We start from the raw sequence: 72089 nt of genomic DNA on the forward strand, positions 1-72089 counted from the left end.
TCTGGGATTGATTTGCACTTTTCACACCAACGTATGTTCATCTCTAGGAGACAGAATGCGACTCCTTCCTGAGCAGTATGACGGCTGCGTGGTTCCATGGTGTTTATACTTGTGTACTATTGTTTGTACAGATGAACGTGGTACTTTCAGGGCGTTTGGAAATTGCTCCCAAGGATGAACCAGACTTGTGGAGGTCTACAATTTTGTTTCTGAGGTCTTGGCTGATTTATTTTGATTATCCTATTATGTCAATCAAAGAGGCACAGAGTTTGAAGGTAGGCCTTGAAATACATCCACAGGTACACCTCCAATTGACTCAAATTATGTCAATTAGCCTATCAGAAGCTTCTAAAGCCATGACATCATTTTATAGAATTTTCCAAGCTGTTTAAAGGCACAGTCAACTTAGTGTATGTAAACTTCTGACTCACTGGAATTGTGATACAGTGAATTATAAGTGAAATAATCTGTCTGTAAACAGTAGTTGGAAAAATTACTTGTGTCATGCACAAAGTAGATGTCCTAACCGACTTGCCAAAACTATAGTTTGTTAACAAGAAATTTGTGGAGTGGTTGAAAAACAAGTTTTAATGACAACCTAAATGTATGTAAACTTCCGACTTCAACTTTATGTAAACATTATTAAAGTGACTGGTGTTCCATTCCTTAAAGTGGCCAATGATTCCTAGTCTATGCCTGTAGGCAGCAGCCTCTAATGTCCTAGTGATGGCTGTTTTAACAGTCTGATGGCCTTGAAATTGAAGCTGTTTTTCAGTCTCTCGGTCCCAGCTTTGATGCACCTGTACTGACCTCGCCTTCTGGATGATAGTGGGGTGAATAGGCAGTGGCTCGGGTGGTTGATGTCCTTGATGATGTTTTTGGCCTTTCTGTGACATCAGGTGCTGTAGGTGTCTTGGAGGGCGGGTAGTTTGCCCCTGGTAATGACTTGGGCAGACCGCACCACCCTTGTGGATGCGGGCGATGCAGTTGCCGTACCAGGCGGTGATACAGCCGACAGGATGCTTTCAATTGTGCATCTGTAAAAATTTGAGGTTTTAATCTAACAAGCCAAAATTTCTTTAGCCTCCTGAGGTTGAAGAGACTCTGTTGCAGTTTCTTCACCACCCTGTCTGTGTGGGTGGTCTATTTCAGTTTGTCAGTGATGTGTACACCAAGGAATTTGAAGCTTTCCACCATCTCCACTGCAGTCCCATCGATGTAGATAAGGGGGTGAACCCTCTGCTGTTCCCTGTAGTCCACAATCAGCTCCTTTGTTTTGTTGACATTGAGTGAGAGGTTGTTTGCCAGGCACCACACTCCCAGAGCCCTCACCTCCTCCCTGTAGGCTGTCTTGTCACCGTTGGTAATCAAGCCAACTATTTAATTTTACTAGGAATAAATTCTTATTTTCAATGACGGCCTAGGAACATTGGGTTAACTACCTTGTTCAGGGGAAGAACGACAGATTTTTACCTTGTCAGCTCGGGGATTCAATCTTGCCAACGCTCTAACCACTAGGCTACCCTGCCGCTGTCGTACTACTTGTGTGTTGTCTGCAAACTTGTTGATTGATGTGAAGGCGTGCATGGCCACGCATTCATGGTGAACAGGGAGTACAGGGGGAGGGCTGAGCACACACCCTTGTGGGGTCCCAGTGTTGAGGATCAGTGGGGTGGAGGTGATAGTTTCTACCTTCACCACCTGGAGGCGGCCCATCAGGATGTCCAGGACCCAGTTGCACAGGGCGGGGTTCAAACCCAGGGCCTCGAGCTTAATGATAAGCCTAGAGCAGGGGTGTCAAACTCATTTCGCATCGTGGGCCACATACGGCCTAGGGAGATGTCAAGTGGGCCGGACCATTAAAATTATACCATACTCTGCTATAAATAACCAAAATATCATGTCTTTCCTTTGTTTTGGTGTAAAGAAGCACAAGAACATTAGGAAAATATTGAAATTTAATGAACTATCCTTTTACAAAACATTTCATGAAACACCTCATATTTCCTTAGACAAATGTGCAATTTACTTTTATCATTCACAAATATGCATTGCAACTGATCCCACTGATTGTACAAAGGCACAAAACTTTAATTGGTACTGAAAAATATAGTAATGCACTTTAAGATTAAATGAGACTTTTAAAGAAAGGAATTTTTAAACCACTTACACATACGCATATAAAATCTAAATGTAATCCCTGCGTACACCTTACAAACTAAGGAGAGTGATTTTAAATGTGTAATGAAGAAAGTGTTCGCCTGTCCTGTAAATCTGTAAACTTCATACATGAAACATACATACACATACAATACATACTGAAAATTTATGGAGTTGTATGAACAGTAGAATTCCATCACACAACTTTTGTTTTGAAGCTGCTGACTAACATTAAAGTGCACATTTTTTAAATCACCACAGCAAGGATTCATCTTCACAGAGCTGTATTCTTTCAATGCAAACAGTATCTAAGGCAGCATTTTAAAGGTGTTAGTCTAGTCTGGACTTGTATTTGTTCCTGAAACTTGGCATCTTTTGGCCTGTACAAGTGCATCAACACCAGGTGTCATGTCCTGACTAGCTGTCACTTTCAGAATGTCATTTAAGTGCTTGTTTGTGAGCCTTGAACGCATTTTTGTTTTATTGATATTCATCACAGAGAAAATTTGTTCACAAAGGTAGGTTGTCCCAAACATGCACAAAATTTTAGCAGCCAGGGCTGTTAATTTGGGGTACCCTGGTAGTAGATACTGATAAAATCTGTCCAGACCTACAGAGGCAAATTTGCCCTTCAAATCTGCATCACACTGGTAGCTGGCTTTTACCGCTGCTTCACTGACTTCTCGGCTCTGGATGAAAGTTGACTGCTGTTTCCTCAGACCCGCCAGCAATTCGTTAATCTTATCTCTTCTCAGTTGTCCTTGCAAGCCGTCATATTTTTCGCTGTGATGAGTCTCGTAGTGGCGTCGAATATTATATTCCTTCAATACCGAAACTTGTTGCAAACACACCAAGCACGAAGGTTTTCCGTGCATCTCTGTAAATAAATAGGATGTGGTCCATTTTCTTTGAAAATTCTACACTCCTTATCTACTTTTCTCCGTTTGGATAACGACATTTTGGCTAATGAGGGTGTAGCGGAGAGGTAGAGACCAAGGTATTAACAACGTCGTAACAAGCAGCAGATGGCGCATTGATACCGTCTGCTGTTTTCAGTCTGTCTCAGTGATGCGGCTTGTCTTCTACTCTGATGGAAAGAGTGCGCCCCTTAGCGGATAATCCATGAATTGCAGCGAATTAAAAATATTAATTTCATGTCTTTTATGCATTTTTTCCACTTTCAAATTATCCTGCGGGCCTGATCGAACCTCCTTGGGGGCCGGTTCCGGCCCGCGGGACCTATGTTTGACACCCCTGGCCTAGAGGGTACTATGGTGTTGAATGCTAAGCTATAGTCAATAACAGCATTCTTACATAGTTGTTCCTCTTGTCCAGATGGGGTGGGGCAGTGTGCAGAGTGATGGCGATTGCATCGTCTGTGGATCTATTCAGGTGGTAAGAAAATTTAAGCGGGTGGCAGGTAAGGTAGAGGTGATATGATCCTTGACTAGTCTCTCAAAGCACTTCATGATGACAGAGGTGAGCGCTACTGGGCGATAGTCATTAAGTTCAGTTACCTTTGCCTTTTTGGGTACAGGAACAATGGTGGACACCTTTTTCTTTTTTTTTCTTTTTTTTCTCCCCTTTTCCCCCCAATTTTCGTGGTATCCAATCGCTAGTAATTACTATCTTGTCTCATCGCTACAACTCCCGTACGGGCTCGGGAGAGACGAAGGTCGAAAGCCATGCGTCCTCCGAAGCACAACCCAACCAAGCCGCACTGCTTCTTAACACAGCGCACCTCCAACCCGGAAGCCAGCCGCACCAATGTGTCGGAGGAAACACCGTGCACCCGCCCCCCTCGGTTAGCGCGCACTGCGCCCGGCCCGCCACAGGAGTCGCTGGAGAGCGATGAGACAAGGATATCCCTACCGGCCAAACCCTCCCTAACCCGGACGACGCTAAGCCAATTGTGCGTCGCCCCACGGACCTCCCGGTCGCGGCCGGCTGCGACAGAGCCTGGGCGCGAACCCAGAGACTCTGGTGGCGCAGCTAGCACTGCGATGCAGTGCTCTATACCCCTGCGCTACCCGGGAGGCACCAATGGTGGACATCTTGAAGCATCTGGGGACAGCAGACTGGGATAAGGAGAGAATGAATATGTCGTAAACACATCAGCCAGCTGGTCTGCGCATGCTCTGAGGACGCGGCTAGGGATGCCGTCTGGGCCAGCAGCCTTGCGAGGGTTAACGCGTTTAAATGTCTTACTCACGTCGGCTACGGAGAAGTGGAGCCCACAGTCCTTGGTTGCGGACCATGGTGGTGGCACTGTGTTATTCTCAAAGCGTGCGAAGAATGTGTTTAGCCTGTCCCGAAGCAAGACGTCGGTCTTGGCGACGTGGCTGGTTTTTCCTTTTGTAGTCCGTGATTGTCTGTAATCCCTGCCACATATGTCTCGTGTCTGAGCCATTGAATTGTGACTCCACTTTATCTCTATACTGACGTTTAGCTTGTTTGATTGCCTTGCAGAGTGAATAACTACGCTGTTTATATTCTGCCATTTTACCAGTCGCCTTGCCTTGGTTAACTTCTTGTCAATAGGGGGAGCTGTTAGCACTTTGTAATAATGACGTTCCCAAATTAAACTGCCTCGTACTCAATTCTTGCTCGTACAATATGCATATTATTGTTACTATTGGATAGAAAACACTCTCTAGTTTCTAAAACCGTTTGAATTATAACTGAGTGAAACAGAACTGGACTTAGAGCAATTTTACTATGTGTATGTGAGAATGCCAAATTTTCCAAGCTCCTCTGAGACCTGTGTATAAATCTGCCTGTCTTCTATTGGTTGAGATGCACTGCATACCCCTTCCCCTGGGTGTTAGCGAATAGGGAGACTTGAAATGGAGTCTCTACGTAGATCTCAAAGGTTATAAATCACTTGGCAAAGACGTGTATGTTCTTTTCCCTCTTCGCTCTGACGCACTGAGGACCTTGGCATATTGTACTAGAACCATCGGTTATAGATCTTAGACATTTCCGGCTGTGTTTTTATTCGATATAGGCTTTAAAGACATCATAATCTTGTTATTTTAAACCGAATTATATCAGTTTATGTCAGTATATTGCGATTTTCGGGTATTTATTTTCGTGGCGTTCTAGGAAGTTGGGTATCTCTGGCTCAAATGCTAATGTTTACTGCTAATTGCTACGTTGAAGAGGACGTTATACAACCTAGCAACGATTCTTTTGGACAAAGGACACCTTTCCCAAGATTCTGATGAGAGTTCATCAAAAAGTAAGAACTATTTATGCTGATAATTCGTTGTTCTGTTGAAAAATGTCAAATGCATAAGCCGCCATTAATTGCAGTGCAGCCTCGCTTTATCGCACTCTGTATTTTGAAGTAACGTTAATTTTAAAAATGTAACCCAGCGATTGCATTAAGAACTAATTTGTCTTTCAATTGCTGTCCAACCTGTATTTTTTAGTCAAGTTTTGGAATAGTTACTGATTAGAATAGGTGCCTCTTCAAAGATTTCTCCTGACATTTTCTGGGCAGCTTTGCTACTTTTCTCATTGTATAACCACGATTTGTGGCGCTAAATATGCACATTTTCGAACAAACTCTATATATATTGTGTAATATGATGTTATAGGACTGTCATCTGAAGAATTCTGAGAAGGTTAGTGAAAAAATTAATATATTTTGGTGGTTTATACGTTATCGCTATTTTTGACTTGAATCAATGCTGTTGTGATGTTTGCTATTGTGGTAAGCTAATATAACGCTATTTTGTGTTTTCGCTGTAAAACACTTAGAAAATCAGAAATATTGGCTAGATTCACAAGATCTGTGTCTTTCATTTGCTGTATGCTGTGTATTTTTAAGAAATGTTTTATGATGAGTAATTAGCTAATACACGATGGTCTCTGTAGTTATTCTAGTTGCTTTGGTGAGAGTTGTTATGGTGGCTGCAATGGTAAACTATGATTTATACCTGAAATATGCACATTTTTCTAACAAAACATATTTATTGTATAGCATATGTTATCAGACTGTCATCGGATGAAAGTGTTTCTTGGTTAGTGGCTATTTATATCTTTATTTGGTCGAATTTGTGATAGCTACTGATGCAGTAAGAAAAGGGTGGAGTAAAAACAGTGGTGTCTTTTGCTAACGTGGTTAGCTAATAGATTTACATATTGTGTCTTCCCTGTAAAACATTTTAAAAATCAGAAATGATGGCTGGATTCACAAGATGTGTATCTTTCATCTGGTGTCTTGGACTTGTGATTTAATGATATTTAGATGCTACTATTTACTTGTGACGCTATGCTAGCCTATGCTAGTCAGCTTTTTTTACTGATGGGGGTGCTCCCGGACCCGGGTTTGTGAGGAAGTAGAGGTTAAATGCGGTGGTTCGCGCTTTCAGTTTCACGCGAATGCTACCATCTATCCACGGTTTCTGGTTAGGGTAGGTTTTAATAGTCACAGTGGGTACTACATCTCCTATACACTTCCTTATGAACTCAGTCACCGTATCCGTGTATGCGTCTAAATTATTTTCGCAAGCTACCCGGAACATATCCCAGTCCACGTGATCAAAATAATCCTGAAGCATGGATTCCGATTGGTCAAACCAGCGTTGAATAGTACGAAGCACGGGCACATCCTGTATGAGTTTCTGCCTATAGGACAAAAGGAGCAAGATGGAGTCATGGTCAGATTTGCCGTAAGGAGGGCAGGGGAAGGCCTTGTAAGCATTCCCTGAAGTTTCAATTGCAATGGTCTAGAGTCTTAGTAGCGCGAGTAATATACTCGGAAGCGGTAGGTGATGTGCGCGCCTCCTAAGTTGAACCAGCAGGCCGCCTCGAGTGCCTCTCTGCCGGCAATGTTTATTAGTCGGCCTCTGGAATAAGTTCAATTGCTCTGGGGAGAGTGAACAAAGGATCTGCTCCAGGGAAGTTGTATTCTTGGTCGTAATGCTGGTAGTTCTGGTGAGTTGCCGCCGCTCTAATATCCAATACTTCTTCCCGGTTGTATGTAATGACACAAAACATTTCCTGAGCTAATAAAGTAAAAAGTATTAGATAAAAAAAGAAAATACTGCAAAGTTTTCTAAGAGCTAGTCACGATGCTGCCATCTCCGTCGGCGCCATCTTAGGTGTGTGTGCGAATAGATAGATACTGCAGGAGAGAGAACACACTGCAGTCAGACACTGTAGTGTGAGAGGAAGAGAGAGCGAGATGGCAGTGATTTACTAATCAAAGTGCAAGTTATGACCTTGATAAAGTGACATGTACTATAGCCAGAAAGATCCACAAACACAAGCACCTCTCTGTTGACGAGATCTCTCTTCTCCTCTCAAGCTGACTCACGTCTGAAACACCTTTGTGCTGAAGGTGCTATTTCCTAGGCTCAGAAATCAATGGAGAACACAAAGCATCATCAGCTGTGCAGAGATTATGTTCACATGACGTCAATACGCCTTTGTGTCTCACCTTAGTGTAATTGTGTAATTTACCTCAGCGTATTAAAAAATATATATATATATTTCACCTTTATTTAACCAGGTAGGCTAGTTGAGAACAAGTTCTCATCTACAATCACGACCCAGCCAAGATCAAGCAAAGCAGTGTGACACAAACAACAACAGAGAGTTACACATGGAATAAACAAACATACAGTCAATAATACAATAGAGAAAGTGTATATACAGTGTGTGCAAATGAGGTAGGATAAGGGGGTGAGGCAATAAATAGGCCATAGTGGCAAAATTATTACAGTATGGCAAATTAAACACTGGGGTGATAGATGTGCAGAAGATGAGTGTTGAAATTATTATCCTCTGTCAGGTAAAGCCGTGAACAGATCCAGTAGCTCCACACTGCTCGCATCAGCCATGTGTTCCCTGTTCCATGTGAGAGCACATGCTCTACTGAGCCACCTACTGCTACCAGTTCAACAGAGGTCAGGTGCCTCTGTGGGTTTTAATTGGATATTGAGAGGTGACACTTAGGGTTCAGGGTTCATCTGATTCATGCTGACTGTGTCTGGTTCTCTCTGCCCACACACTCTGTTCAGCCATGGCACACAGGCAGACTCAGACACTCAGACATGTCTCTATCGTTCTCTTTCTTTCTCTCTCTCTCTCCCGTCCTCGTTTGTGTTTAACCACATTCATTATGTTCTATTCATTATGTATATGTGTGGAGGTTCCATGTGTGTGAGATGTCCTCTCTGTTGTCCTCTGTCCTTTCCAATGTGTTGTCTAATGCTTCTCAAATTATGAACAAGACGTACGTGTGTGTGTGTGTGTGTGTGTGTGTGTGTGTGTGTGTGTGTGTGTGTGTGTGTGTGTGTGTGTGTGTGTGTGTGTGTGTGTGTGTGTGTGTGTGTGTGTGTGTGTGAGAGAGAGAGAGATTCACTCAGTGTTAATAACACATTCATAATCCTCAGCCCTTATGGCTGGCTTAGCTTCATATCCCTGGGTAATTGCATACATTAGCATGTCATTATGAAGTTTTGGATGTGTTTTTGTTATTCTTAAAGATGTTTAGTACTGCAGAAAATACTGAGGTTGGAGGGGCGCATCTCTGTTCTGTTATTTTGTGTGATTCCAGAAATGTAATATGAATTTGTGTGTGTTTTAATTTAAATGTATCTTAATCTAATAAGGCTGCTTAGTTCAGAACCAATTTTCCAACGTTGACATGGCCAAAGGTAAGAGACCGAGGTGAATGGCGCATACTGTTTGTAATAGAGCAAGCTTGTGTTTAATTCACTTCTTTGTCAATAAGCTATTTCTGTTCCTTTCTGAAGAGAGAGAGAGACAAAGAGAGCACAGACAAAGACTCTATAAGGTGGTCATTACAGAATCAGGATATTTCATCCCATCATTCTGTGTTCCTAGGTGACTGCTAATCACGTCACGCTTTCCTGGAACTATCTGCTCTACGGGCCGTCCGCCCGCCCGCCTGCCTGTCTTTAATTAGCGCCTTATTTCTCTTTTGATCAGGCCCCCGGCAGGATGCACGTTGCCCAGCAGGCGCCTCACCAGAGGTGGAAACCAATTACCTGTTATGAGAGAGATGCGCACGCACACACACACACTCATATATGCACACAAACGAATGCACATGCACACACACACATGCAAGCAGTTTGTGTGTTTGTACTCACATGTCTGTGAGTCTGCATGCTGATATTCATGGTCCTCTGTAGCTCAGTTGGTACAGCAGGATGTTTGCAACAGCCAGGATAGTGGGTTAAATTCCTGGGACCACCCATACTGTATGTAAAATGTATGCATGCATGACTGTAAGTTGCTTTGGGTTAAAGTATATTCAATTAGTATATTCAGCGCATTTAATGCACTGTGAACAGGTTTCTGTGAGCTCTCATGCTCTTATGCTCTGCACTGTCTACATGAACACATACATACTGCCCTGCTATATTACATCCACCACTCTAACGCTCATAACCAATCCCTATACATCTCTCTTGTAATAATACACTTACCACTCTACCTCTCCTCCACATAAACACAATGTATTACCTCCTGGCCTCTTTATGCTCTTATTATTAACAGCCACTGTGAATGAATGTCAGTTCTCTCCTCTATTACAGTATGTTTACCAATCTTCCGCACCTATAGCACAACCCTATACCTCTGTCCTCTGAAAAACCATGTATTACCTCTTTACCTCTATTCTACTAACAACTCATGTGACAAATGAATGTCTGTTCCTCAGCTCTCAGTGCTCAAAATGCTCATTTTATTGGCCAGGCCCGGATGGGTTTAAACGTCAGAACAATAGGCTACACAGGCTGATCAGGATGTTGGGTTTGATGGATTAGGCCGTTCAACGCTGTGGGAGCCTCTGCAGAGTAGGCTGAATAGAAATGTGGTGTTTTATTGATGTAGAATGAAACATGAAGGAGAGGAGAGCATATTCACTTCACTGACACTTCATTTAGCAGTAATATAATAGACACATGATTTGTTTTATTTTAGAAGGAATGTATTGAATATAAAGTAGCATTAAATCCAGAGAATGAGAGAAGTAGACAGATAGGGAGGGAGAGAGACTGTATTTGCTGTGTTTTGTGTGATAATTTATCTTGAGCTCTTTCAGTTTCGGCTGTATCATTTCTATTTATTTCCACATAGCAACAGCTCTTCCCAGGCCTTGACAGAAACCATCTCCATGGTAAATACTCTGCAGCATGCATTCTAGGAGCATAGCAGGGAGGAGAGGACGTGGGAGGAGAGAAGATGCAGGCTTATAGCACCCTTCCATTTCTCAAGCCAAGCCTCTGAAACACAGTAACTGTGTAGTCTATTATCTCTCTGTATACAGTACTCTAATTCACCATTACACTGATGTACTGTATACTGAGCCTGAAAAAAGCAATCAAATTTTATTAAGCTGTGTCACGTTCCTGACCTATTTCTGTTAGTTTGTTGTATGTGTTAGTTGGTCAGGACGTGAGTTTGGGTGGGCATTCTATGTTTTCTGTTTCTATGTTGGTTTAGGGTTGCCTGGTATGGCTCTCAATTAGAGGCAGGTGTTTGGCATTTCCTCTAATTGAGAGTCATATTTAGGTAGGTTGTTTCACAGTGTTCGTTGTGGGTGGTTGTCTCCTGTGTTAGTGTTTGTTGCACCATACGGGACTGTTTCGTGCGTTCTTCGTTTTATGTAGTCATTTTTCCTGTTGTGCGTTCTTCGTGTTTTATGTAAGTTCGTATGTTCAGGTTTGTCTACATTCGTTTTGTTATTTTGTTAATTATTTCAAGTGGTTTCGTTTCGTGTTTTTCCCGTCTTGTTTAATTAAAATTATGTCATTTCAAAACGCTGCGCCTTGGTTCAATCCATGCTCCTCCTCTTCGGATGAAGAGGAGGAGGAACACCGTTACAAGCTGTTTAGTGAGGTATGCCTTTAATATGCCTGATTCCTTTCCATATACAGTACCACTCAAAAGTTTGGACCCACCTACTCATTCAAGGGTTTTTCTTTATTTTGGATATTTTCCACATTGTAGAATAATAGTGAAGACATCAAAATGATGAAATAATGAATAATGAAACTATGAAATAATACATATGGAATCATGTAACCAAAAAAGTGTTAAACAAATGAAAATATATTTTATATTGAAATTATTCTATGTAGCCCCCCTTTGCCTTGATGACAGCTTTGCACCCTCTTGACATTCTCTCAACCAGCTTCATGAGGTGGTCACCTGGAATGCATTTCAGGTGTGCCTTGTTAAAAGTTAATATGTGGAATTTCTTTCCATCTTAATGCGTTTGAACCAATCAGTTGTGTTGTGACAAGGTAGGGGTGGTATACAGAAGATACCCCTGTTTGGTAAAAGACCAGGTCCATATTACGGCAAGAACAGCTCAAATAAGCAAAGAGAAATTACAGTACATAATTACTTTAAAACCTCTTTGGGCTAGACGTGCCGCTAGCGACCCACCTCAACAACATCCGGTAGTAATGCGATGCGTGCTGGTGGCAGGGAAGTCAGGCGCAGGAGAATGAACTTGGTAAAAACGGAGCTGTTTAATAAACATTCAAAAAACCTCAGAAAACCAAAGTATACAAAAATAACATAATAGGGTGCAAAACCCGTCGCACACTAGAACAAATAACACACCTACATCCAACAAACAATCTCTGACAAGGATATGAGGGGAAACACAGGGTTAATTACACAACATGTAATGAATGGGATTGGAACCAGGTGTGTAGGAAGACAAGACAAAACCAATGGAAAATGAAAAATGGATCAATGATGGCTCGGTGACGTCGAAGGTCGGTGACGTCGACCGCCGAACACCACCTGAACAAGAAGAGGGACCGACTTTGGCGGAAGTCGTGACAGTATCCCCCCTGACCGCGCGTCAGCACCGACCTCGGGGACGACCCGGAGGGCGAGGCGCAGGGCGATCCAAATGGAGACGGTGGAAATCTCGGCAGCATAGAAGGATCCAACACGTCCTCCACCGGAACCCAGCATCTCTCCTCCGGACCATACCCCTCCCAGTCCACGAGGTACTGAAGGCCCCTCCCCCGACGTCTCGAATCCAGTATGGAACGAACGGAGTACACCGGGGCCCCCTCGATGTCCAAAGAGGGCGGACGAACCTCCCGCACCTCAGACTCCTGGAGTAGGCCAGCCCCCACCGGCCTGAGGAGAAACACATGGAACGAGGGGTTAATGCGGTAATTGGGGGGAAGCTGTAACCTATAACATACCTCGTTCACTCTCCTCACGACTTTAAATGGCCCCACAAACCGCGGACCCAGCTTCCTGCAAGGCAGGCGAAGGGGCAGGTTTCGGGTCGAGAGCCAGACCTGATCCCCTGGTGCGAACACCGGGGCCTCACTGCAGTGACGGTCTGCGCCCACTTTCTGGCGCAGCACGGCACGCTGAAGGTGGACATGAGCAGCGTCCTATGTCTCCTCCGCGCGCCGGAACCAGTCGTCCACCGCAGGAGCCTCGGTCTGACTCTGATAACAAGGAGCCAGAACCGGCTGATACCCCAATACAAACTGGAAGTGAGTGAGGTTTGTGGAGGAGTGGCGGAGCGAGTTCTGGGCCATCTCTGCCCAGGGAACGAACGCTGCCCACTCCCCCGGCCGGTCCTGGCAATAGGACCTCAGAAACCTACCTACATTCTGGTTTACTCTCTCCACCTGCCTGTTTCTCTAGGGGTGAAAACCTGAGGTAAGGCTAACCGAGACCCCCAGACATTCCATGAACGCCTTCCAGACCCTTGAAGTGAACTGGGGACCTCGATCAGACACTATATCCTCAGGCACCCCGTAGTGCCCGAAGACGTGTGTAAACAATGTCTCCGCAGTCTGTAGGGCCGTAGGGAGACCGGGTAGAGGGAGGAGACGGCAGGACTTAGAGAAACGATCCACAACGACCAGGATAGTGGTGTTTCCCTGTGAAGGAGGAAGATCAGTCAGGAAATCCACTGACAGGTGCGACCATGGCCGTTGTGGAACGGGTAAGGGTTGTAACTTACCTCTGGGCAAGTGTCTAGGAGCCTTGCACTGAGCGCACACTGAGCAGGAGGTAAAATAAACCCTCACGTTCTTAGCTAAAGTGGGCCAGCAGTACTTCTCACTAAGACAGCGCACCGTCCGACCGATACCAGGATGACCAGAGGAGGGTAACGTATGGGCCCAATAGATTAGCCGGTCGCGGACAGCAGACGGAACGTACATACGCCCAGCCGGACACTGATGGGGAACAGGCTCTGTACGCAACGCCTGCTCAATGTCCGCGTCCAGCACCCACACTACCGGTGCTACCAGGCAAGAGGCTGGGAGTATGGGAGTGGGATCCATGGGCCGCTCCTCTGTGTCATACAGCTGGGACAATGCGTCTACCTTAACATTTTGAGAGCCTGGTCTGTATGAAAAGGTAAATACAAAACGGGTGAAAAACATGGCCCACCTTGCCTGGCGAGGGTTCAGTCTCCTCGCCGCCCGGATGTACTCCAGATTAAGGTGGTCAGTCCAGATGAGAAAATGGTGTTTAGCCCCCTCAAGCCAATGTCTCCACGGCTTCAAGGCCTTGACGACACCCAACAGCTCCCGGTCCCCCACATCATAGTTTCGCTCTGTCGGGCTGAGCTTCTTCGAGAAGAAGGCACAGGGGCGGAGCTTCGGTGGTGTACCCGAGCGCTGAGAGAGCACCGCTGCTATCCCAGCCTCGGACGTGTCCACCTCCACTATGAACGCCAAAGAGGGATCCGGATGGACCAGCACGGGAGCCGAGGTAAACAGAGCCCTCGGGTGACTAAAAGCCTTGTCCGCCTCAGCTGACCACTACAAGCGCACCGGGCCCCCCTTCAGCAGTGAGGTAATGGGAGCTGCCACCTGACCAAAACCCCGGTTAACCTCCGGTAGTAATTGGCAAACCCCAAGAACCGCTGCACCTCCTTTACCGTGGTGGGAGTCGGCCAATTACGCACGGCTGCAATGCGGTCACTCTCCATCTCCACCCCTGAAGTGGAAATGCGAAACCCTAGTAAGGAGATGGACTGTTGGAAGAACAGTCATTTCTCAGCCTTGATGTATAGGTCATATTTCAACAGGCGACCAAGCACTCTGCGCACCAGGGACACATGCTTTGCGCGTGTAGCGGAGTATATCAAGATGTCATCAATATACACCACTACACCCTGCCCGTGCAGGTCCCTGAAAATCTCGTCTGCAAAGGCTTGGAAGGCTGATGAAGCATTCATCAACCCGTACGGCATGACGAGATACTCATAGTGCCCAGAGGTGGTACTGAAAGCCGTCTTCCACTCGTCTCCCTCTAGGATACGCACCAGGTTGTAAGCGCTCCTGAGATCTAGTTTGGTGAAGAAGCGTGCCCCGTGCATTGACTCTAATCGCTGTAGCTATGAGCGGTAGCGGGTAACTATACCTTACAGTGATCTGATTCTGACCCCGATAGTCAATACACAGGCGCAGACCCCATCCTTCTTCTTCACAAAAAAGAAACTCGAGGAGGCGGGTGAAGTGGTGGCTGAATGTACCCCTGACGCAGGGATTCGGAGACATATGTTTCCATAGCCTCCGTCTCCGGTTGTGAGAGGGGATACACATGACTCCTGGGAAGTGCAGCGTCTACCAGGAGGTCTATCGCACAATTGCCCTTCGTCGATGAGGTGGTAATTGAGTCGCCTTCTTTTTGGAGAAGGCGAGAGCCAAATCGGCATATTCAGGGGGAATGCGCATGGTGCAGACCTGGTCTGGACTCTCCGCCGTTGTAGCACCTACGGAAACCCCTAAACACCTACCTGAGCACTCTCGCGACCACCCCGTGAGAGCCCTCTGTGGCCAAGAAACAGTGGGGTTATGACAGGCAACCAGGGTAGGCCCAGCACCATGGGAAACGCAGGAGAGTAAATGAGAAAGAGACTAATTCTCTCCGTATGACCCCCCTGCGTCACCATACCCAAAGGCGCGGTGACCTCCCTAATCACCCCTGACACTAATGGTTGACGATCTAAGGCGTGAACGGGGAAGGGCACATCCCCGGGAAAAATGGGGGTCCCTCAACTATGAGCTAACGCTCTATCAATAGAATTCCCAGCCGCGCCTGAATCTACGAGCACCTTATGCTGGGAATATGGGGAAAACTCAGGAAAAGTGACAGACACAAACATATGTGCAACAGAGGGCTCTGGGTGAGAATGGTGCTGGCTCACCTGGGGTGACGCCAGAGCGCCCTGCCTGCTGCCTCGATTCCCAGGGGTCACACTGCCGGCACCGACCAGATGGTGAACGAGCTGGAACCCCCTCTGGTCTTCCTGCGCACCGCCCCTCCCAGCTCCATAGGTATCGGAGAGGGGGTGCGGGAGGATGGAACTACCAGACCCCGATCTGGACGTCTGCGAGTAGCCAGAAGGTTGTCCAGCCGGATGGACAGATCCACCAGCTGGTCGAAAGTGAGAGTGGTGTATCTGCAGGCCAGCTCCCGACGGACTCCCTGTCTCTCCCAGCGGTCCATAGTTTGGACAACGCGATGCATGGCGGTGCTAAGTTGGTAAAGCATTGCTGCATACTCCTGGACGCGCTCCTCCAACTCAATGGCCGTGGTATCCTCTCCTGCTGACTCCATAGTGTGGTCAGAGATTCTGTAATGCGGTGCGTGCTGGTGGCAGGGAAGTCAGGCGCAGGAGAATGAACTTCGTAAAAACGGAGCTGTTTAATAAACATTCAAAAAACCTCAGAAAACCAAAGTATACAAAAATAACATAATAGGGTGCAAAACCCGTCGCACACCAAAACAAATAACACAACTACATCCAACAAACAATCTCTGTCAAGGACATGAGGGGAAACAGAGGGTTAAATACACAACATGTAATGAATGGGATTGGAACCAGGTGTGTAGGAAGACAAGACAAAACCAATGGAAAATGAAAAATGGATCAATAATGGCTGAAGGTCGGTGACGTCAACCGGCGGAAGTCGTGACACCGGTGAAATTGCAGAGCGCGAAATTCGAATTACAGAAATAGTCATATTTAACATTCATGAAAATACAAGTGTCATACATAAAAAAAAAGCTTAATTTCTTGTTAATCCAGCCGCTGTGTCAGATTTGAAAAAGGCTTTGCGGTGAAATCACACCATGCGACTATCTGAGGACAGCGCACAGCACACAAAAGCATTAAAAACATTTTCCAACCAGGCAGGTGCGCCCCGGAAGTCAGAAATAGAGATAAAATAAATGCCTTAACTTTGAAGATCTTCTTCTGTTGGCACTCCAAAAGGTCCCAGCTACATCACAAATGGTCCTTTTGTTCGATAAAGTCCTTTTTTATATCCCCAAAAACTCAGTTTAGCTGGCGCGCTTCATTCAATAATACACCGGTTTCCCTCCTTCAAAATGAATCCCAAACGTTACCTATAAACTTCTCCAAACAAGTCAAACAACGTTTATAATCAAACCTCAGGTACCCTAATATGTAAATAAACGATAAAATGTAAGACAGAGAATCGTTATTGTCTTTACCGGAGATAAACAACAAAGTACGCGCTCTCATCCACGTGCGTGAAAACACTACAGCCAAAATGGGAGCCACTTAGAAAAACTACAAATCCTAGCTCATTTTTCCAAAAACAAGCCTGAAACTCTTTCTAAAGACTGATGACATGTAGTGGAAGCCCTAGGAACTGCAATCTGGTAGGTTTTCCCTTCATATTAAGAAATGACAGCCATTGGAATCAGTGGTGGGCTGAAATGGTTTTTTTTCTGGATGGTTTGTTGTCCGGTTTTCACCTGCCATATCAGTTCTGTTATACTCACAGACATTATTTTAACAGTTTTGGATGCATATCCTAGCTTCTGGGCCTGAGTTTCAGGCAGTTTACTTTGGGCACCTCAGTCATCCAAACTTCCGAATACTGCCCCCTAGCCTTAAGAGATGAAGGTTGGTCAATCCGGACAATTTCAAGAACTTTGAAGTTTTCAAGTGCAGTCGCTAAAACCATCAAGCGCTATGATGAAACTGGCTTCATGAGGACCGCAACAGGAAAGGAGGGCCCAGAGTTACCTCTGCTTCAGAGGATAAGTTCATTAGAGTTACCAGCCTCAGAAATTGCAGCCGAAATAAACACTTCACAGAGTTCAAGTAACAGACACATCTCAACATCAACTGTTCAGATGAGACTTTTTGACCAAGGAGTGTGAGGGTGTGCTGCATCAGATGACCTGGCCTCCACAATCACCAGACCTCAACCAAATTGAGATGGTGTGGGATGAGTTGGACCGCAGAGTGAAGGAAAAACAGCCAACATGTTCTCAGCATATGTGGGAACTCCTTCTTGACTGTTGGAAAAGCATTCCAGGTGAAGCTGGTTGAGAGAATGCCAAGAGTGTGCAAAGCTCTCATCAAGGCAAAGAGTGGCTTCTTTGAAGAATCTAAAATATATTTGTTTAACGTTTTTTGGTTACTACATGATTCCATATGTGTTATTTGATAGTTGTAATGTCTTCACTATTATTATACAATGTAGAAAATAGTAAAAATAAAGAAAAACCTTTGAATGAGTAGTTGTGTCCAAGCTTTTGACTGGTACTGTATATAGAGTCTAGTACAGTTTGTGTGTGTGTATGTGTGTGTGTGTGTGTGTGTGTGTGTGTGTGTGTGTGTGTGTGTGTGTGTGTGTGTGTGTGTGTGTGTGTGTGTGTGTGTGTGTGTGTGTGTGTGTGTGTGTGCGGACGTGTTTGTGTGTGTGTGGACGTGTTTAACTATTCTTGTGGGGACTTCTGTTCCCCACAATAATAGTAAACAATCAAATTTGACCAACTGGGGACAATTTGTTGGTCCCCACTAGGTCAAATGCTATTTCTAGGGGGTTTAAGTTTAAGGTTAGAATTAGGTTTAGGGTTAGTTTTAGGGTCAAGGTTAGGTTTTGGGGTTAAGGTTAGGGTTAGGGTAAGAGTACGGGTTGGGGTTAGGGAAAATACGATTTTGGATGGGACTGAATTGTTTGTCCCCACAAGGTTAGCTGTACAAGAGTGTGTTTGTGCGATATGCAAAAAAACGTTTACATCTACATTTCATTTGTATGAATTCTGGATAAAACATGTATATTAATTATGCCCTAAATATACTAAGTTCCATGATAAGGAACAGCCCCACACAGCCTTTCCTCTGCAAGAGAAGTGTGCTGCTGACTTACTGTCATCCAGCCTGTCTCTGCAGCTGCGCAGTCCCCTGGGGTTAAGCTATCACAGTGACATTCCCATCTCTTATGGCGGAAATTACAAGCCTATGTTGTAGTACTTTTATTGCATCAAATGGTTGTTTTATGCAACAGAGTAGAGGGTTCTTATAACTCTCTATTGTGTCTGTGTGAACTGAAAGTGGGCCTCTGGGAGATAACACTGACAGGAGATTTACGATGTCTTTGGGGATACCGCATTCCAGAGCATGAGTTAATGTTTCTGTTCTATACAGTACCAGGGAGACATGGCTCCTGTATGAAGTTGGGGGGCCTGTCACGCCCTGCCCATAGAGAGCTTTTATTCTCTATGTTGGTTAGGTCGGGGTGTGATTAAGGGTGGGTCATCTAGGTGAATTTATATTTCTATGTTGGCCTAGTATGGTTCCCAATCAGAGGTAGCTGTTTATCGTTGTCTCTGATTGGGGATCATATTTAGGTAGCCATTTTCCCATTGTGCTTTGTGGGATCTTGTCTATGTATAGTTGCCTGTGAGCATTATTTATAGCGTTTCGTTTGTTCGTTTTGTTCTTTAAGTTTCTCTTCCGAATAAAAGGATGGAAACATACCACGCTGCATCTTGGTCCGCTCATTTCAACGAACGTGACAGGGCCAGACATTGGTCTCTACACCATGAAAACTGTTCACACAACAGATACTGTCTGCTGTGAATTATAAGTATCTTTCATACAAATCTTAACCTTGTGACCCATTCCATGCATCTGTTGTGTGTTATGTAGACTGAAGGAGGATGGACTTTGCTATAAAATACTGCGGCTCAAACCAGCTCGTTGAGTTCTCAGTGATCACCTCCAGGGGTGATTATCGACCAGCTCCATGACTGCACTAATTAAATAATAAAGTTGGATTGTTTTGAAGAAATCTTAAAAGTCTCTCCTTTTGATTACAATAATTCCACCACACTCTCTACTGGGGAGGCCAACCGCAATATATACTGATGGTGTTTTAGGTTACAGCCATGTCATTACAGAGAGAGATAGAGGTCGGAGCTAATCGACATGCCTGGTTTTAGACAGAGAATCAATAGTCCCTGAAATAAACCCAGAGCTGATTGCCCAGACCTGCAGACAGACTGCAGTTAGTGTTGCAGCAGGTCACATAGAGGGCTGGAAGCAATGTGGCCACTGGCCAGATGAACAATATTAGTGGGATGCATATTTGTCTGAAAATAGCCTACACATTCACTCACAGTCAAAGTCAATTAGACCCTATTCAAACGGATTACTTATTTTACACTCGGGTGAAACTGGATTCTTTTGAGTTTATGCCCTCTGAACTTGTTGCAGGACCTGATTGTGACCACAGGACAGAACGCCCGGCGCTCGTTAACGTGTAAGTGCTACACTTACCGCGGCTGGAGATAGACGGTAAAGCGATACAGTATCGCTTTTTCGGTCAGTTATTTTGTTTTATGGTTTTGAAATACATCGCAACTGATTTAATAATTTATTCACAACAGTGTCATTCCTGGGTCGTCTAGCCAACTGTGACTTTACTTGCGGGAGAAGAGAAGAGAATGTCTGTTTGGTCGCAGCTGGTCTCGTTGAGTGGATGGGTCTGTGTGGAGAGACGCTGCGTTTCTCTCTCTGCTGGAGAGCACTGACCAAGGCGACAGTAACGTGACAGTGCGCATGTAAGAAAGCTCTCTCTACCTCCAACAAGTCTAAGTGATAAATGCTCATATCTAGCCACAGCATGGACGGGCTGCAGACGGAGAGCACCGGACTCAACAGCATCAACAAGGAGAAAACAGAGGAACAGTACCGTGCTCTAGCCTACGACACCGCGCTCAGCACTCTGGTGGCCGTTGTGTTTTACGTGGTGGTCAAAGTGAGCCTGGACGGGATCAGGCAATGGCGGGCCCGGATCTCGGTTCTAATAGTGGGCTCGGGTCCCGTGGGGCTAACGGCCGCGCTAGTCGCTGTTCGCTCGGGGAAGGTGCTGAAGCTCACGCTGCTGGATGAGAGGTACCGCACGGCGCTGCTCTGCCGCCCCCAGCAGATTGCCCTGGACCCGCGCAGTGTGGAGTTCCTGCTCGAACTGGGGGTGGACTTTGATAACATGGAGGGCTGCTGGCACAACGAGCACTTCTTCACGAAGATAGGAGTGTTTCAAGAGTACCTGCTCAGCATTCTGGAGCAGAAGAGACAGAAGGTGGAAATCAAGGTTCAGCTGGGAACGAAGGTACACTACATATATTTCCATTTATTTCTAAACCTTTATTGAAAAAAATGCATTACTTGTCACATTATTTGTACGTTCTATATATAGAGAGAGAGAACAATAGGGGGGGTTACACTCTGACAAGCATCACTCTGACAAGCATATATATATTGAATATACAGTGGGGAGAACAAGTATTGGATACATTGCCGATTTTGCAGGTTTTCCTACTTAAAAAGCATGTAGAGGTCTGTCATTTGTATCATAGGTACACTTCAACTCTGAGAGATGGAATCTAAAACAAAAATCCAGAAAATCACATTGTATGATTTTTAAGTAATTAATTTGGATTTTATTGCATGACATAAGTATTTGATACATCAGAAAAGCAGAACTTAATATTTGGTACAGAAACCTTTGTTTGCAATTACAGAGATCATACGTTTCCTGTAGTTCTTGACCAGGTTTGCACACACTGCAGCAGGGATTTTGGCCCACTCCTCCATACAGACCTTCTCCAGATCTCGGGGCTGTCGCTGGGCAATACGGACTTTCAGCTCCCTCCAAAGATTTTCTATTGGGTTCAGGTCTGGAGACTGGCTAGGCCAGAGATGAGATGCTGAGATGCTTCTTACGGAGCCACTCCTTAGTTGCCCTGGCTGTGTGTTTCGGGTCGTTGTCATGCTGGAAGACCCAGCCACGACCCATCTTCAAAGCACTTACTGAGGGAAGGAGGTTGTTGGCCAAGATCTCGTGATACATGGCCCCATCCATCCTCCCCTCAATACGGTGCAGTCGTCCTGTCCCCTTAGCAGAAAAGCATCCCCAAAGAATGATGTTTCCACCTCCATGCTTCACGGTTGGAATGGTGTTCTTGGAGTTGTACTCATCCTTCTTCTTCCTCCAATCACGGCGAGTGGAGTTTAGACCAGAAAGCTCTATTTTTGTCTCATCAGACCACATGACCTTCTCCCATTCCTTCTCTGGATCATCCAGATGGTCATTGGCAAACTTCCGACGGGCCTGGACATGCGCTGGCTTGAGCAGCGGGACCTTGCGTGCGCTGCAGGATTTTAATCCATGACGGCGTAGTGTGTTACTAATGGTTTTCTTTGAGACTGTGGTCCCAGCTCTCTTCGGGTCATTTACCAGGTCCTGCCGTGTAGTTCTGTGCTGATCCCTCACCTTCCTCATGATCATTGATGCCCCACGAGGTGAGATCTTGCATGGAGCCCCAGACCGAGGGTGGTTGACCGTCATCTTGAACTTCTTCCATTTTCTAATAATTGCGCCAACAGTTGTTGCCTTCTCACCAAGCTGCTTGCCTATTGTCCTGTAGCCCATCCCAGCCTTGTGCAGGTCTACAATTTTATCCCTGATGTCATTACACAGCTCTTTGGTCTTGGCCATTGTGGAGAGGTTGGAGTCTGTTTGATTGTGTGGACAGGTGTCTTTTATACAGGTAACGAGTTCAAACAGGTGCAGTTAATACAGGTAATGAGTGGAGAACAGGAGGGCTTCTTAAAGAAAAACTAACAGGTCTGTGAGAGCCGGAATTCTTACTGGTTGGTAGGTGATCAAATACTTATGTCATGCAATAAAATGCAAATTAATTACTTAAAAATCATACAATGTGATTTTCTGGATTTTTGTTTTAGGTTCCGTCTCTCACAGTTGAAGTGTACCTATGATAAAAAATTACAGACCTCTACATGCTTTGTAAGTAGAAAAACCTGCAAAATCGGCAGTGTATCAAATACTTGTTCTCCCCACTGTATATACAGATATACAAGGTGCCATATAGGAAAATAGTCCATAGATCTCAGTCTGAGTTGAAGTGTTCAGGTGTTCAACTTCCAAAAATGTCAAGAATTTGACGTCCAAAAATGTATGACTATGACATCAAAGAATGTAAGAGTATGACATCAACGAATCAGAGGTGCACGTGATTCAGAGATGGAGCACTGTGTGTGTGTCCTGGATGGCAGGAAGCTTGGCCCCAGTGATGTACTGGGCCGTTCGCACTACCCTCTGTAGTGCCTTGCGGTCTAAGGCCGAGCAGTTGCCATACCAGGCAGTGATGCAACTAGTCAGGATGTTCTCGATGGTGCAGCTGTAGAACCTTTTGAGGATCTGAGGACCCATGCCAAATCTTTTCAGTCTCCTGAGTGGGAATAGGTTTGTCGTGCCCTCTTCACGACTGTCTTGGTGTGCTTGGACCATGATAGTTTGTTGGTGATGTGGCCACCAAGAAACTTGAAGCTCTCAACCTGCTCCACTGCAGCCCCGTCGATGAGAATGGGGGCGTGCTCGGTCCTCCTTTCCTGTAGTCCACAATCATCTCCTGTGTCTTGATCATGTTGAGGGAGAGGTTGTTGTCCTGGCACCACACGGCCAGGTCTCTGCCCTCCTCCCTATAGCCTGTCTCGTTGTCAGTGATCAGGCCTACCACTGTTGTGTCATCGGCAAATTAAATGATGGTGTTGGAGTCGTGCCTGGCCATGTCGTCATGAGAGAACAGGGAGTACAGGAGAGGACTGAGCACGCACCACTGCGGGGTCCCTATGTTGAGGATCAGCGTGGAGGATGTGTTGTTACCTACACTTATCACCTGGGGGCGGCCCGTCAGGAAGTCCAGGATCCAGTTGCAGAGGGTGTTTAGTCCCAGGGTCCTTAGCTTAGTGATGAGCTTTGAGGGCACTTTGGTGTTGAACATTGGTGTTCCTTCTGTCCAGGTGAGAAAGGGTAGTGTGGAGTGCAATAGAGATTGCATCATCTGTGGATCTGTTGGGGCGGTTTGCAAATTGGTGTGTGTCTCGGGTTTCTGGGATGAGGGTGTTGATGTGAGCCATGACCAGCCTTTCAAAGCACTTCATGGCTACAGAAGTGAGTGCTACAGGTCGGTAGTCATTTGGGCAGGGTACCTTAGTGTTCTTGGGCACAGGCACTATGGTGGTCTGCTTAAAACATGTTGGTATTACAGACTCGAACAGGGACAGGGAGGGGTTGAAAATGTCAGTGAAGACACTTGCCAGTTGGTCAGCACATGCTCGCAGTACACATCCTGGTGTGGCCCAGCGACCTTGTGAATGTTGACCTGTTTAAAGGTCTTACATCGGCTGCATAGAGCGCGTCTTCCGGAACAGTTGGTACTCTCATTCATGTTTCAGTGTTATTTACCTCGAAGCGAGCATAGAAGTAGTTTAGCTCGTCTGGTAGGCTCGTGTTATAGGGCAGATCTCGGCTGTGCTTCCCTCTGTAGTCTGTAATGGTTTGCATGGCCTGCCACATCCGACGAACGTCAGAGCCGGTGTAGTACGATTCAATCTTAATCCTGTATTGACGCTTTGTCTGTTTGATGGTTCGTCGGAGGGCATAGCGGGATTTCTTATAAGCTTCTGGGTTAGAGTCCCGCTCCTTGACAGCGGCAGCTCTAGCCTTTAGCTCAGTGCGGATGTTGCCTGTAATCCATGGCTTCTGGTTGGCGTATGTACGTCCGGTCACTATGGGGATGACGTCATCGATGCACTTATTGATGAAGCCAATGACTGATGTGGTGTACTCCTCAATGCCATTGGAGTAATCCCGGAGTATATTCCAGTCTGTGCTAGCAAAACAGTCCTGTAGCTTAGCATCTGCTTCATCTGACCACTTTTTATTGATCTAGTCACTGGTGCTTCCTGCTTCAATTTGAGCTTGTAAGCAGGAATCAGGAGAATAGCATTATGGTCATATTTGCCAAATGGAGGGTGAGGGAGAGCTTTGTATGTGTCTCTGTGTAACGGTTTTCTTCCGTTGGTGAAGGAGAGGACCAAAATGCAGCGCGGCTAGTGTTCAACATGTTTAATAAACACAGAGACGATAACGTGAACACTATACAAAATACAAAACAATAAATGTGAAAACCGAGACAGTCCTATCTGGTGCAGAACACAAAGACAGAAGACAATCACCCACAAACCCCAACACAAAACAAGCCACCTAAATATGATTCCCAATCAGAGACAACACAAAACACCTGCCTCTGATTGAGAACTATATTAGGCCAAACATAGAAACAGACAAACTAGACACACAACATAGAATTCCCACCCAGCTCACGTCCTGACCAACACTAAAACAAGTAAAACACACAAGAACTATGGTCAGAACGTGACGCTCTGTGTGTGGAGTATAGGTGGTCCAGAGTTCTTTTTCCTCTGGTTGCACATTTAACATGCTGATAGAAATTTGGTATGACAGCAGCCAGTGACAGTGCAGGACGCCAAATTCAAAAAACAGAAATCTCATAATTAAACTTCCTCAGACATTCATGTGTCTTATATCATTTTAAAGGTAATCTTGTTGTTAATCCCACCAAAGTGTCCGATTTCAAATAGGCTTTTCAGCGAAAGCACTACAAACGATTATGTTAGGTCACCACAAAACCACAATAAGCACAGCAACTTTTCCAGCGAAAGATAGCTTTCACAAAAACCAGAAATAGAGATAAAATGAATCACTAACCTTTGATTATCTTCATCAGATGACACTCATAGGACTTCATGTTACACAATACATGCATCTTTTGTTTGATAAAGTTCATATTTATATAAAAAAATCTGAGTTTACATTGGCGCGTTAGATTCACTAGTTGCAAAAACATCAAGTGATTTTGCATAGCCACATCGTTTCAACAGAAATACTCATCATAAATGTAGATGATAATACAAGTTATACACATGGAATTATAGATATACCTCTCCTTAATGCAACCGCTGTGTCAGATTTCAAAAAAACTTTACGGAAAAATAAACCATGCAATAATCTGAGACGGAGCTCAGAACAATAGCCAAATTAGCCGCCATGTTGGACTCAACAGAAACCAGAAAATACATGATAAATGTTTCCTTACCTTTGATGAACTTCATCAGAATGCAGTCCTAGGAATCCCAGGTCCACAGTTCCAAAGTTCTATTGACTGCTGACATCTAGTGGAAGCCGTAGGAAGTGAAAACCCATACATATCTCTCTGTATTTTCAATGAGAGCTTGGTTGAAAATCTGGCACCCCCAGAAAATATCCAAACAGAGAGTGGAACTTCTCAGGTTTTAGCCTGCCATATGAGTTCTGTTATACTCACAGACATAATTCAAACAGTTTTAGAAACTTCAGAGTGTTTTCTATTCAATACTAATAATAATATGCATATATTAGCAACTATGACATAGGAGCAGACCGTTTACTCTGGGCACCTCTGTGCACCTTTCATCCAAGCTACTCATTACTGCCCTTTCAGCCATAAGAAGATAACCAACCAACTGTATGTTGATGTTGTCGTCGTTCAGCCACGACTCCGTGAAGCATAAGGTGTTAGTTTTTAATGTCCCGTTGGTAGTTTAATCTTCCGTGTAACTAGTCGATTTTATTCTCCAAGGATTGCACATTTGCTCGCAGAATGGAGGGAAGTGGGGGTTTATTCGATCGCCTTCGAATTCTCAGAAGACAGCCCGCCCTTCGGACCCTCTTTCTCCGCCTCCTCTTCACGCAGATCATGGGGATCAGGGCCTGTTCCCGGGGAAGCAGTATATCTTTCGCGTTGGGCTCGACAGAGTCGTGAAAGGAAAAAAAGGATTCTGATAGTCCGTGGTGAATAATCGCAATCCTGATGTCTAGAAGTTATTTTCGGTCATAAGAGATGGTAGCAGCAACATTATGTACAAAATAAGTAAAAAAATAAGTTACAAAAACCGCAAATAAACAAACAAAATAACACATGTAAATCGTCTGCCTTCTTCTCCGGCGCCATCTTACAACAGATGCATGTCTGTATTTCCAGTCATGTGAAATCCATAGATTAGGGCCTAATTTATCTATTTAAATTGACTGATTTCCTTGTATTAACTGTAACTAAGCAAAATCTTTGAAATTGTTGTTTATATTTTTGTTCAGTGTGTGTATACAGTATGTGTCAAAAGTTTGGACACACCTACTTATTCCAGGGTTTTTCTATATATTTACTATTTTCTACATTGTAGAATAATAGTGAAGACATCACAACTATGAAATAACACACATGGAATCATGTAGTAACCAAAAAGATATAGATACAGTTGAAGTCGGAAGTTTACATACACCTTAGCCAAATATATTTAAACTCAGTTTTTCACAATTCCTGACATTTAATCCTAATAAAAATTCCCTGTCTTAGGTCAGCTAGGATCACCACTTTATTTTAAGAATATGAAATGTCAGTATAATAGCAGAGAGAATGATTTATTTCAGCTTTTATTTCTTTCATCACGTTCCCAGTGGGTCAGAAGTTTACATACACTCAATTAGTATTTGGTAGCATTGCCTTAAAATTGTTTAACTTGGGTCAAACGTTTCCAGTAATCTTCCATAAGCTTCCCACATTAAGTTGGGTGAATTTTGGCCCATTCCTCCTGACAGAGCTGGTGTAACTGAGTCAGGTTTGTAGGCCTCCTTGCTCGCACACACTTTTTCAGTTCTGCCCACAAATGTTCTATAGGATTGAGGTCAGGGCTTTGTGATGGCCACTCCAATTACCTTGACTTTGTTGTCCTTAAGCCATTTTGCCACCACTTTGGAAGAATGCTTGGGGTCATTGTCCATTTTGAAGACCCATTTGCGACCAAGCTTTAACTTCCTGACTGATGTCTTGAGATGTTGCTTCAATATATCCACATATATTTCTATTTTGTGAAGTGCACCAGTCCCACCTGCAGCAAAGCACCCCCACAACATGATACTGCCACCACCGTGCTTCACGGTTGGGATGGTGTCTTTCAGCTTGCAAGCCTCCCCCTTTTCCTCCAAACATAACAATGGTCATTATGGCCAAACAGTTATATTTTTGTTTCATCAGACCAGAGGGCAATTCTCCAAAAAGTACAATCTTTGTCTCCATGTGCAGTTGCAAACCGTAGTCTGCCGTTTTTATGGCGGTTTTGGAGCAGTAGCTTCTTCCTTGCTGAGCGGCATTTTAGGTTATGTCGATATAGGACTCGTTTTACTGTGGATATAGATACGTTTCTACCTGTTTCCTCCAGTATCTTCACAAGGTCCTTTGCTGTTGTTCTGGGAATGATTTGCACTTTTTGCACCAAAATACATTCATCTCTAGGAGACAGAACGTGTCTCCTTCCTGAGCCGTATGACGGCTGCGTGGTCCCATGGTATTTATACTTGCATACTATTGTTTGTACAGATGAACGTTGTACTTTCAGGCGTTTGGAAATTGCTCCCAAGGATGAACCAGACTTGTGGAGGTCCACAATTTTTTTTCTGAGGTCTTGGCTGATTTATTTTGATTTTCCCATGATGTCAAGCAAAGAGGCACTGAGTTTGAAGGTAGGCCTTGAAATTCATGCAAAGATACACCTCCAATTGACTCAAATGATGTCAGTTAGCCTATCAGAAGCTTCTAAAGCCATGACATAATTTTCTGGAATTTTCCAAGCTGTTTAAAGGCACAGTCAACTAAGTGTATGTAAACTTCTGACCCACTGGAATTGTGATACAGTGAATTATAAGTGAAATAATCTGTCTGTAAACAATTGTTGGAAAAATGTAATGTGTCGTGCACAAAGTAGATGTCCTAACCGACTTGCAAAAATGATACTTTGTTAACAAGAAATGTGTGGAGTGGTTGAAAAACAAGTTTTAATGACTCCAACCTAAGTGTATGTAAACTTCCGACTTCAACTGTATATAGATATTGAATATGTATTTAGGATCATATGATTGTTCACTCTTTAGTTTAAAAAATGTAACCAGCCACCATGCTGTTCTATAGAATAGCCTGTGATTCAGTGACTATACATCACCACCTGATAGATACACATCTGATGTATAGTTGGTTTTAAAGAGTCACTGGTAAATGTGATCTGATGCAGATTACCGTACCACTCATTGCATAAATCTCCCTAAGCCTTTCTCTGCATTACAGCATTAAACAATGGTAGAATGATGGCAGCCTACAGTACTAGGGCTTATAGCACATCATTATATAATGGCAAAATTATGATCACATTCACTAAAGCTGGGCTTATCTGCTGACACAACATAACCTGGAAAATATGTGTCCTCAGGCTCTCTCTATTCTGAAAGGCAGAGACCCTCAGTCCTGCTCCTCTAGAGCCACAGTAGTATTGCAGGTTTTTGTCCCAGCTTAGTGCCATCACACCTCATTCAGTTAATCAACTGATCATTGTCCCCTTGATTAGCTGAATCATGTGTTTTATTGCTGAGCTGGAACAAAAACATGCAGTCTGCAGCTCTCAAGAAGCAGTGTTGAGGATCACTGCCTTAAAGGCCTTATCTGTTTGCTGGCTGGCCAGAGTTTCTCAGTTCACACCAGTGCCTTTTGATCACTTCATGACATTCGTAATGAATAAATCACTACCTATTGCCATGGCAATAATAATCCCCATTGGTTAATCAGTATCTGATTAAAGGTAGGAATGAAGGCCAGTAGACAGTGCAGCCCTTGAGAGCTGTCCACCCCTGGTTCACCCTCCTCTCCCTGCTGCCTTCCTGGCGATCCAGTGACTCACTCCATGTTTATGCATTAAAGCAGGTGAACGTCAAGGTCAAGCATATCTTTGATCGGAACAATGTTCTGCATCATTAAAGAACATTGACAATTCTGAAGCGTCCTGTCCATAGCCATTATTAGACAGGAGTGCTTGATCATTGGTTTAGTCCCAGGCGGTGGGATCTGTGAATGAATGGCAGGCCTTTTAAATCACCAGTTCTCTGTAGTCTGAATGGATTTAACACGTCTTAGCCTCGACTCTCAGCCATCACTGGCTCAAACCTGATTGAGTTTATTGTTGGACACACACCAGGGGAGAATGACTTCTCCCTCTCATTGAAGCCAAAGATGTTCAAGGCCAACCGCGGTTCTGCAGGCTGTTGTTTATAGAAAAGCAGGATCCCCCATTATAGTGAATGGGAAAAATCTTCTTGAGAAATATTAATGTCAATAAACAAAAAATGCTAAGACAATCATGGTGCCAATAGTTGCTTCTATTACACCAGATGTACACTACATGGCCGAACGTATGTGGACACCTGCTCGTCGTATATCTAATTTCAAAGTCATCAGCATTAATATGGAGTTAGTCACACTTTAATGCTATAACAGCGTCCACTCTTCTGGGAAGGCTTTACACTAGATGCTGGAACATTGCTGCGGGGACTTGCTTCCATTCAGCCACAAAAGCATTAGTGAGGTCGGGCACAGATGTTGGGCGGTTAGGCCTGGCTCGCACTCAGCTCTTTAGTAAGGTCTTTCTACTGCCAATGTTTGTCTATGGAAATTGTATGGCTCTGTGCGCGATTTTATACACCTGTCAGCAACTGTTGTGGCTGAAATAGTCAAATCCACTTATTTGAAGGGGTGTCCACATACTTTAGCATATATAGTGTATGTCCTTGAACCGATTATTTTAGAATCGCCACAGAATAAGTTATAAGGATAATTTAGATTCTAACAGCTGCCTGCAGTACCCCGGTCGTTCTCTCTCTTTCTCTCTGTTTCTCTCTTTCTGTCTCTGTCTCTCTTTCTCTCACTCTCTCTCTCTCTCTTTGTCTCTCGCTCTCTGTCTCTCTCTGTCTCTGACTATTATTTTCTATCTGTATTATTCATTCCTCTATTCCTGTTATCAGGTATTTATTCTGTATAAACTAACAATATTTAGTATTTGTTTTAATCAACAGTTGTCTGTGTGTGCGTGTGTGATAGTGTTTACACCAGATCACTGCCCTGCTCTATTGCTCTGGACACTTAGCCTTATCACAGACATGAACCACTACCTAAACAAACCAGGATATCAGAGCCAGCCGGACACAGACACACGCACGGCTGCACCCTACGCAAGCACACACACAGACACACAAAGTTGTCTCAAACATAGGGCTGTTATTGTTTGGTATTGTAGATAATAATAACAATAATACTCCTCATCATAATAATAATTAGGTGGGTGCTTATATTTGTCCTATTTCATGTGTTTTTGGAAATGTGTTTTTTTGCATATCCCAACTCCCCCTCAGACACCCTCGGAGAGTGGGGTTACGGCCAGGGTCAGCCATTATCAACGGCAACCCTGGAGCAATTAGGGTTAAGTACCTTGCATGTGGGCACATGGACAGGGGTGTAAGTGTAATCCTTTAAGCTGTATGACTGGTATGTCTCTGATGATGTCGTACAACTTTTAGGATAAGCATGTTTGTTTAGACAGAAAGAGGGATAGAAAGGGAGGGTATAAACATTTTTATTTTATTTTATTGAACCATTATTTAACGAGGCAAGTCAGTTAAGAAGAAATTCTTATTTACAATAACGGCCTAAAAAATTATCCACCCCCCCCCCCTCTCTCTCTCTCTCTCTCTGTCTCTTTCTTGATCTGTTCTTCCTGTTTATCAGTTCACAGAGGAGTACCTGCGGAAGATCCCGGGTTCTGATTGGCCGCGTGTGATCGTGGTGGCTGATGGGTCGTGTGGGGACTCATGCTCTGTGCTGGGTATCAGCTCTGACTACACTGTAGAGTCCTGCCACGCATACGGGGCTAATGCCACTATAGAGAGACTGGACCAGAGACAGGTCAGACAAACACACACACACACACACACACACGCACACACACACACACACACACACACACACACACACACACACACACACACACACACACACACACACACACACACACACACACACACACACACACACACACACACAGATCAAACAGAGCCCTGGTGATCCACAGCTGAATACAATACCGTATTTAACTCCTATATAAAACAGCTCTGTAGAATGGCCATAGGCACTGTCTATACTAGCAATATGGCCCTGTTCCATGTTGGTCTGTCAAACCTGCCCTTGGTGTGTTTATGGTAATCTGAACATCTCCTTAAGTACACAGTATAGAGCTTATTGCACTCTATGGGAACATTGAGATCCATCCACAGATAAAAGTAGTCAGTGACAGGCTGAAGCCCCTTTTGAATTATATTGATGTTATCAGGTGTACAGCAGGTGTTACTGTACTGTATGTCAGGCTTGTTAGGCCCTCAGGCCGTGTACTGTCTTGGTCCTCATCTGTTGCCTGACTGTGATGTCATCAACTCTGATGTTCCTGGGCCAAAGGTCATCAGTCATGGCAACCAGAGTGTGGATGGTGTGATGAGTTAGTGGTGTTACTGGGAGCAGCGGAGGGGAGGAAGGAAGGAAGAAATGAATGACGGGATAATGAAGGAACAGAGGAAACAGAGGAAATACAGACAGGATGATGACATAGGCAGCTATCAGCACAACAAGATCTGCTAAGCAACAGCTGTCTCCTCTGTCTGTATGAACTCTGATGTGTTTACTGTGTGTCTTTAAAGGAGAGGATCACTTAATTTGAACAAATCAATGTTTTTGATGTAAATTGGCATGTTATAGAAATGCGCAGACGCTTTTTTTGAGAAACTTACCCCACCAGAGATATACTTCCTCATGCTCGTTCAGCAGTTACAGTTAAAGATATACTTCCTCATGCTCGTTCAGCAGTTACAGTTAGAGATATACTTCCTCATGCTCGTTCAGCAGTTACAGTTAGAGATATACTTCCTCATGCTCGTTCAGCAGTTACAGTTAGAGATATACTTCCTCATGCTCGTTCAGCAGTTACAGTTAGAGATATACTTCCTCATGCTCGTTCAGCAGTTACAGTTAGAGATATACTTCCTCATGCTCGTTCAGCAGTTACAGTTAGAGACATACTTCCTCATGCTCGTTCAGCAGTTACAGTTAGAGATATACTTCCTCATGCTCGTTCAGCAGTTACAGTTAGAGATATACTTCCTCATGCTCGTTCAGCAGTTACAGTTAGAGATATACTTCCTCATGCTCGTTCAGCAGTTACAGTTAGAGATATACTTCCTCATGCTCGTTCAGCAGTTACAGTTAGAGATATACTTCCTCATGCTCGTTCAGCAGTTACAGTTAGAGATATACTTCCTCATGCTCGTTCAGCAGTTACAGTTAGAGATATACTTCCTCATGCTCGTTCAGCAGTTACAGTTAGAGATATACTTCCTCATGCTCGTTCAGCAGTTACAGTTAGAGATAAAACATGAACAAAGGAAACAACAACATTGTCAGTGTAGTGGGACTTGAGCGATACTTCTTTCTGTGGTCATGCGCATGCTACATGGAGAAGCAGCACAGCTGGATAGGGGGAACCACTCAGGTCACACAAAATGGAACATAACGTTGTGGATAAAGTTTGGAATGACACAATTTCATGTGTACAAGTGTACATCTAACGACCATACTGAGAGCGTTGCAGTTTGTTAAAGAACGTACGGTACTGGGTGTTTTGGGAGCCTTTGTTCATGTTTTATCTCTGCCCCTATACCTGCTGAAAGAGCATGAGGAACTATATTGCTGGTTGGGAAGTTTCTCAAAGACAAGTTAGAGGCACTTCATACTGCAACATGCCATTTTCCTTTCATGTGAAATTAATGTTTTATAAAACTGAAAGTTAACTCAACTTGGGTTCATTATAGGTACAATTCTGGCACCAGAAATGTCTTCATTCATGATGATTCTCTCTTACTGGTTCTAGAACATAATTGTCAGTACTCTAAAATAGCCTACTCTCATTATCTTCTTTCCTTCAACTACATTGACATGAAAGAACTGGTCTGGTGAATGCAAATTGTAGATATAATAGGCATCCACTATATTGCTTACACATTGGCTAGGTTTGATCAGTGAAGATGGTGAGCAGATGCGGCGAGGAAGCCCTTCTAGACAATTTAGATGGTCTCCTAAGTAATAAACAGACACAGACTCTTGGCTGCCCTGCAGGGAGAGATAGGCACCTGGATCATATTTACATAAGCAGTCATCACACGTCCTGCATAGCTAACCAGCCACCAGGAAAAACACTGATAAGACACAGTTTATTCTCATAATAAAGACAGGGCTGTGGGCACAGATGTAATAGCAATGCAAACAATGTAAAACACAAATATGAGAGAGCGAGAGAGTGCGCACGAGAGAGAGAGAAACCACTTGTTCTATCCAAGGCTATGTCAGGTCAGTGTTTCATAAGGTTGAGCAGTAGAAGTGATGTGTCACATCTGTTTCTCAGAGACCTGTTTGTGTTCCTCATGGGTTTATTCTGTTGTCTTATTGTGCTCCAGCTACATCCTCTCCACAGGGACAGATTCACACAGCTGTGACTTCCAATCACTACTTAACTTATCTATCTCTCGCTGGCCGTTTCCGTTAGTTAATGAATTTAGCTCAGAGGATATGACCTGTTTACCCACCCCGCTCTCTCCTCTGCAGTGGTAAACACTGTTGGATCACACTGGTCTGGTTCATGTCATTGATGGGGGGGGGGGGGGGGGGGTTATAGGATTAAACACCCTTTATGGGGTGGAAAAGGGGTCACATAGAAAGAGAGAGAGTGAGAGAGGTGGAGAGCAGAGAGGGGAAAAGGGTGGTATGGAGGGCAACATCAAGTGAGATATATATATATATATATATATAGGGGTCACATAGAAAGAGAGAGAGTGAGAGAGGTAGAGAGCAGAGAGGGGAAAAGGGTGGTATGGAGGGCAACATCAAGTGATATATATATATATATATATATATATATATATATATATATATATATATATATTCAATATCTGAAGCACATTTACTGTACTAATACCATGTCATAATTAGTTAATTGTTGATATGTAAGGGAGAATCAACTACGGGCTATGCGTTCTATGGAAAATAATGAATGATATGGAAGGTGTGAACTAACCTTCCACGGAGAACGCATAGACCCCCAAGTTGAGAACACATAGACCCCCGAGTTGAGAACGCATAGACTACTGAGTTGAGAAAGCATAGACCCCCAAGTTGAGAACACATAGACCCCCGAGTTGAGAACGCATAGACCCCCGAGTTGAGAACGCATAGACCCCCGAGTTGAGAACGCATAGACTACTGAGTTGAGAACGCATAGACCCCCGAGTTGAGAACGCATAGACTACTGAGTTGAGAACGCATAGACCCCCGAGTTGAGAATGCATAGACCCCCGAGTTGAGAAGGCATAGACCCCCGAGTTGAGAACGCATAGACCACCGAGTTGAGAACGCATAGACTACTGAGTTGAGAACGCATAGACCCCCGAGTTGAGAACGCATAGACCCCCGAGTTGAGAACGCATAGACCCCCGAGTTGAGAACGCATAGACTACTGAGTTGATTATACTTTTTATACCATGCCTACAATTTAACACATTTGCTGCAAGAAATTTGTTCATTTGCAGGTAAAAATATGTTCAACATCCACTGAGGTAGCTAGCACAGCCACATTAGTTGCCTTGGTAACCAACCAAACAGACTTGCTTGTTTAGCTAACCAAACCATCAGTCCTAGGACTTGTTCGTAAATTCGCTCTGGCTATCTACTCCAATTTCAGAGCACTCTCATCTGAGTGTGCAAAAGCGCAGAATAACAGACGAATTTACGAACGTACCCCTAGCTTGGTGTTATGAAAATCGAATTCAACAATGTCAGTAATATTTTCAATTCAACGTATGCTTTCAAAAGCAGCTCAAACATACACTGAACAAAAATATAAACGCAACATGCAACAATTTAAAAGATTTTACAGACTTACAGTTATAAGGAAATCAGTCAATTGAAATAAATACATTTCTATGGATTTCACATGACTGGGGATACAGATATGCATCTGTTGATCACAGATACCTTAAGGTAGGGGCGTGCCGGTATCTGGTGTAACCACCATTTGCCTCATGCAGCGCGACACATCTCTGTCGCATAGAGTTGGTTGGGCTGTTGATTATGGCCTGTGGAATGTTGTCCCACTCCTCTTCAATGGCTCTGCGAAGTTGCTGGATATTGGCGGGAACTGGAACACACTGTCGTACACGTTGATGCACAGTATCCCAAACAGGCTCAACGGGTGACATTTCGGGTGAGAATGCAGGCCATGGAAGAACTGGGACTTTTTCAGGATACAGGAATTGTGTACAGATCCTTGCGACATGGGGCCGTGCTTTATGCTGAAACATGAGGTGACCGCGGAGGATGAATCACACGACAATGGGACTCAGGATCTCGTGCATTCAAATTGCCATTGATAAAATGCAATTGTGTTCGTTGTTTGTAGCTTATGCCTACCCATACCATAACCCCACCTCCACCTCCACCACGGGGCACTCTGTTCACAACATTGACATCAGAAAACCGCTCTCCCACAGTACACCGTACACGCTGTCTGCCATCTGCCTGGTACAGTTGAAACCGGGATTTATCTATGAAGCGCACACTTCTCCAGTGTACCAGTGGCCATCGAAGGCAACTCAATATTGGGAAGGTGTTCCTAATGTTTGGTATACTCAGTGTATAGCCATTGAATTATACCGTGCTGTTATACTGTGCGTTATAGGGAAATAATGCTTGCTCTATAATGCCCTTCACACCAATCAGAAACGAGTATTCAACGATGACATGGTTTAAACAGTTTTACAGGATAAGAACGTATCATTGAATCTATGAAGGTTTTTTAACAGTTCTCTCTAAGTAGTTTTATGTTATTGCTATACTGATGATGGTAAGTATGACAGTGATTTCTTCTCTCTGCACTCTGCACTCTAAATTAATCTAAATTAAATGCATCTGTTGCTCCCTCTCTCTCTTCCTCTATCTCTCTTACACACACACTGACATCCCTCTCCTTTTCATCTCCAGGTGCCCACCCCAGAGATCCGAGCCCACAGCCTGTTCTTCGACTTGTCTGCGTACGGAGTGGAGGCTCTCAGGGAGCCGAAAAGCTCTGCCGTCAAGCCAGGGTTCCACCTCAAGATCTACGGAACCTTCCGGAACCGCTACATGGCTCTGGTCTGCCCCGCCTCAGACACCAAGATGGTCCGCTTCCTCCGACACACAGCTAACTCCTCGGTAAAGACCCTAGCAGGCAGTGTCTATTTCTGATGACAGCACAGAGCATCTGTTCCATACCAATTCCCTGCACATTTCCCGAGGACCTGGGTTGGGACCACTAGCCAACACCTAGAGCCAAGACCTATTCTTCAGGCTTGCCACTGTCTGCTTAGCAACATAAATAAACTGAGGTTTAGAAAACAAATGGACAGAAAATGAATGAATCAATCATCCAATAATGAATGCTGTGATCACAGTATATTTTCTGTGCCCTTCCATGCATGTGTGTATGAGCCTTGTCTCCCTGCTTGGCCAGACTAATTTACTGTATTTCTAATAATGACCCTGGCCACAGAGTCGCTTTTTACACCTACTTACCTCACACCTTTCCAGCATATGACCCCTGACCACACTGTGTTAGTCTGTTGATTACACAGAGCAAAGCCGTGTGTGTGTGTGTGTGTGTGTGTGTGTGTGTGTGTGTGTGTGTGTGTGTGTGTGTGTGTGTGTGTGTGTGTGTGTGTGTGTGTGTGTGTGTGTGTGTGTGTGTGTGTGTGTGTGTGTGTGTGTGTGTGTGTGTGTGTGTGTGTGTGTGTGTGTGTGTGTGTGTGTGTGTGTGTGTGTGTGTGCGTGCTTGTGTGTGTGTGGGGCTGGAGGGGCCATCTGGACGCTCTTAGAAAAAATTGTTCCTAGGCTGTCCCCATAGGACAACCCTTATTTTGTTCCATGTAGAACACACACACACACACGTATGCTGTTACTTGGTTACGGATGACTGTCCTGGTGTAGGCCGAAGGACAGATGAGTGGAGAGCACAGCAGTGTCACAGAGAGGAAGAGAGTAGAAGACAGAGAAAGGAATAAGGGGGAATCATTCATTTCATGGCTGTAATTGTTTTACAATCAACGTGATAACAGAGCAGACGTCAGAGGAGGGTCAGAGATGTGTTTTCCACTGTTCCACTGACAAGTTTCACTGTCTTCCAGAACATAAATGGATAATAATAAAATGTCCTGATTATATTCCTGTACAATTGACTCTGGTAGGCACCGCAGTTTGTTTGTATGGCAGAGGTAGCTCACTGGACTATGCTCTTGGTTTGAGCAACAAATCTGAGCCCATGAGCTAACATGGTCTTGCACTGACAACCTGGGCTGTCAGTTACAATCACTCAGGTCCCTCTTTTTCTCAAAGAGGATCTTCAGTTGCTTTGTCTTTGTCTTGGCCACACCAGATTTTTTTATCCAGCCCTTGGCTGGCTGGGTGGGTGGTGTTTCTGTTTCTACAGACTATAAAACTGTAGTGTGTAACCTATCAACCCTAAACCAACCACCATTGACCAAGTAAACAATACCAAGATTACAGTGCAACCTGACCACCAAGGCCCAATCTCCATGGGGTGTCACAGCATTTACAAGCTTGTGTGGGGGATGAGACCAATGTAAATAAGACAGAATTCCCGAGAGGACCATAACACTCTATGCAGATACAAGTAACCACAGAGATCATACATCAATATACTGTAGAGAGCACAGAGTTATCCTTAGTGAACAAGTTTCAGAGAGATACCAGACATGGATACTATAGTATTACTCTATCATATTCAATAGTCAGTCTCTGGATACTGTAACAGAGAGATACACTTTGGCCCCTTAGAGTGGGAAGGGCTGACTAGGCCTTGGGCATTGTCCTTTGTTCCTGGACTTTTTGACATGCAACTCCAGGTAACAGTGCACACATAAATTAGGGGCGAGCCTACAAAACCCATTCTGTTCCATGACTCATCTCTGGTTTTCTCTCCCTCTAGATCATGAAGAACATCTTCCACCAGTCGTTTAATGCGTATAAGACCGACATCGAGCCCCGTCTCAATGACCTGACACTGCACCGCATGCAGTGCAGTAGACGTCTATTTGACATCCAGCTGTCTCACCGGAGAGTCAGTGCCGCCTACATAGAGGGAGACAATGTGTCTGTGACCGTGGAGGGGGAGGCGGTACGGGTGCTCAACTTCGACACAGGTACACGCAAACGCCCTGACATCAGCTTACATTGGTACACAAAAATGTTCTGGCCTCACTTGTCGCAGTGCTCAACTTCTGTGGTATCACCAATGCAGGTATGTGTAACTCATTGACTTCATCATCATCATCATCATCAACAGAGTGCTTGGTTTTCCCATAGGTAAAATAAATCACCTTTGTTGTCAAGGGGCCCCTATTTTTAGAGCATGAAGACACTTGAGAAGGAGAGAGAAATGGATGGGTGAGATGAAGTGGTGTGACTCACTACTGTACTGAATGCCATTTTATCCTCTGAAAATCAATTTCTCCATCTCTCTGAGGCTGCTTTTTACTTTACAACATTTCAGCATCTTTTAGAGTACCTTTCAGTGTCTTTTAGGCTACGTTTAACCGTTTTTTATTAATGAGGGGTTTATGAAATTAATAACGCCTTTTGATTTGTTTTATCTCTCATATTTTCAGTACCTATGATAAGAGTAAGATATCACATCTCTCCCAAGACCTCATGATTTCAGATTCTTCTTCTCACTATGTTTGATAGATATTCAACTCACAGCACTGATAAAATGTATCTTTGTCCCCCCCCCCCCCCCCCCCCCCTCCGACCAGGTTGTGGGGTGAACCTGGGGATGAGGGGTCTTGAGTCCTTGGGGACATTTATCTACCACACGGCCACGGCTGTGGACCAGAATGACATGTTGGAGGCCTTGTCCGCCAAGATCCAGCACTCCAGACAGGTGGCCGAGACCTTCAGGCAGACTGGTCTGGCACACACCATGTTCGAGTGACAGCAGGGAGAACACACACACATGGGGGCGGAGTGGGACACTGTCTCTAGTGTCCCTGTTTCAGCTGAAAGAGAAAAGTGGCTTTTACATTAAATGTAAAAAAGCTGCTTTACCATCGTGGGCCCATGGATCAGGAGCACAGAGAGGGTTCTGAACAGGAAACAGACTCTATGGATGAATGTACAGGAGGTTGGTGGCACCTTAATTGGGGAAGACAGGCTCGTGGTAATGGCTGGAGTGGAATAAGGGGAATGGTATCAAATAAATCAAACACATTATTTCCAAGATCTATAGCCTTTATGTATGGTCTGCCGTGAGGACCAAAGCGCACATGTCAGTGTTTAATTTCAGGGATGGGAGTGTCTCGGTGTTCTACAGTGGCTTCCTTCCCTTACCTTCCCTCATCCAACCAATCCTGTAGTTTCAGATAGCTGGATGATGGACAGGAAGCTGTTAAAGAGCATTGAGATGCAGTCTTGCACTTGATGTACTGTGGGTTTAACTGAAACTTGAATCATGTGATGGGGTTGATTATTTTTCCGGTGGAGTGACCTGTCTTGTGAGATATTCAGTACAGCATCTTACTGTAATTCTGTGTTTTTGACACCTTTGGTATGTGCCTGGTGCATCGTACAACTCACAAACCTTGGCCATTAGCCAGAAACAAATGGATTCTGTTGTTACAACCCCTTTACTGCTGTTTGAGTAGCTTTGAAGATTATAGAACTGCCTCTGATTAGGACTTTTAGTATTGTTGAAGGAAGCTGAGTGGCAGGCAGAAAACATCTGAAGTAGGTCTCTCCTCATCTCCACTAATATAAAAAGGCAGGATAGATGAACGCAATATGTGCAGATGAAGGAAAGGAGACAAGGAGAGGAAGCCAGTTTGTACTTTTGGGATTATGCACCCATAGTTCCACAGGAAGATGTGGAAGGAGCTTATTATGGCATTATGTTCCAATGTGGATGAAGATGATTGACTAAGTAGTAACACATGTGGGAGAAGGTATCATGTTGAAGTGCCATAAGTACTGGCTTAATCAGTCATTACCACACCGGACTGATACAAGTGAAGATTGTACTCTTTCTATGGATATTGTTTGTTTGTTTAATAAAATATATGGTCTTATAAATCACAGGTTTCTATGTACAGTATGTAGTTCATAGTTAGGTGATAATGTAATCTAGTGGTATTTTAGACGTTAGGACATAATTCTGTATCACAAGAGAAGCTTTGCACTTTTAAAAGTGTAGTACTGCTCCCCCCCACCAACTAAATATTGTAAAATAACTAAAATAAAACACACAAGGATTAGGTTAAATGTACACATATTTGCATTATGCACTGTAAAGACAGAGTATGCTGTACATTTAACCACCAGTATCAGAATCATGGCCATGCTTACCTGTTCCTAGCATCTACACTCTATCCAAGCTCCACAACCACAGTTAAGAGCCTACTGCCCCTAATCATAGAAAAGAAAACACTGGAAACTTAAACCTTTGACTCTTCATACAAAAGGTGTGTTAAGTTTGTACAACCGATTAACCCATCAACCACTCAATAGTTTATTTCCTCCTCTTGAGCAGTTTGCTGTGTAGTCTATTGTCCGTATGAAGGAATTCTGGTTATGGAATGTTTGTTTGATGCTGGACATGAGCGTTCTCCTCAGGGCTGCATTGCTCTCCATCTCCTCTAGAGGGCAATATTGGACACAGAACAATAGTTAGATGTCATCAAGCACTACGACTGCCACACAATATCTCTCTTTCTCACCTTGGTGAATGCTCATATCAGGCGTCGTAGCGCGGCCTCCTTTCTCTGAGGACACAGGCTGGTCACCTGACCCACATAGCCCAGTAAACAGGACATGATGTGAGGCTGCTGGGACCACACACACACACGCTAGTTGCTGATGCTTTCAACATCTTTGATGAACGTAAGAGGAGATTGAAGACCGTAAAGTAAGCCATGATATGATTAAACGCGGGTATATGGTCTGACTGGGTCTCACCTGCATCAGCACACAGAGATGGTTCATGTTTTGAGATACTGAGGTCAACCTCTATGTCCTTGGCACTCAGAACAGGCTACTGCAGAGAGAACGAAACAGGGAAAGAGAGAGGAGAGAGGAGAGAGCTATCAGTTGTAATTTAGTGACATTTTATCTCTGCAGTGAGATTGTGGTTCTTTATCTTATCTCTCTTACCTTGAGTTTCTCCATCCAGGTCCTCAGTAGAGAGCTAAGTATGTGTGGATCTGACTGTGACCAGTAGGGCCCAGGCCACTCACTGCTGTTCAGCTACTCCTGTCAAATCAGGGGTTCTTATATCTGTTTTGTTTCACACATGTACAAGTGTGTTTGTTGCATTTCCATATGTGGAAATGTGTTTGCTGCATATCCCACTCAGACACCCGCTGAGAGTAGGGTCACAACCAAAGGGGTTAGCAATTATTGACGGCGACCCTGTAGCAATTAGGTTGTAGTGCCTTGCTCAAGAGCAGATTGACAGATTTTTTCCAGCTAGTAGGCTCGGGATTTGAAATAGCAAGCTTTTGGTTATTGGCCCAGCGTTCTTAACCGCTAGGCTAACTGCCGCACCTGTCAGTCAACAAAGAGAGACAGAGGGGAGATAGAGCAGAGTGCAGTCAGGATTCCAGTTACAGGTAGGCAGCCCATGACAGATTAAGGTATCCCATTCCCATATGTTCATATCATAGTATGGTAAACTCTATTACATTTTAGTCAATTCAGGAGGGCCCAAATGTTGAGATCCGGGGAACAAGCTTTAGGAGCTTAGTAACTTCCTGGCAGATCTAGATTCAATCCGATCTGCTTTATCCTGTGATAACCGACAACTGCATAGCAGTCTTATTGTTTTTATTTAGGCGATGTTGGAGGTGTAACTGTGTTGGAGCTGTCAATTCAGCAAGCGGCTCCCGGCATTATACCTATCACGGATATTGCCATTGGATGCACCGAGTAGCATTAGTACTACAAATCCGATGCAGCCTTCATGCAGGTTGTAATCTACACCAATTTTGTTAAATGAGTTTCAATTTGAGTGTCTTTATTTCTATATAACCTAGACACCTTCTCGCTCTGAACTGTTAACGCAGGTGGGATTTAAGGACCGGTGTGGTTTTGTGACAATGACGGCAAGATAATGGCACCGGAGGAGATGGCTGCCGTTTTACGGGCTCCTAACCAATTGTGCTATTTTGTGTATTTTTTCATGTTGTTTGCAACTTATTTTGTACATCATGTTTCTGCCACCGTCTCTTATGACCGAAAAGAGCTTCTGGACATCAGGAAAGGCCCAAATCCCCATCATTCACGTGAAAAAACGCAGATAAACTGGGTGAGCTCTGTTGAAGAATATCCTACCAACGGGACATTAAAAACAGTAATATCTTATGTTTCACCTAGTCGTGGCTAAACGACGACATGTAACAGTTGGCTGGATTTTCCGTGCATCGGCAAGCCATAACAGCTGCCTCTGGCAAGACAAGGGGTGGCGATCTGTAGGGGTAGGTACTACTTGGCCACCAGCCCTGCCCAGGGCCCAACATTCTGCCCTCCTCTCCAGCATGCACCTCCAGAAAGGCAGGCAGGCTCAAGGCCAAGACTGTAAGATGGCCGGGCACACAGTAGGTACACCACCTAGTTGATGATCATAATGAACACAGATAGCTTTAAGAAACAGATACAGGAACCCATGGGGTACTGGAGAGAGGGGAGGATTGAGAGAGAGAGTGGGCCCTGCTGAAGATTTTGACTAGAGTCATGATTCGTTTTTCATGATTCTAGTCAACTCATTAATTTTAGTCGTTCGTTTGACCTGCTAGTGCTGGGGCCGCAACGAGTCCTACAGCAGGATTTAAATCCAATTTATGCTTGATCCGAAAATGTGGTCGGAGGTGTAGGTACCTCTCAAATTTTATAACAATGCGGAGGGCTCCATATACATATAGACATGATTGGTTGACGGTAGGTGAGGGCGGGAGATATAAACACAAACTCACTTCCTTGACAAATTCCATCACAACAGCACTGTGCTGCTCCGAAAAGCTCAAAAAGTATGAATGCCCTGACTTCTGCAGAGGTCATACCATCGTGCTAAATGCTACACGGCCAATGCAGTTGTTGGATGGACCATGCAGCGCCTTTAAGGGCCAATTTATGTTTGATATGAAAATATGGTTGGAAACTCCGTAAGGAGGGTGTGACACAGCTTTGTAGAACCAAAACATTACACAGCCTCTGCTCAACAAACTCAAACTCGAGAACAAATCCTTTGGTGGACTGCAGTTAGTGAAGGACTCTTCGAAACACCTTGCCTGGCTACCCAGACTCCTTTCTCCGTTCAAACGCTATGCCACGCCCACAGACGCAGCAGAATAATTTAGTGTGAGTCTTCAGGCTACTTAACACCCTCAAGGCAGTCAAGCAATGCATTCTGCAAAGAGTCGTTCACAATCTAATCCGGTTGCTGCCACAACTAGACCTCATTTCAAATGTATCAATAAATAATTGTATTTGTATGCCCAGCAATCAACAAATGTACATTGTTTAAAGCACACTTTTACAAGTCTATCACAATAGGAGCCAATTTAAGGTTGATCCAAAAATATGGTCGGAGATTCTGTATGAAGGGTGTGATGCAATTGCGGAGGTCCTGTATACACACAAACTCACTTCCTTGACAACAGCTCTGCTCAACAACTCTGCACTGCTCCGCGAAATGCACAAAGTATGAATGCCCTTACTTCTGCAGAAGCCGTATCACCCCCCAAAAAGTTGTTATTTTGATTGAACAAGCCGAAAAGATCCAAGTCAGTAAAAAGATCCAAACTTCCAATCACTACAGCATACAGTGGTCACCAGCAACGTCACGTCATTCTGAAATGACTGCCAGGATCTGAAAGATCAACTATTTAAAAAATATATATAAAGAAAACAAAAATTAATACAAAAATTATAATAATACTAATAATAATAAAATGCAAACAAAAACAAATATAAACATAAAATTAAAATTACATTTGAAATTTGAAACTGGAACAACCATTTCAGTAAAGGGTGCAATAAATCCAACTAACAAAACATGTATGTTATTTATCTTTGTGTAGCATAAGATAAATTATTTGATTAATCAATCAATGTACATGCAAAATACAGATATTGAAACAAAACATTTTTTTTAAAACTGCAATAGAGCATGCTGGGAAGTATGATCATGATGGGTGTGGTTTGCAGACCAGCTCGACCAGTGGTCACCAACCTTTTCTGAGTCAAGATCACTTTCTGAGTCAAAATGTAAGCCGAGATATACCACTCAGATTATTTTTAAACATAACTTTAAAAAACACAAGCCTATGCAACATTAACCAATTAAAAACAATTATGTAGCAATGAGGTTTGTGCAGTAGGCCCAATACATTACCACTGCATATTGGCTATGCTTGAATTGCCATGCCAATATTGTTCTTCTCTGACCATTTAGAAATTATATTTCAAAATGTTTGGTATATGATCACACTGTTTTTTTAATTTTATTTATTTTACCAGGTAAGTTGACTGAGAACACGTTCTCATTTGCAGCAACAACCTGGGGAATAGTTACAGGGGAGAGGAGGGGGATGAATTAGCCAATTGTAAACTGGGGATTATTAGGTGACCATGATGGTTTGAGGGCCAGATTGGGAATTTAGCCAGGACACCAGGGTTAACACCCCTACGATAAGTGCCATGGGATTTTTAATGACCTCAGAGAGTCAGGACACCCGTTTAACGTCCCATCCGAAAGACAGCACCCTACACAGGGCATCCCAATCACTGCCCTGGGGCATTGGGATATTTCTTTTAGACCAGAGGAAAGAGTGCCTCCTACTGGCCCTCCAACACCACTTCCAGCAGCATCTGGTCTCCCATCCAGGGACTGACCAGGACCAACCCTGCTTAGCTTCAGAAGCAAGCCAGCAGTGGTATGCAGGGTGGTATGCTGCTGGCTATAATAGATAATTTGTAGTATTACTTGTGAGGCACAGCTGAGTGAGCATAATATGTATTTATTTTTACTGGACTGATGACCTGCATCTGATGGTCAGTCTGAGGGGAGAGAGCAGCAGTAAGGCTGCCTTTCACCCAACTCACCGTCCCTCCTCTCTCCCTTCCTCCGCTGAGAAAAGGGGACACAGTCTTCCAACTGATGGTGAAACTTAAGTCACACTGCATTACTTCTGCCTCATGCCCCAATTCATGTTGTTACTCCTATGAACAGAGAAAGTAAAATATTCTTTGATATAAAAAAAGACACAAGCTTATCGAAACGCTTTTGCTCTACTCATTCATTGCAGCTGCAGTGCTGGTTGTAGTGTGAGTGGAACTAGGGAGAACGTGCATTTTATGGCTTATACAAGTGTTGAAGTGTTGACAGTGCTGAATAACAATTTAAACATGATCTTACTCATAAAAACAGCAGTTCTTTGCAGTATTCGTTGAGTCTCTCTCTATGGTTTTAAACGTTTTGAAATCTCACATTATTAACTTTCCTGTGCATTTGAGGCTTATTTTTTACAGTCTATTGCGCGAGGAAACTTGTAGACACAGTGATCTGAGCTATCTGATTGGCCAGCGGTAGGCCTATAGTTGCACCTGATTTGCTCTCTGGGCTTGCCGGCTAGATGGAGTTCTACCTTCAGACACATGAAAATGTTGAAAATTAGAAGACTTTGCCTTCCCGGAAAACGAATAAAAAAACATGAACGCTAGGCTTTATCGTTGTGTTTTTACAGAAATGTTTGGTGATCGACAAGGAAAGCCTTGGAGATTGACCAGTTGAACACGATCGGCCGGTTGGTGACCACTGATGTAAAGTGTGTATAAATGCCTTGATGATTTGAATTTGCAAGCGTTTGGCCAGAAGTGCATTAATGTTTCAGCAGTTCCACCAGCTACATCTTTATTACAAAAAACCTATATCCACACACTCTGGAAATTACTGTATGGTTAGGGTACAGTGTTGTTCCCTGGGGTACAAAATGGTCAAAGGTAAACATAAGGTACTTTCAGAGGCACACTTAGAACTCACATGGTACTTGTCAGTTTCTTTCAGGGTGTATGTGGAGATAATCAAGTATAGTGGTAAATTGGTTTGGTATTGGTTTCGGTAGAATACAAAAAGGCTAGTCTGCGCACACGCTACAGCTTTTGGGACTTCATCTATAATAATTTGGCTGCCCTAAATTATTTTTTACCATCAGGTGCCACTAGTGTAGACGGTGTTGATTAAAGCTTAGAGTAATTAACCTATTTTTGGCACAATTGTCTGGAAAGCCTCAATGCTTCAGGATGATTCATTTCCCCATCACTGCTATTTTAAGCATTCTTTGCGGTTGGGAGCAAACTGACCTTCCTGCCACACCATCAGGTCAGTGAGCATGACAGAGATCAGCCACAGTAAGTTACTGTGCATTTTACAATAACTGCTTGCAGCAAGCTGACAGTTATGGATGTTATGTTTGATACTGGAGCTCCAAGGCATGTGTGGAAATCTCTGAGCAGCTAACTTTAAAGCAGTGTGCCGATGCGTGTATCACTTTATCAGAAGGATGTCATCAATGATGTCTGAAGCTTCATTTGATCATGTGCTTTTTCAAACCGTGTGTTGCAAAATGCGAGATCCCACTGATTATGCAGTGGTTCCAGTGCTTTCTTCCATTCTAAGCAGCTTTCAAACACTGACCTTTACTGGACACCGTACTTACAAATATAGTTAGGCCGGTATCTTAGCAGGTAGATCAGGGAACATAGGGAGGGTATGAGGTTCAATCCCATTGAAGACATTATTTTGTGAAACCACACTTTCTGCACTGTTGTTCAAATAATTTGTTTTATTTAGTATAGTATACGATTCTGTCTTAAGCATCCTAAATAATGCCATGGATTCAGTTTTTGAAAAATTGTAAACTTGAAAGCAAAAATGGGAAGCATGATGTAAACCTAGTATTCCAACTGATTATTTACATCTCATTTAGCAGATGCTCTTATTTATAGCAATTAGTTAAGTGCCTTGCTAAAAGGCACATCAACAGGTTTTTCAACTATTCAGCTTGGGGACTTGAACCAGTAACCTTTCAGTTACTGGCCCAATGCTCACAACTTCTAAGCTACCTGCCACCCTAGGCTAACAAAGCTAATGACTTACTGCTGCACCACAGAGTTGTGATTGAAACATTGGAGATATTTATTGCTGACCAGCAGAAGACACTAATGCGCATTGTGAACAGATAATAAAGCTCTGCATAATTAACTGTTTTTTGGCACAATTTGGCGATAGCCCCAAATCCTTCAGAAAGCCTTGGTTTCCCATCACTACTGACAGTAAGTTAGAAAAAAATGTAACATGAACTATCCAGTGATTTACCGCAGTTAAGTTACTGGAAAATGCACAGTAACTTCTTAACAGTGCTGCGCTTGCTTCTCACAAGCTCTTACAAAGATTATAGAACTGTGAGTAGACAAATGAAGTGCTCAACATTCATCAACATGGTACAACAGTTCCCCTAATGGTTGGCACAAAAACAACATATTTCAGGCCATGCCCCCAAATATGCGAATGAGCCTCCGAGAGCACATTGCTCCCACCTACATTTCAAAGTGCAGTGAATGTAACAACAACTCATTTAACAACAATAACCTTAATTCAACAGTCAACATTCTGTATTCATCACCACAATTCAGTAGCTGGTAACTTACTGTCAAATTACAGGTAATTTTGGACAGTGTGTACTATAAGCAGATCTGAAGTATTGTATAAGTATAACCTTAGAACCTGTCATTGGTTCTGCCTGGAACCAGAGAGTTATTCATGAAAGGGTTCTAAATGGAAGTTCCCCTACAGCAGAGATAGGCTTCTTTGATGGGGGTGGGGGCCACCAAAAGTCTGAACTCATCTTGAGGAACCACAGTGGCTCACAGGTCTGCATACCCACATCCATACCCACACATGCAGTCAGAGCCAGCCCTAGCCTTTTGGGGGGCCTAAGCAGAGAGAAAAATAATTAGTTTTAGAATTAATTTCCTGCAATTCTACACATTTTGACATGGGCCATAGATAAAATGTTGCAGTTTTCCTAAGCAGAGAGAAAAATAATTAGTTTTAGAATTAATTTCCTGCAATTCTACACATTTTCCCATGGGGCAGAGAGAAGATTCAGCAATTTTATAACATATTTAATGCACGTCTACACATTTTTCCATAGGGTGGAGAGAAATATTTACAGTTTTTAAGCGAATTTCCTTAAATTCTACACATTATGCCCTGAATTCTGCCATGTTAATATGATATCTGAGTAGAGTGAAAACAAAATCAATGGGTATCCCTCGGTCGGTAATTTGTTTAGCCGATGACGGCTGACTGGGTGATTGTCATTGACTAACATAAAAAGAGAAACTGCTGATGCACAACCAAATTTCGAAATTGCACCTTGTGTATTCTACTATTCTAACTCTCAAAAGTAAGTTGAGACCCCGACTGAGTTTCTAAATGTAATTTTGTTTCTTTTTTCTTTTTTGGAAATTGATCTGCACAAGCCGACAGTTACCCATCTTTGCTCTACAGGGACAAATCAAAGGGTTCTACGACAGGGTTCTATGTAGATGTCTATCTATCCCCTACAGGGACAATTACATTTTTTAGGCAAGTCAGTTAAGAACAAATATTTATTTACAATGACGGCCTAGGAACAGTGGGTTAACTGCCTAGTTCAGGGGCAGAACGGCTGATTTTTACAGAAAAATAGTAGAGAGAATGATTTATTTCAGCTTTTATTTCTTTCATGACATTCCCGGTGGGTCAGAAGTTTACACACACTCAATTAGTATTTGGTAGCATTACCTTTAAAATGTTTAACTTGGGTCAAACGTTTCAGGTAGCCTTCCACAAGCTTCCCACAATAAGTTATGTGAATTTTGGCCCCTTCTTCCTGACAGAGCTGGTGTAACTGAGTCAGGTTTGTAGGCCTCCTTGCTCACACACACTTTTTCAGTTCTGCCCACAAATTCTCTATAGGAAGGTCAAGGCTTTACGATGGCCACTCAAATACCTTGACTTTGTTATCCTTAAGCCATTTTCCACAACTTTGGAAGTATGCTTTGGGTCATTGTTCATTTGGAAGACCCATTTGCGACCAAGTTTTAACTTCCTGATTGATGTCTTGAGATGTTGCTTCAATATATCCACATACATTTTCTTCCTCATGATGCCAGCTATTTTGTCAAGTGCACGAGGCCCTCCTGCAGCAAAGCACCCCCACAACATGATGCTACCACCCCCGTGCTTCACGGATGGGATGGTGTTCCTCGGCTTGCAAGCCTCTCCCTTTTCCTCCAAATATAATGATGGTCATTATGGCCAAACAGTTCTATTTTTGTTTCATCAGACCAGAGGACATTTCTCCAAAAAGTACAATCTTTGTCCCCATGTGCAGTTGCAAACCGTAGACTGGCTTTTTTATGGCAGTTTTGGAGCAGTGGCTTCTTCCTTGCTGAGCGGCCTTTCAGGTTATGTTGATATAGGACTCGTTTTACTGTGGATATAGATACTTTTCTACCTGCTTCCTCCAGCATCATCACAAGGTTCTTTGCTGTTATTCTGGGATTGATTTGCACTTTTCACACCAAAGTACGTTCATCTCTAGGAGACAGAACGCATCTCCTTCCTGAGCGGTATGATGGCTCTGTGGTCCCATTGTGTTTATACTTGCGTACTATTGTTTGTACAGATGAACGTGGTACCTTCAGGCGTTTGGAAATTGCTCCCAAGGATGAGCCAGACTGCTGGAGGTCTACAATTTTCTTTCTGAGGTATTGGCTGATTTCTTTTGATTTCCCCATGATGTCAAGCAAAGAGGCACTGAGTTTGAATGTAGGCCTTGAAATACAGGTACACCTCCAATTGACTCAAATTATGTCAATTAGCCTATCAGAAGGTTCTAAAGCCATGACATCATTTTGTGGAATTTTTCTGACCAGTCTGACCCACTGGTATTGTGATACAGTGAATTATAAGTGAAATAATCTGTCTGTAAACAATTGTTGGAAAAATTACTTGTGTCATGCACAAAGTAGATGTCTTAACCGACTTGCCAAAACTATAGTTTGTTAACAAGAAATTTGTGGAGTGGTTGAAAAATGAGTTTTAATGACTCCAACCTAGTGTATGTAAACTTCTGACTTCAATTGTAGCCCTTGGTTCACTCCAGATTTGACTGCCCTTGACCAGCACAAAAACATCCTTTTGCGTACTGCATTAGCATCTAATAGCCAATGCGATATGCAACTTTTCAGGGAAGTTAGGAAAGCAAAGGTTCGCTTTTTCAAACAGAAATTTGCATCCTGTAGCACAAACTCAGAAAAGTTCTGGGACACTGTAAAGTCCATGGAGAATAAGAACACCTCCTCCCATTTGCCCACTGCACTGAGGCTAGGAAACACTGTCACCACCAATAAATCTACGATAATCGAGAATTTCAATAAGCATTTTTCTACGGCTGGCCATGCTTTCCACCTGGCTACCCCTACCCTGGTCAACAGCTCTGTATCCCCCACAGCAACTTGCCCAAGCCTCCCCATTTCTCCTTCACCCAACTCCAGATAGCTGATGTTCTGAAAGAGCTGCAAAATCTAGACCCCTACAAATAAGCTGGGATAGACAATCTGGACCCTCTCTTTCTAAAATTATCTATCTATCTATCTATCTAAAATTAATTATTACTGGCCTGTTCAACCTCTCTTTTGTATCGTCTGAGATCCCTAAAGATTGGAAAGCTGCCGCGGTCATCCCCCTCTTCAAAGGGGGGAGACACTCTAGACCCAAACTGTTACAGACCTATCTCTATCCTACCCTGCCTTTCTACAGTCTTCGAAAGCCAAGAAGTTAACCAACAGATCACCGACCATTTCGAATCCCACTGTACCTTCTCCCCTATGCAATCTGGTTTCCGAGCTGTTCATGGGTCCACCTCAGCCACGCTCAAGGTCTTAAACGATATCATATCCGCCAACGATAAAAGATAATACTGTGCAGCCGTCTTCATCGACCTGGCCAAGGCTTTCGACTTTGTCAATCACTGTATTCTTATTGGCCGACTCAACAGCCTTGGTTTCTCAAATGACTGCCTCACCTGTTTCACCAACTACTACTCAGATAGAGTTCAGTGTTTCAAATTGGAGGGCCTGTTGTCCAGACCTCTGGCAAACTCTATGGGGGTGCCACAGGGTTCAATTCTCGGGCCGACTCTTTTCTCTGTATAGATCAATGATGTCGCTCTTGCTGCTGGTGATTCTCTGATCCACCTCTATGCAGGCGACACCATTCTGTACACTACCGGTCCTTCTTTGGACACTGTGTTAACAAACCTTCAGACGAGCTTCAATGCCATACAAAACTCCTTCCGTGGCCTCCAACTGCTCTTAAATGCAAGTAAAACTAAATGCATGCTCTTCAACTCGCCGTCTAGCATCACTACTCTGGATGGTTCTGACTTAGTATATGTGGACAACTACAAATACCTAGGTGTCTGGTTAGACTGTAAACTCTCCTTCCAGACTCACATTAACCATCTCCAATCCAAAATTAAATCTAGAACCGGCTTCCTATTTTGCAACAAAGCATCCTTCACTCATGCTGCCAAACATACCCTCGTAAAACTGACCATCCTACTGATCCTTGACTTCGGCGATGTCATTTACAAAATAGCCTCCAACACTCTACTCAGCAAATTGGATGTAGTCTATCACAGTGCCATCCGTTTTGTCACCAAAGCCCCATATACTACCCACCACTGCGACCTGTTTGCTCTAATTGGCTGGCCCTCGCTTCATATTCATCGCCAAACCAACTGGCTCCAGGTCATCTATAAGTCTTTGCTGAGTAAAGCCCCGCCTTATCTCAACTCACTGCTCACCATAGCAGCACCCACCCGTAGCACGCACTCCAACAGGTATATTTCACTGGTCATTTTTTGCTCCTTTGCACCCCAGTATCTCTACTTGCACATTCATCTTATGCACATCTATCACTCCAGTGTTTAATTGCTAAATTGTAATTATTTCACCACTTTGGCCTATTTATTGCCTTACATTTTCACACACTGTATATAGACTTCTCTATTGTGTTAGTGACTGTACGTTTGTTTATCACATGTGTAACTCTGTGTTGTTTGTGTCGCACTGCTTTGCTTTATCTTGGCCAGGTCACAGTTGTAAATATAAGAACTTGTTCTCAACTGGCCTACCTGGTTAAATAAAGGTGAAATATAATAAAATAAAATAAAAAGGGATTCAATTTAGAAAACGTTCAGTCATGTGTTCAGTCATCAGCCCAATGCTCTAACCACTAGGCTACCTGCCGCCCCAGGTAGCCTAGAAAAAATGAAGAACCCATAAGGGTTCTTCCTATTGGCCCCAAAGTCAAAACCTCAGACAACCACAGAGAAAGTAATACAAAAACTAAAAACACAAAAAAATAAAGTGTTGTCAAAATAATTACACAAAACAGAGACCTTGGGTGAATGACAAGTGTGCAGGCCTCCTGGCCGTGGAAGAGGAGGACTTGATGGTGCAGGTACTGCAGCAGGGTGAAATGGGCCCATGGCACATGCTGAGGGGGTCTGGATGAAGCGGGGACGTTTGATACACACGTAGTGGACCACCTCACTGGAGCTCACACACAGGGTGTAGATCAGGTGGCAGGCTATCAGGACACCTGTCAGCAATGACAGGAGGTGTGTGCGTCATTTCTGCAGGAACGTTTATGGACAATATGTTTCTGATTGCAGTCAATAATTGCGCCCAACACAGACGTCATCAGAGCGTGCAACAGATCAGTGTACTGTTTCACTCGGTCTGTTGTTGGAATAGTTTTAATTTTCATTAAATAGTTTTTAACTCGTCACAAATTTGGATACCTCCTGCGCCTCGACCTGTTGGTTCAGCCTGTTGTACACATAAGTGTTTGTGTCAACACCTGCTACCCACTAGCCAGCTAGCTAGGTTGCAATAGAGCCCGCTTTGTCTGGAATAGCTAACAAACGTTTATAGCGCTGTAGAAGCTGTGTTTATTGTTCAAATCAACGCTCGTCCCATGTCACAACTCATGGAAACCGAAGGTAGTGGCATGCTGCTAAACAGACTGATGTGTCTGCAAGTGGTTTGAAGCAGATTGACATAAGGAATAACTTCGCCGCACTGGTGCCTGGTTTACCTATGCCTTCTTTGCTGGGATTGCATGTGTCTGCGATGGCTGTGCTGACTCCAACTATGCTGACTCCAGCAGCGGCTTCGTCATCAAGTTCGACTCCTTTCCCTCTCTCCGGATCTCACGGGGCACTGCCTGCAGGGAGAGATCTGAACCTATTGCCAGGAGTAGTGGGTGTATAGTATCCTGCTTCTCGTGGGCTCGTGAAAGGTTCAACGAATTGTGTGAGGGATTGGAAAGGGCACATTTTTTCATCCTCTTCTCCGAACGTTGTATTGGGCAGTTTGATGGTGAGAAATATCTCAGTCCCTGGAGCAAAGACGTTGTGCTATCCAGGAGCAAGAGTACAGAAACATCAATAAGCTGCTCCCAAACATTTCTAACCTGCATCAGGAAATTGAGTCTGTCAAAGTTCATGTGGGATTCAATTACATTATGAAGGGCAGCTAAGAACAGCTGAAGATGTATTTTAAAGAACTGATTGGGTCTCTGCTTGACACCAACAAAGACCTCATAATATCTGGCCCTGTGCCCACCCTAAATTGTGGCGTTGAATATTTCAGCAGAGATTTAGCCCTCCATAACTGGCTACGAGACCATTGCAGCTCTGTGGGTGTAACATTATTTTAAAATGTTAATACATTCTGGAAACTAAGCTTGTTTTATAAGGAGGATGGGATCCACCAAAATCATTTGGGTTCCTGGATCATTTCACAGCATTATAAGGCTGCATTGAGACAATGACTTATCAATGACCCAAGCCCAACTCAGTTAACCCCTACCATTGTGTCGCTGAGTTGCCATAATGCTTCAGAAAATGTACATTATCCCAGGGGCATTGTAAGATACAATGTAAGTAACCTAATTTATGTCCCTCTAACTGACTTGAAGGCCTTTGCTGATCCTACAGCTATTGTATGCAGTAATCATGTGCCTATGAACCAAAGTTATACTGCTAGCACTGAGGTGAAGTGGCCTAGTAGGACATCCACTGTGTGCAGCTCACCCTACACTAACATAAATAACATGAGCATGTCTACTTCTGCTAAGTTTCCCCAGTAAAGCAATTAAAACAATCAAGAATCCCAGAAAAGTGTTGCAAATAGCCCACATTAAAAACAAGGTTCATAAAATCAATAATTTGCTGGAAACGTTCATATTCTGAAAATCTCTGAAACTCACTTAGAAAATAGCTTTGATGATACAGTGGTAGCAATACATGGTATAACATCTACAGAAAATACAGAAATGCCAAAGGTGAAGGTGTGGCCGTTTTATATTCAGAATCACTTTCCTGTAATGCTTAGAGAGGATCTCATGTTAAATACTGTTGTATTGGTATGGCCACAGGTTAGTCTGCCTCACCCAAAGCCCATTCTGGTGGGAAGCTGCTATAGACCACCAAGAGAGGGATGAGAAATAGGAATGGCAAATAACTCTGGCTTCACAACCAGTTGGCAAACGTACTGCAATTTGAGAAATCATGAGACTAAACTGAATAAAAAGAAGAAGAAACTATACTATGAAACAAAGATAATTTAATTTAAGAATTACAGTAAAAAGCTTTGGAGCACCTTAAATTAAAATTGTAATTTTGAATTCCGTAAAGTGAGTGTGGAAGAAGTTAAATAATTATTGTTGTCTATCACAGGGGTCTGACAACTTCAATAGAAAATGACTGAGGAAATTAGCTAATGATATTGCCACTCCTATTTGCCATATCTTCTATCTAAGCCTACCAGAAAGTGTGTGCCCTCAAGCTTGGAGAGAAGCAAAAGTAATTCCGCTACCCAAGAATAGTAAAGACCCCTTTACTGGCTCAAATAGCCGACCAATCAGCCTGTTACCAATCCTTTGTAAACTTTTGGGAAAAATTGTGTTTGACCAGATACAATGCTATTTTACTGTAACCAAATTGACAACAGACTTTCAGCATGCTTATAGGGAAGGGCATTTAACAAGCATGGCTTTTCCACAAATGACTGATGATTGGCTTTGAAGATAAAAAGATTGTGGGAGATGTTTTGTTAGACTTCAGTGTGGCTTTCGACATTATCGATCATAGTCTGCTGATGGAAAAATGTATGTGCTATGGCGTTACTCCCCCTGCTATATCGTGGATAAAAAGTTACCTGTCTAACAGAACACAGAGGGTGCCCCTTACTTTTTTCAATCTATACTAATGACATGAAACTGGAAGCCATATATCCCGAGGCTGCATTTATTGTTATTTTTGATTTTAACAGAGCAAATTTGAGGAAAAGGCTACCTAAATTCTATCAGCATATCAACTGCAGCACTCGTGCTGGAAAAACACTGGACCATTGTTACTCTAACTTCCGGGATGCATACAAGGCCCTCCCTCGCCCTCCTTTCGGAAAATCTGATCACGACTCCATTTTGCTCCTCTCTTTCTATAGGCAGAAACTTAAACAGGAAATACCCATGCTAAGAACTATTCAACGTTGGTCTGAGCAATCAGAATCCGCACTTCAAGATTGTTTTGATTGGGTAGCTTCTGAGAATAATATGGATATGTACAAATGAAATCAAACTTTATTTGTCACTTGCGCCGAATACAACAAGTGTAGACCTTACCGTGAAGTGCTTACTTACAAGCCATTAACCAACAGTGCAGTTCAAGAAGAGTTAAGAAAATATTTACAAAATAAAATAAAGTAAAAAATTATAAAAAGTAACACAATGAAATAACAATAACGAGGTTATATACAGGGGGTACCGGTACCGAGTCAGGGTACAGGTTAGTTGAGGTAATTTGCATATGTAGGTAGTGACTATGCATAGATAATAAACAGCGAGTAGCAGCAGTGTACAAAACAAATGGAAGGGGAAGGTCAATGTAAATAGTCCAGTGGCCATTTGATTAATTGTTCAGCAGTCTTATGGCTTGGGGGTAGAAGCTGTTAAGGAGCCTTTTGGTCCTAGACTTGGCTCTCCTGTACTGAGTTTATCAAGAAGTGTATAGGAGATTTTGTACCCACTGTGATTATTAAAACCTAACCAGAAGCCATGGATAGATGGCAGCATTCGCGCAAAACTGAAGGCACGAACCACCACATTTAACCATGGCAAGGTGGCAGAATACAAACAGAGTAGTCAATCCTTTCGCAAGGCAATCAAACAGGCAAAACGTCAGTATCAAGGCAAAGTGGAGTCGCAAGTGGGGTCTACAGACAATCACGAAATACAAAAGGAAAACCAACCACGTCGCGGACACCAGACAAGCTAAACACGTTCTTTGCCCGCTTTGAGGATAACACAGTGCCACCGACTTGGCCAGCTACTAAGGACAGTGGACTCTCCTTCTCCGTGGCCGACGTGAGTAAGACATTTAAACGTGTTAACCCTTGCAATGCTGCCGGTCCAGACGGCATCCCTAGTTGCGTCCTCAGAGCATGCACAGACCAGCTGACTGTTGTGTTTACGGACATATTCAATCTCTCCACATCCCAGTCTGCTGTCCCCACATGCTTTAAGATGGCCACCATTGTTCCTGTAACCAAGAAAGCAAAGGTAACTGAACTAAATGACTATCGCCCCGTAGCACTCACTTCTGTTATCATGAAGTGCTTTGAGAGACTAGTCTAGGATCATATCACCTCCACCTTACCTGTCACCCTAGACCCACTTCAATTTGCTTAACCCCCCAATAGGTCCACAGACAATGCAATGGCCATCACACTGCACACTGCCCTATCCCAACTGGACAAGAAGAATACCTATGTAAGAATGCTGTTCATTGACTATGGCTCAGCATTCAACACCATAGTACCCTTCAAGCTCATCATTAAGCTTGAGGCCCTGGGTCTCAACCCCGCCCTGTGCAATTGGGTCCTGGACTTCCTGACGGGCCGCCCCCAGGTGGTGAAGGTAGGAAACAACATCTCCACTTCGCTGATCCTCAACACTGGGGCCCCACAAGGGTGCCTGCTCAGCCCCTCTTTTACTCCCTGTTCACCCATGACTGCTTGGCCATGCATGCCTCCAGCTCAATCATCAACTTTGCAGACGACACAACAGTACTGTAGTAGGCTTGATTACCAACAATGACAAGACAGCCTACAGGGAGGAGGTGAGGGCACTCAGAGTGTGGTGTCAGGAAAATATCCTCTCACTCAACATCAACAAAACAAAGGAGATGATTGTGGACTTCAGGAAACAACAAAGGGAGCACCCCCCTATCCACATTGACGGGACAGCAATGGAGAAGGTGGAAAGTTTTAAGTTCCTTGGTGTACAAATCACTGACAAACTGAAATGGTCCACCCACACAGACAGTGTGGTGAAGACGGCGCAACAGCGCCTTTTCAACCTCAGGACGCTGAAGAAATTTGGCTTGTCACCTAAAACCTTCACAAACTTTTACAGATGCACAATTGAGAGCATCCTATCGGGCTGTATCACCACCTGGTACGGCAACTGCACCGCCCACAACCGCAGGGTTCTCCAGAGGGTGGTGAGGTCTGCACAACGCATCACCGTGGCAAACTACCTGCCCTCCAGGACATCTACAGCACCCGATGTCACAGGAAGGCTAAAAAGATCTTCAAGGACAACAACCACGCAAGCCACTGCCTGTTCACCCCGTTATCATCCAGAAGGTGAGGTCAGTACAGGTGCATCAAAGCTGGGACCGAGAGATGAAAAAACAGCTTCTATATCAAGGCCATCTGACTGTTAAACAGCCATCACTAACACAGAGAGACTGCTACTTACATACAGGCTTGAAATCCTTGGCCACTTTAATAAATGGACCACCAGTTACTTTAATAATGTCACTTTAATAATGTTTATATATCTTGCATTACTCATCGACATATGTTAATACTGTATTCTATTCTATATATTGCATCTTGCCTATGCCACTCTGACATTGCTTATCTACATATTTATATATTCTTATTCTATTCCTTTACATAGATTGTGTGTATTAGGTATGAAATTCTTAGATATTACTTGTTAGATATTGCTGCACTGTCGGAACTAGAAGCACAAGCATTTCGCTACACTCGCAATAACATCTGTTAAACACGTGTATGTGACCAATAAAATTGGATTTGATTTGATGCCGCTGGCCTACAGGCTCTAGTTTAGTCGTACCTGGACTGCTGTTCAGTCGTGTGGTCAGGTGCCACAAAGGTAGACCTAGAGAAATTACAATTGGCTCAGAAGAGGGCAGCACGGCTGGCCCTTAAATGTACAAGGAGAGCTAACATGAATATGTAAATCTCTCATGGCTTAAAGTGGAGGAGAGACTTACGTCTTCACTACTTGTTTTTGTAAGAAGTGTTGACATGCTGAATGAATCGAGGTGTCTGTTTAAACTACTAGCAAACAGCTTGGACACCCATGCATACCCCACATAAGAAATGCCACCAAAAGTCTCTTCACAATCCGCAAGTCAAGAACAGGCTATGGAGGTGCACAGTACCACATAGAGCCATGGCTACATGGAACTCTATTTCACATCGGGTGACTGATGCAAGCAGTAGAATCAGATTTAAAAAACAGAATACACCTTATGGAACAGCAAGGACTGTGAAGAGACGCACACAGGCACAGACATACATTTAAGTGATAATGCCCGAGAAGACGGTGTTTGGAGGATATATTGGCACAGGTGTTGTTAGGCCCGAGACAAGTTGTCAAACCGTGCAAATATATCCTCCAAACACTGGCATCGATGGCATTATCACCACCTGCATTTGCATTTGTTTAAGCTGTTTTCTCGTGACATTTATTAGGATTTATCCATAACATTCAGCTAATGAGGCGCAACACTGTTGTTCAGAGGAGCTAGCCAACAACACAGCTAACACATTCACTTCAAACTGAAGCTGGAAACACTGCAAACTAGCTGCACTTTTTACCTTGTTTTACCTTTATTAAATTTACATTTCTTTGTATATATCCAGAAAGATTATGCCAGCTGATTGATGGTTTCGACTGGCTGAGAAACGCTGCCTGTCTGTCTCGTCTCGACTCTTGACATGTTCATTACTATGGGACAGCTGGAGATCAACTTAATATTGAAACAATGTTGCAAATGTCAGAGAGACAGACAGCAAGGTTTATACAAATCTCTGCAGTTGAAAACTAAATGTTAGTCTAAAATAAATGTGAGAATGTCTAGATACTTTTTATAGTGGAGATCAAGTTTATAAAGTGCCTGGCTGGGCTGATGAGACAGTGGATTACGCTGTCAGATGGAACAGAGTAAATAGGCATTTTAATGTAATAGATTTAGCCGGTGGTAACTTGTGGAATAGACACCGACTGGAATGCGGTTTAAACCATTCAGAATTCAGGTTTAGAACCATCTGTTGAATAAACACATGATAAGACATGCACTCTACACACATGTACACATGGATGTTGTATTGTAAATATGTGATAGTGGAGTAGTGACCTGAAAGAACACGCTAAATGTATTGGGTAAAGTGTTATGAAATGTGATGTCTTGTTGTTACGTGCCTCCTAGAAGGAGGGAGGTGCAGAAATCAGGAGCAGGAGAGCAAGGAAGTCCCAGTGGCACAATCGTTTATTCAGTAGTCCCAACTCAACTACAACATGGGGAGAAACACACCCAAACGAGGTTGCCACACACAGGGAAATAAACGCTACACACGGAGGAGAAATCTCTACTCCTAACCACCTTCCAAAACGGTACAACTGCCGTGAGAAAAGAAACCCGTGGTGCAGACACGCACCCCTAAAAAAGTAACCACAGCAAACAATCCGGCACAAAGACTAGCAGGCAGAGCCTCTGTAGGATTACAGCCCAGAACGGCCACCAGGCAAACTTTCCCTACTGCACCTGTGTGAGACTGTGTGGTAATGAAGAGTCCAGTAGCTTATACAATTGGAAAAGTAAAGAGAGTCTGTAAATGTTGCAGATAGCTAAAGAAACATACTGTATAACAGTATTATAAACCTAATGACTAGACAAAGCAGCCTCCAGCCTCAGACCATGACGGTCCATTGCTTAAAGTGTAAGTATTTGATAGATCAAATTGGATGAAAATAAAATTTTAGTGAGGCACCATGCAAATGTACTTGCATTAAAGTTCCATCAATACATTCTCATTATCAACTGTGATTTAATTGACTGATCTTAATAATCTCTATAGGATTGTTGATTAATTTCAAACAATACCCTCCTCTGTATCTTGTCTTCCCTTTTTGGGGACATCTCTGAGAGAAAAGCTCAATGTTTCTCTCTCTCTCTCTCACACACACAAAACGTATCTCAGCCATCTGGACATGTTTTGATTATGTCTTTAAGTGTTGCTGTGAGTGTGATATTGCAACCTACATGCACAATTAGAAAGCTGAAGATGTTATTGTTCCAAAGAGTTCCGACTAAATTAGTTATATGTAATTATATGTATTGGTCCACCATTGTTGATTTGACATTAGCACAATAAAAGCTATTTACTGTCAAAGTTGACTGTGCGTTCTTCAATTAAATCCTGATGATTATTCTGTTCCTAAATACAGAACACTTGAATGGGTCAGTTCTATCACAGTAAAGACACAAACATGAGTGTATTCGTTTTATTAAGACCACATGCAATGTCAGGCAGTGTCCATGAAAGGTCAATAGGCCTATGTACAGTATCTGTTGTGAAAATGGTTTCCAAAACATAGCCTAAGAGCAGCCTAAAACTGAGATTATGGCCACACACACACACATGAAACGCATCTGTCTCAACCATCTGGACATGTTTTGATTATGTCTTTAAGTGTTGCTGTGAGTGTGATATTGCAACATACATGCACAATTAGAAAGCTGAAGATGTTATTGTTCCAAAGCAGGTATTCACAAACTGGCATTCCCCAGGGGTACGCGCAATGCCGTTGGGGGTACGTCAAATAAAAATGTGATTCACATTTTTAAAAATACATTTAAAAATTACATGTTTTTTCTCTTCACATTTTCAAACAGCACATTTATATTTTCCAACGGGGCTATACATTTGGATGAGGTTTTTCTATCCTGAGTAGCTTCGTTTCACTGCCAAAAATAAAATTCAACCATCTATTGTTCAGTAAAATAACAACACAACGTTAAATACAGGTAGCCTAGTCAAATAATGAACATCCAATCACATTAACCATTACTCTCTCGCAGGAAACCTTCACTCTTGTGCAGACATTTGTAAGTACACTGTATTACCACCCTATGGTTAGGTTTAATGCGCACGCACGCACACACACACACACACACACACACACCGCTGTGTGGTCTTTTATAAGGGTGTGGAGGCTGACGCCCAACTGTCTTACCGGTTCCAGCCCTAACAACTGTTACCAAGGCTGAGGTTCAGCCAACCACATGGATCTGAACTAAACACTCAAGTTAAACTCTAACTACACACACACAATATCATTGCAAGGTGTGTGTGAGGTGTAGCTTGTGACGCTGCTCTGTACCTTTCCAAAAGAGGACTTAGATGTGTATATGTGTGTGCGTGTAACTCATTACAGAGAGAGAGAGAGAGATAAAAGAAGGAGAGGCTAATGAGATCAGGTTGTTATTTTCCACAGTAGCAGGAAGCTGTGAAAGCTGACAGACATGTTTTACTCTCTCAGTCACACACAAGACCAGAATTAGGATCAGAGGTTACAGTTTATTTGGCTCATTTGTTTTGGTGCATCAACCAACCAGACCAGTGTGAAATGGCATAGATGTTATAAAAGTCACTGTAATCTAACATAGATCTAAATATACTGTAAAACTGACTACAACTCACCAAAAACTTGGTCACAAATAAAAATCAACTTTATAAAAAGAGTCAGAGACTTCAAGGCGTTTTCAAATTGGGTAGAGCGAGAGAGTAAGAAGGAGAGAGAGTGTGAGAGGGAGAGAGAGAGATCAAGAGAAAGAGGGGTTCTTGTACTCTACTGGAGCGACCAAGCTGCCCCTCTATTTCAAAGAACGGGAGAAATAAGCTCACCACAGACCACAGCCTGCAATATCATTGGGAACTTGTCACAATGTGATGATTTAATTGGCCCTGGCTAAGGAACGGTATAGTTTGAGTCGCTTTGCTATAGCGAGTTGTCTTAGGGCCACCCCTGGTCCTTCCGATGTTATTTTGGTAGAAATGTGATCACAGTACAATATTATTACAATCATTAATAGAATATATTTTGCTTACATCGTCATGCCATTATTTCATCAATAGTTTAATTTAAATCATTGAGCAGTTGTGTTTTTTTTATGACACCTCTAGACTACTATTCATAGATCTCTTAATTCATCATAAATCACAAATGTGTTATGTTTATTTCACTTCCTGAACTAGTTTCTCACAGGGCCAATCAGTGAACAGTGACATCACCATGATGGTTTAGGAGTGTCGACCTGAGCACTGGACAGATTCCATGTTAGAGAGGATCAGCCTGAGAAAGGCACTGCACAGATTTGCTAACCTAGATCACTTCATGAGTAGATGTTTAGGATACAGGGTGATTCTGCGCAGCACCGTCCTCAGGCTGATCCCCTCGATCACCAGGTGTAGCAGATCCTTGTTACAGAGGTTAGGGGATCTAAAGTACTCGTTGGCAGCTGCTAGCTCTCAGGCCGACCTTTCTCAACAAGTAAACAAAAGTCATGTAACTAGGAATGACATCATGCAACATTAAAAGGCATCGTCATGGTAATGATAACATCATCAGACGATCTCCCGTGACTTCCTGATGGCACAGCAGAGCAGCATGCTAAAGATCATCCCAAACACCTGGGGAATAGAATGGGAAATGCAGAATAAATTAAGCGTTCTCTATTGTAGGGAGGTTGTCCGTCAGCCTTTCTATCTGTATGTCAGTAATAGGGCATTGTGGGCTAACATGGTCTTCCGTTTCGCTGTGTGTGTGTGTGTGTCTTACCATGATGACTCCAATAGCGATGCCCACTCCTCCTATGACGTGCAGCTTAGAGTCAAACACTTCATCTATAGCATCAGGACAGCTCTGCAACACACACACACACACACACACACACACACACACACACACACACACACACACACACACACACACACACACACACACACACACACACACACACACACACACACACACACACACACACACACACACACATATATATATCCATCAAGGGGCTGTAGACATTACACAAAGTGGAAGGAGGAACACCTGACCACAAACACAATCACAGATCAGGGTGTTACCTTGGTGATGAGGCTATCCAGCCCATCTCTTGGGGGACAGGTATCTTTGGCAAAGTCCACAAAGGAACCTGTTGGTCCGCAGCAGTCCAACTGTAACACACACAGGGTAGAATAGAATGGTACCTTATTTGTCCAACTGTTTTTATGTGGAAGGTATTTGTTTCTGCTCCCAACCCCCTAGACAATACACACACAAGCAAACACATTAACTACATGATTACCCCAGTCTGTATGAGACGGAGTGTCTCTCTCAGTGTGTCCTGTGAAGTGTTCTGGTAGTTCTGATATGTCTCCAAGTAGAACTGAGTGATGTCATCAACCACCTGTAGAGGAAGGGTTGCAATGTGACAAAACGTAGGGAAAGGGTTTTAATGTAACAAAGAGAAGAACAGGGTAAGGGATTTAATGTTACACAGAACGGGGGATGTAACATGTTTTGGCACCTTGCTTTGGTTGGAGAACCCCCAGATTCCAGCGGCGACCTCGATGGCGAATATGATGAGGAGAAAGAAGAAGAACTGCAAGAGAGAGATACGCATATAACTTTTGTGTGTGTATGTGCCCCCTGACACAAACCACTGCTGAGGAGGGATTTTGTAAAAGAGGATTAGAAATCGAAAGAGAGCGAAAAAAAGAGAGAGACAGAGAGAACGAGATCTGGCCATGAATCTGTTCTGTAACCAGTGATATACTGAAGTCACAGAGTATCAGACTATCAGCCCCAACAGTCAACAGTCCAACTGACTACAAAGAGAAAGATAAAGAGGGGAGGACAGGACAGGAGAGGAGAGAAGACAGGACAGGAGAGGAGAAGACAGGAGAGGATAGGAGAGGAGAGGAGGTATAGAGGTTAACTCACCAGCCCCAGCATACACGGTGACTCCTGAATCGCTCCACAGCATCCCAGGAACCCAACAACCATCATTAATGACCCTGCAATTATGAGGATATACACACCTACACACAAACACACACACACACACACACACACACACCACCAGAGCACCTGCAGTGATATTTGATCATGTATGTGTGTGCATGCTTGTGTGTGTGCGAGTGGGTAAATGTGTGAGTGTGTGAGTTACCTGTGAAGAAGATATGGGGAGATTCTGCTCCTTCAAACAGCCCTCTGGTCTTTGGGTCAAACCTCAACCACAACCCTATAGCCAGCACTCCTGTACCTGCAAGCTAACACAGACACATTACACATGATATTAGATATCATACACACACATACCTATCCCAGGGCAAGGAAAGCCAGGGGAGAGAGACACACACACACACACAGCTAGCCTCTATCCTTCAATTCCTACAGTAGATACAGTGGATTCAGGAAGTATTCAGACCCCTTGACTTTTCCCATATTTTGTTACATTTCCAGCCTTATTCTAAAATTGAATAAATATTTTTTTCTCCTCATCAATCTACACACAATACCTCATAATGACAAAGCAAAAACATGTTTTCAGAAAATAGTCACATGCGCCGAATACAACAGTGAAATGCTTACTTACAAGCCTTTAAACAACAATGCAGTTAAGAAAAAATAAATACAAATAGAAATATAACAAATAATTAAGGAGAAACAATAAAATAAGAGCAGCGAGGCTATATACAGGGGGTTCCAGTACAGAGGCTTCCGGTACAGAGTCAATGTGTGGGGGCACCGAGTCAGAATGCTCTCGATGGTGCAGTTGTAGAATTTGAAGATCTGAGGACCCATGCCAAATCTTTTCAGTCTCCTGAGGGGGAACAGGCTTTGTCGTGCACTCTTCACGACTGCCGTGGTGTGTTTGGACCATGATAGTTTGTTGGTGATGTGGCCACCAAGAAACTTGAAGCTCTCAACCTGCTCCACTACAGCCCCGTCAATGAGAATGGGGGTGTGTTCGGTCCTCCTTTTTCTGTAGTCCACAATCATCTCCTTTGTCTTGATCATGTTGAGGGAGAGGTTGTTATCCTGGCACCACACTGCCAGGTCTCTGACCTCCTCCCGATAGGCTGTCTCCTCGTTGTCAGTGATCAGGCACTATTGTGCAGTCGGCAAACTTAATGATGGTGTTGGAGTCATTCTTCGCCATGCAGTCATGGGTGAACAGGGAGTACAGGAGGGGACTAAGCACTTACCCCTGAGGGGCCCCTGTGTTGAGGATCAGTGCGGCAGATGTGTTGCTACCTACCCTTACCACCTGGGGGTGGCCCGTCAGGAAGTCCAGGATCCAGTTGAAGAGGGAGGTGTTTAGTCCAAGGGTCCTTAGCTTAGTGATGAGCTTTGAGGGTGCTATGGTGTTGAACGCTGAGCTGTAATCAATGAATAGCATTCTCACGTAGGTGTTCCTTTTGTCCAGGTGGGAAAGGGCAGTGTGGAGTGCAAATGATTGATTTGATGATTAGAGATTGCATCATCTGTGGATCTGTTGGGGCGGTATGCAAATTGGAGTGGGTCTAGAGTTTCTGGGATAATTGTGTTGATGTGAGCCATGACCAGCCTTTCAAAGCACTTCATGGCTACGGACGTGAGTGCTACGGGTCTGTAGTCATTTAGGCAGGTTGCCTTCATGTTCTAGGGCACAGGCACTATGGTGATCTGCTTGAAACATGTTGGTATTACAGACTCGATCAGGGACAAGTTGAAAATGTCAGTGAAGACACTTGCCAGTTGGTTAGCGAATGCTCAGAGTATACGTCCTGGTAATCCGTCTGGCCCTGCTGCTCTGTGAATGTTGAGCTGTTTAAAGGTCTTACTCATATCGGCTACGGAGAGTGTGATCACACAGTCGTCCGGAACAGCTGACGCTTTCATGCATGCTTCAGTGTTGCTTGCCTCGAAGCGTGCATACAGTGGCAAGAAAAGGTATGTGAACCCTTTGGAAATACCTGGATTTCTGCATAAATTGGTCATAACATTTGATCTGATCTGCATCTAGGTCACAACAATAGACAAACACAGTCTACTTATACTAATAACACACAAACAATTATATGTCTTTATTGAACACACTGTGTAAACATTCACAGTGCAGGGTGGGAAAAGTATGTGAACCCTTGGATTTAATAACTGGTTGACCCTCCTTTGGCAGCGATAACCTCAACCAAACATTTTCCGTAGTTGTGGATCAGACCTGCACAATGGTTAGGATGAATTTTCGACCATTCCTCTTTACAAAACTGTTTCTGCGTTGTGTTCTTGCAGTCATCTTTGCAGGACGGACACTCTTAGGGAGAGTATCAACACTGCTGAACTTTCTCTCCATTTATAGACAATTTGTATTACCGTGGACTGATGAACATCAAGGCTTTTAGAGATGCTTTTGTAACCCTTTCCAGCTTCATGCAAGTCAACAATTCTTTATCTTAGGTCTTCTGAGATCTCTTTTGTTCGAGGCATGGTTCACATCAGGCAATGCTTCTTGTGAATAGCAAACCATTTTTTTGTGTGCTTTTTATAGGGCAAGGCAGCTCTAACCAACATCTCCAATCTCGTCTCATTGATTGGACTCCAGGTGAGCTGACTCCTGACTCCAATTAGCTTTTGGAGAAGTCCTTAGCCTAGGGGTTCACATACTTTTTCCAACCTACACTGTGAATGTTTAAATTATGTATTCAATATAGACAAGAAAAATGCAATAATTTGTGTGTTACTAGTTTATGTACACTATGTCTGTCTATTGGTGTGACTTAGATGAAGTTCAGATCAAATTTGATGACCAATTTATGCAGAAATACAGGTAATTCCAAAGGGTTCACATACTTTTTCTTGCCACTGTAGAAGGGATTTAGCTCGTCTGGTAGGCTCGTGCCACTGGGCAGCTCGCGGCTGTGCTTCCCTTTGTTGTACGTAATAGTTTGGAAGCCCTGCCACATCCGACGAGCATCGGAGCCGGTGTAGTACGATTCAATCTTAGTCCTGTATTGATGAGTTGCCTGTTTGATGGTTCGTCAGAGGGCATAGCGGGATTTCTTGAAAGCGGCAGCTCTAGATATTTTAAGGTCAGAGCTAGGAATGTCATTATGTGGTTTATCTTTCTTAAAATGTGTGTCAGAGAAATTCTATAGCAAGAGAGACTGCAGATTCTTAAAACAACAAAATTATTAGATTTGCAAAAATGATGCAATCCACCATCGCCAGGAATGGTTCAGAGTTGAAAGCTTAACAAACATAGTCGGGTTGTCACACCCTGATCAGTTTCACCTGTCCTTGTTATTGTCTCCACCCCCTCCAGGTGTCACTTGTTATCCCTGGTGCATATATCCCTGTGTTTCCTGTCTCTCTGTGCCAGTTTGTCTTGTATGTTCCAAGTCAACCAGCGTGTTTTTCCCGTGCTCCTGCCTTTTCTATTCTCTTTCACTAGTCCTCCTGTGTTTTACCCTTGCCTGTTTTCTGGACCCGCCTGCCTGACCATTCTGCCTGCCCTGACCTCGAGCCTGCCTGCCACACTGTACCTCCTCAACTCAGAACTGGTTTTGACTTTTGCCTGTCCACGACCATTCTCTTGCCTACCCCTTTTGGATATAATAAATAACAAAATAAATAACAAAGACTCAAACCATCTGCGTCCCGTGTCTGCATCTGGGTCTCGCCTTGTGCCCTTATACGGACGGTTCTCTGCTTTTATAGAAAAAGTACAACCTCTTTTGACTATGTGGCAGATTAGCAGATGTGTGGAAACAGGGGCGGAATATAGTGTAAAAGGCGATTGGTTTGTCTGTGCAGATTAAGAGCCCGAGGTTGATAGCACGAGGGCTCAACAGTATAACCTGTTATGGCTGCAGCCCGACACCGGTACACTTATGACAACATCCAGCTCAGGTACAGGGCGCGAAATTCAAAATCTATTTTTTTTTAATATTTAACTTTCACACATTAACAAGTCCAATACAGCATTTGAAAGATAAACATCTTGTTAATCCAGCCAACATGTCCGATTTATAAAATGTTTTACAGCAAAAACACCACGTATATTTATGTTAGTTCACCACCAAATACAAAAGCGGACAGACATTTTTCACAGCACAGGTAGCATGCACAAAGCCAACCTAACTAACCAAGATCCAACCAAACAAACCTAGAAACAACTTCCTCAGATGACAGTCCTATAACATGTTACACAATAAATCTATATTTTGTTCGAAAAATGTGCATATTTGAGCTATAAATCAGTTTTACATTGATGCTACCATCATAGCTACAGTCAGAAATAGCACGGGAGTAGCCAGAGTAAATACAGACACCAACGTCAACTACCTAATTACTCATCATAAAACATTTCAGAAAAATATATGGTGTATAGCAAAATGAAAGACAAAGATCTTGTGAATAAAGATAATATTTCCGATTTTTTAAGTGTTTTACAGCGAAAACACAATATAGCGTTATACACTGCTCAAAAAAATAAAGGGAACACTTAAACAACACAATGTAACTCCAAGTCAATCACACTTCTGTGAAATCAAACTGTCCACTTAGGAAGCAACACTGATTGACAATAAATTTCACATGCTGTTGTGCAAATGGAGTAGACAAAAGGTGGAAATTATAGGCAATTAGCAAGACACCCCCAAAAAAGGAGTGATTCTGCAGGTGGTGACCACAGACCACTTCTCAGTTCCTATGCTTCCTGGCTGATGTTTTGGTCACTTTTGAATGCTGGCGGTGCTCTCACTCTAGTGGTAGCATGAGACGGAGTCTACAACCCACACAAGTGGCTCTGGTAGTGCAGTTCATCCAGGATGGCACATCAATGCGAGCTGTGGCAAAAAGGTTTGCTGTGTCTGTCAGCGTAGTGTCCAGAGCATGGAGGCGCTACCAGGAGACAGGCCAGTACATCAGGAGACGTGGAGGAGGCCGTAGGAGGGCAACAACCCAGCAGCAGGACCGCTACCTCCGCCTTTGTGCAAGGAGGTGCACTGCCAGTGCCCTGCAAAATGACCTCCAGCAGGCCACAAATGTGCATGTGTCAGCATATGGTCTCACAAGGGGTCTGAGGATCTAATCTCGGTACCTAATGGCAGTCAGGCTACCTCTGGCGAGCACATGGAGGGCTGTGCGGCCCCACAAAGAAATGCCACATCACACCATGACTGACCCATCGCCAATCCGGTCATGCTGGAGGATGTTGCAGGCAGCAGAACGTTCTCCACGGCGTCTCCAGACTCTGTCACATGTGCTCATGTGCTCAGTGTGAACCTGCTTTCATCTGTGAAGAGCACAGGGCGCCAGTGGCGAATTTTGCCAATCTTGGTGTTCTCTGGCAAATGCCAAACGTCCTGCACGGTGTTGGGCTGTAAGCACAACCCCCACCTGTGGACGTCGGGCCCTCATACCACCCTCATGGAGTCTGTTTCTAACCGTTTGAGCAGACACATGCACATTTGTGGCCTGCTGGAGGTCATTTTGCAGGGCGCTGGCAGTGCACCTCCTTGCACAAAGGCGGAGGTAGCGGTCCTGCTGCTGGGTTGTTGCCCTCCTACGGCCTCTTCCACGTCTCCTGATGTACTGGCCTGTCTCCTGGTAGCGCCTCCATGCTCTGGACACTACGCTGACAGACACAGCAAACCTTTTTGCCACAGCTCGCATTGATGTGCCATCCTGGATGAACTGCACTACCTGAGCCACTTGTGTGGGTTGTAGACTCCGTCTCATATTACCACTAGAGTGAGAGCACCGCCAGCATTCAAAAGTGACCAAAACATCCGCCAGGAAGCATAGGAACTGAGAAGTGGTCTGTGGTCACCACCTGCAGAATCACTCCTTTTTTGGGGGTGTCTTGCTAATTGCCTATAATTTCCACCTTTTGTCTACTCCATTTGCACAACAGCATGTGAAATTTATTGTCAATCAGTGTTGCTTCCTTAGTGGACAGTTTGATTTCACAGAAGTGTGATTGACTTGGAGTTACATTGTGTTGTTTAAGTGTTCCCTTTATTTTTTTGAGCAGTGTATTAGCTTACTGCAATGGCTAACACACAACAGCATTGATTCCAAGTAATCGGTAGCGATAGCACAGCTCGACAGATATATGAAATAGCATCCCAAATTGGGTCCTTATCTTTGTTGATCTTCCATCAGAATGTTGTAAAGGGGTCCATTGTCCAGAACGGTCTTTGTTTGGATCCAGAACGAACTATTTCCCTCTTGAATTAGCAAGCACACTGGCCGTGCGACGCTAACCTCTCCTTCTTGAAAAAATTCTTCCAACGCATCACGTCTAAAGTCCCGAATAAATTTCAATAATATAATTAAAATATATTGAAAAAACATACTTTAGGATGATATTGTGACATGTATCAAGTAAAATCGAAGCCGGAGATTATATTCACCTATAACGACGGTTTTCCAGGAGGCAATTTAAGGTCCAACTTCGCGCCTTCGAAAAAAATAATTATGGCGGACCTCTCACTCCAAGAGGCTGTATTCAATCCCAGAACGAGATATTCAAGTCCTTTCTGCTCTCACTTCCGCATGACACCCAGGGGAAGGCGTATGACGTGTTTCTAGGGTCCCAAGTGACATGCCCTTTTATAGACAAGCTCTTGAAAAAAGACCTCGCATTTGGAAATCTCACTTCCGGAAAGGAAATGGGCTGCAGAAAGAGTTCTGGTTCACTTAGAGAAATAATTCAAACGGTTTAAGAAACTAGAGAGTGTTTTCTATCCAATAGAAATGATAATATGCATATTGTACGAGCAAGAATTGAGTAGGAGGCCGTTTGAAATGGCCACCTCTTTCCAGGTTACTCGGTGCTGCCCCTTGCAGCCATAAGAAGATAACAGAGTTTTGTCACAGTTCACACTATAATGTGATCCTACCTGCAAGGTTCCACATAGATGACTTCCTGTAGATAGTAAACGCAAAGGATGTCTCACATGCTGAGGTCGCACCTAAACGGATCTTAGCTATACGCCCAGTCTATTGACTAAATCACACAAAGACAAGTTTGTATCAGGTTAGAAAAAACACTAGCATATAACGAGACTATTCTTTAAGCAGTAAAACACTGGATAGCATGTTATGTATGTAACAATTTTTTATTTAATTTTCCACAACAGGTGTCAAACTCATTCTACGGAGGGCCGAGTGTCTGCGAATTAGATTTTTTTCCTTTCAAATAAGACCTAGACAACCAGGTGAGGGTGGATCCTTACTAATTAGTGACCTTAATTAATCAATTAAGTACAAGGGTGGAGTGAAAATCTGCAGACACTCATCTCTTCGTGGAATGAGTTTGACACTTGCTTTAGGCCCATAG

General features: G+C 43.6%; 2 protein-coding genes across 4 annotated transcripts in view; one reads left to right on the top strand and one right to left on the bottom strand.

Moving 5' to 3' along the window:
* The first annotated feature begins 19493 nt into the window (after positions 1 to 19493).
* On the top strand, positions 19494 to 40491 carry si:dkey-234i14.6 (uncharacterized). Of its 2 annotated transcripts, XM_055933675.1 has the most exons (5): positions 19494 to 20588; positions 31003 to 31179; positions 36352 to 36561; positions 38351 to 38564; positions 39177 to 40491. In XM_055933675.1, the coding sequence occupies exons 1-5, from the start codon at positions 20079 to 20081 to the stop codon at positions 39353 to 39355; spliced, it is 1290 nt and encodes a 429-aa protein (XP_055789650.1). In that variant the 5' UTR covers positions 19494 to 20078; the 3' UTR covers positions 39356 to 40491. The 2 variants fall into 2 exon arrangements, with proteins under 2 accessions (XP_055789650.1, XP_055789651.1); XM_055933676.1 differs by lacking the exon at positions 31003 to 31179.
* A 21763-nt stretch (positions 40492 to 62254) lies between these two features.
* LOC129862235 (CD9 antigen-like) overlaps positions 62255 to 72089 on the bottom strand; it is a 25464-nt gene continuing 15629 nt past the window's right edge. For both annotated transcript variants that reach the window (XM_055933677.1, XM_055933678.1), the window contains exons 2-8: positions 64926 to 65028; positions 64700 to 64797; positions 64284 to 64358; positions 64062 to 64163; positions 63841 to 63930; positions 63536 to 63619; positions 62255 to 63387 (exon numbers count right to left, since the gene is read on the bottom strand). In XM_055933677.1, the coding sequence (XP_055789652.1) occupies positions 63322 to 63387; positions 63536 to 63619; positions 63841 to 63930; positions 64062 to 64163; positions 64284 to 64358; positions 64700 to 64797; positions 64926 to 65028 (618 nt within the window). In that variant the 3' untranslated portion in view covers positions 62255 to 63321. The remainder of the gene's footprint in view (positions 63388 to 63535; positions 63620 to 63840; positions 63931 to 64061; positions 64164 to 64283; positions 64359 to 64699; positions 64798 to 64925; positions 65029 to 72089) is intronic.

The sequence above is a fragment of the Salvelinus fontinalis genome, chromosome 9 (assembly GCF_029448725.1).
Source record: "Salvelinus fontinalis isolate EN_2023a chromosome 9, ASM2944872v1, whole genome shotgun sequence".
Classification (NCBI taxonomy): domain Eukaryota; kingdom Metazoa; phylum Chordata; class Actinopteri; order Salmoniformes; family Salmonidae; genus Salvelinus; species Salvelinus fontinalis.

Bases quoted from the DNA above. Each gene is read 5' to 3' on its own strand.
- si:dkey-234i14.6 (XM_055933675.1), top strand. From the start codon at position 20,079: ATGCTCATATCTAGCCACAGCATGGACGGGCTGCAGACGGAGAGCACC. The intron at 31,180-36,351 runs GTCAGACAAACA...TTTCATCTCCAG, and splicing joins AGAGACTGGACCAGAGACAG to GTGCCCACCCCAGAGATCCG. The intron at 38,565-39,176 runs GTACACGCAAAC...CCCTCCGACCAG, and splicing joins GGTGCTCAACTTCGACACAG to GTTGTGGGGTGAACCTGGGG.